The sequence below is a fragment of the Excalfactoria chinensis genome, chromosome 2 (assembly GCF_039878825.1).
Source record: "Excalfactoria chinensis isolate bCotChi1 chromosome 2, bCotChi1.hap2, whole genome shotgun sequence".
NCBI lineage: Eukaryota > Metazoa > Chordata > Aves > Galliformes > Phasianidae > Excalfactoria > Excalfactoria chinensis.
Window position 1 is genome coordinate 13692556 of NC_092826.1, and position 72089 is coordinate 13764644.

The 72089-nt window shown below is 41.6% G+C and overlaps 1 protein-coding gene and 1 long non-coding RNA gene across 2 annotated transcripts; both read right to left on the bottom strand.

The window, feature by feature from the left end:
* Positions 1-208: 208 nt before the first annotated feature.
* On the bottom strand, positions 209-21514 carry SLC30A8 (solute carrier family 30 member 8). The gene is made up of 9 exons (XM_072329318.1): positions 21435-21514; positions 12264-12472; positions 8312-8458; positions 5987-6140; positions 5305-5494; positions 4804-4909; positions 2092-2226; positions 928-1112; positions 209-484 (listed from the first exon to the last, which is right to left on the bottom strand). Exons 1-8 carry the CDS (start codon positions 21512-21514, stop codon positions 967-969), a joined length of 1167 nt encoding a protein of 388 aa, XP_072185419.1. The 3' UTR covers positions 209-484; positions 928-966.
* Positions 21515-25557: 4043 nt separating this feature from the next.
* LOC140248515 (uncharacterized) lies at positions 25558-53694 on the bottom strand. The gene is made up of 3 exons (XR_011902850.1): positions 53377-53694; positions 27320-27394; positions 25558-25682 (listed from the first exon to the last, which is right to left on the bottom strand). It is a non-coding gene; the product is annotated as an uncharacterized lncRNA (long non-coding RNA).
* Between the last annotated feature and the right edge of the window lie 18395 nt (positions 53695-72089).

Genomic DNA, 72089 nt, shown 5'->3' on the forward strand with positions numbered 1-72089 from the left:
TGCTGCCCAAAGGGTAGGTGTGTCCCTTCCCTGATCAGTGAATGACTGTGTGACATGCCAAAGGATTTTTAATTATCTGATATGCTTTCAGAGATGTAGCATTAGTGGGTTACAGTCCACAGACATTACTATGAAGGGTGTTAGACTTAATGTTCACAAAGTCCCCTAAGTCTTTTTTTGTCCTAATTACATTTTCATTTTCTAGGAGCACTTGGTCTTTTTTATTGCCACAACCCAGCAGCACTTTGTGACAAGGACTTCCAACAATCTGCTCCAAATGTTCCATCACAGCTTGTCATTGTGTTGGGCAATATGAGTTATGGGTTATCTCAATAGTGTAGAATATTGCCTGTGTCTGGTAGAAGAGTTTGGCTGAGGGCTAGCTGAAAAACTAAATAGAGGTAGCCATGCAATGAAGAACTATTTGCCAACTTTGAATGGAATTAATCCTCTTGTGATAAATGCTGCAGAATACGGTGCACATCTGAGGACGAAGGCAAAGAAAGCACATATCAGCATGCCTTTGTTTTCCAGATCTCTTCATCCCTCATGCAAGCTTAAATTTTCTCCTTCATCCTGAGTAACAGTGTTGAGCTTTGCTAATACCAAATTTACATTTCATTACCTTTTTTGATAATTAGTCTGTGGGTAATTTGAAGGTTGATTAGTTTTTCGTTACCTGTGATTACAAACAGGGACTCTTTAATGTTGCTTTAGTGCCAGTCTGTCATGCCAGTGAGGAATAATTTAGAATCTCTTGTAATTGAAGATAGCCACTGATGGACAGGTAATCTAGCTGATGGATGGACCTAATGCCAACAAATAATGGTCCATGCACTGCTCTCAGTGGCAGGGCATTTTAGTTCAGTTAATTACCATTTATTATTAATCAATTGCAAATAACCAGCACACATAGTCTCCACTGACCTGTAAGTGGTCATTATTTTGCATAACATAATGCTTCCTTTAATCCCTCGGCTCCTGACAGAAGACACAGTTTTGTTTCTGATCTTCTCCTGATTCAATCTGAATGGTGATAGAGTGGAAGCTGTAGCGCTCAAACAGGGCTTGGGTGATGTCTTTCAAAATCTTCTGACTGTCCATCGTGTCTGCTATAGATAGCAAGCAGAAAACAAACAAATTGAATACAGTGTAATAGTTTGGAGTGACAGAAACCATTCACAGACAGCCTAGTGTTTCTACGAAACAGCCAGTTTTGAGCAATGTCCCTTGCCCTTTTCATCCTTCTACATGGCAGCAAAGGTTTGTTCATTTGAATATGGCTAGAATATGCAACTTTGGCAAGACCCACCTTTAACCATCAAAGAAATTCAGTTTGGCAGAAGATAAGTTCTGGACAGAAGCAAGAATATGTAATAAAGATTTGTTCACCCGTTCAGAGAGCAGTAACAGTGCTAAGTGATTGCAAATAGACCTTCTCTTCCTGGGAAGGTGGGACTTCATGGGGACTTTGCCTGTGAAATGCTACATAAGTGAAATTTTCTCACACGAACTGTAGCATGTACAGGTTGCAAAAAGCGAACAGACAAGAAAATTGATGTGGATAATGAGCAATTTGTCAACAGGGATAAAGACATTATTAATAAGATATTTTTAAAGAAGAAATGTTTGCCCTGGAGTTACCCCTATGCTCCAAACTATTTTTTAGAGATTGTTTTACAGCTGGAGAGGCATCAGGAATGCAGATTTGCCCTGTATGTTTTTGTTATAGCAATCAACAGTTTTCACATTTGACAAAACAACTCCAAAATCAATTTGATATTCTGAGAATAGTCTGGTCTGGGTCTAATTCTTTTAATTTATTTAAAGAATGCTGTAGTTTACCTCCTTGTTCCACAGCCTCTGCAGTTCCAAGTTTTATGCTAACTACAAGTCCCTGCTGTTTTGGCAGGATTTCTGAGAGGAGGATTTGAAAGCTTTTCATTTTACTTTTCTTATTTTTCCACTAAAATGATGACATTTATTTTAACAAGCAACAGACATACAGCCAGTGGTATACCAATCAGAAGTACCTGACCTTTCCCAGGCAGCTGCTGAATACTTCCTCCCTGTTTACAGAAATTTACTGACCTGTGGCCACATGAGCAGATAGAATCGTTTGATTCATTGTCAGAGACCAAAGATGAAGGTTGTGAACAGACTCCACTTTCTCAACTGCTAAAATTCTTGCTTTCACTGCATCGTAAGAAAGTCCTTTCTCTGTTCCTTAGGAAGAGAAATTGTGGAGAAAGAAAAAGCAAACAAATTTTAAGAGGGAAGAAATATGATCATTAGAGGGAAACGCATCATGAACCTTTCTTCAGTTATAAGTACAATTTTTATTAAAACACTTTGCCTTTGGAAGCCTGTTTATCACAGAATCATAGAATCATAGAATTAACCAGGTTGGAAAAGACCTTGAAGATCATCAAGTCCAACCGCAGCCTAACCAGTACCCTAACTCTAAAAACCCTCTGCTAAATCATATCCCTGAGCACCACATCCAAACGGCTCTTAAACACATCCAGGGATGGTGATTCAACCACCTCCCTGGGGAGCCTATTCCAGTACCTACCCTTTCTGTAAAGAAGTTCTTCCTAATATCCAACCTGAACTTGCCCTGGCGCAACTTAAGGCCATTTCCCCTCGTCCTGTCACTTGTCACTAGTGAGAAGAGACCTGTCCCACTCTCACTGTAAGAACCTTTCAGGTACTTGAAGAGCGTGATGTCTCCCCTCAGCATCCTTTTCCCCAGACTAAACAGCCCCAGCTTCCTCAGCCTCTCCTCGTAGGGCTGATTCTCCAAGCCCTTCACGAGCCTCGTTGCCCTTCTCTGGACCTGCTCCAGTACAGAATCACAGAATCACAGAATGACCCGGGTTGGAAGGGACCTCAAGGATCATGTAGTTTATTTCGGAGTTCAAGTGTAAACTTCATTTCTATCCTTTATTTTATACTTCCCTATGGAATGAAACATGCACATGTTAGGAGGCATTCTATTGGTCCCATTTGCATAGGGAGGCAAACTGTTTAATCAGATCATGTCTTGATTCAGCACTGATGTCTTTTGTGAGTGCTGATTTTATGGCCTCACCTGAACATCTCTGAGGAATTCTGTCCTCCATACATGACTGAGAAGCATCAGGAAGCATCAGGTTAATTGAGAGGCAAAGACAAAGATTAAAATGATTTGCCCCAGGAATATTAAATTAGACAAAACAAGATTACAGGTCTAGTTAATTAGTAGATAAGTGATTGTCTTCTTAGATGGGCCTTTGTACAAAATATGATTATGACAATGACAACCCTTATTCAGAATGAGGATCCATATGACAGAGCTGCAATATGAAATTCAGAGTTCAGTCCAAATTTGCCCAAAGAATTGAATTATGGGTCTTCCCTGTCATGAGACATGGGAATTTAAAAGTGCACCTTTATGCCTACTTGAACAACCATGTTCATCATGCTTTGATTGGGTCAGTAAATTGACAAAGTATTTTCAATGACACCAATTATGAAGTATACAAATGATAAGTATAGTATTTATTAATTGGGTCTTTCATACTATAACTGATGCTAATAAGCCACTAACTCCAATATCCAATTTCTCTTCAGAAAATGCTTGGTAGAAATATGCTAGGCAGGAGACTGGCTTCACAGAATTCCCTGGAGTTCAAGCTTGAAGAGGCTTGTGGCACAGAGGAGCAAAGCATTTGCATGTGAGCGCTGCTTACAGCATCTGGCAATCACTGCTCTGAGAAAGAGATCCCTGTACCTCAGGGCTGCCAGGTCTCCTTGGTAGTCGGTTTTTCAGTAATCAAGAGATCTTCTGATTTGTCAGCAGCCAAGACACAGCCAGCTGCTGCCTTCTATACAGGTATACTTCTACACAAATGTAAACTATCATTGTCACTGAAAGAAGATCTATACTAGAATGAAGCTTTACTGTAAAACAATGTTGAAATTTTCCTTTCCTGAAACAGCAGTAGGGGAAAAATGAAAGAGAATTAAATAGCCATGCAGATTGTCATATTGAGTAACTTGTACACATTCAAAACCTGCGTTGTTACAGATACTTCTCCTTTTTAGCTTAAACCTTCATAGCTGAGAAAGAGGTTGCACTGCATTATTCAGTGTGTAAGGAAGGCAAAAACATGCATCTGTGACTTGCTCCAGACGTTTGGCCTTGCACATCAAATGTTCAGACCCATAGCTGGCAGGATTAAATATTACTGAGTATAGTTCTTGTTGCCTTCATGTTGATGTGCTGGGAATTGTCTATTTCCTTGCACACGAACGTGACTGGAAAGCTCCATCAGCTTGCTTTTCTGGATGGGCATAACTGAAAATCTTCAAAACTTCTGTCTCTTGCACCCTGTCTGTTTTACAGCCATGGTTCAAAGAACAGCCTTTCTCTTTTCTTTGGTCTTTTTGGCAGAGACTTGTATTTCACATGGGTAAAGGAATTACACAATGAACAAAGCAAGTTGACATCTTTGCTGAAGGGATGATATAAAGCAATGTTATGACAAACTAAAGCTTTAGGAATACACTGGGGATTTGTTAATAAAACACCAATAGACCAATTTTTACAAAAATTGGAGTGTGTATAATCTTTCCAGTGTAATGGTAGAAAAGAGTTTGGATTAAAATTTTAATTAGAATTATAGCATGATCACAGTTATGAGAGTTGGAAATTGATAGAGAGGCATTCTATTATGGTTTTGTGAGCAAGTGCAAGCAGTATGGAGTGACAGAGAGAAGGAACAAAATATAACCATTGACTCTGGAATCAGGTCCTACCTTCCATTAACACAATCAAAATATCCCTTAAAATGGTGATGGTGGTTGCCAAAACAAAGATGGAAAACACAAACGTGCAGATTGGATCGGCTATTTTGTATTCTGGCTAAAAAATATGAACACAACACTCTGTTAATTTCTTTTTTGTTGGTTATTGCCATTTTTAATTAGTTAATCTGGAAGAACAATACATTCCATTCTTCTAGTACAGAATCAGTGTCGACCTTCTTTGCCAGTTAGTGCAGGGGGTGAAGGTGCTATGAGTGAATAAAGGGAGAGACATGAAAATATCCTTCATTCAGTTTAAACACCAACAAGAAATTGTGACACTCCCAATAGCCTTTTCAATTCCCAAGAATGAGTATAATTGTCCTTAACGAAATTACAACGCATATCATTAAAACACAGAAAATATTTACACAGAACCCAGTTTTACAATGCTGTGAAAAAAAAATCGTTATCCTTAATTGCAAGGAGAGCAAGTGAACTAATGAAACTAACCTTAAAGAAGATGATAAGTGCACTAATTAGCACACTAATACTCTGGAATAAATCCCCAATGGCATGCACAAAGGCTGCCCGAAGGCTGGCATTGCTCAGAGCTGGCTTTTCCAGAGGGGCCAGAGTGGTTTCCCTGGCTTGTGCCCCATGGCAATGCCCGTGTCCAGTCTGGTGTAGAATCAGGCTTAGTCTGCAAAAGATATAAAATTCTGAGGTTACTGTGTCTTTGAAAGCAGTGACATCACACACGTCATTACCTCTCTCGTTCCTGAATGCTGAACAGTACAATCAGACACACTAGGTAATAACGCAGAGTGGCTAAGCAGATAATTGCTAAGTGTTTCAGTGTTTTACATACAAGGAAAGTCTGTGAGCAGGGGAATTAATGAGAACTGGTTTTCTACAGAGTTCTTGAATCTTCTGATGTCTAATAAAATATGAGATAGAAATATATATATTTTTTCATAGAGTTTCCATGTTTGTAGTTTCCCTCCTCCGTTTGGCAGCAAAGAGAAAGTAGGAGAGCAGTGGGATCTCTCTTCTCTACCCAGTTCATACTCTCATAAAACTCATTACAAACTTGATATTTTTGAGATCAGTATCTCTCCATCATCTTTTACTGAGATACACCAGCAGTTTCACTGTTCTAAAGTTATTTGGAATGGAAAACAAGGTAACTTACAGGATATTGGCGAACACAGCACAAGCAGAGGTGGTGAGCATCACTGCAGCGTCAATATCATAATCGGGGTGTAGCAGCCTCATGATAGCCAAATATGTCAGCACACCGGTCACCATCCAAATGATTAGCATTGCCATCAAAGCTCCCAGAATTTCTATGAATTTTAAAAATCTAATTTTAACAGGAATGGTAACAGAAGCACAAAAATTCTGAAGGGTCTGATGCTAGTTATTCCAAGTTTGTGGAGGGAGAGCTGAGAGAGTTACTTCTGTCTAAACAGATAGGTGCACAGAAAGAATGGGCCAAGGCATATTTTGGTCATAGGCAAATCCAGTGTCTGTCCTGGACAACCCTATGCACATATCATAGTATCATAGTATCATAGTATCGTGCGAGTTGGAAGGGACCTTAGAGATCATCGAGTCCAACTCCCGGGTTTCGAGCCCCCTGTGTAGCGAAGCGGCACTTCTACCCCTGCACCACAGGGGGGGGATTCGAACCCGGGCCCTCCAGTGCCGCAGGCAGCAGCTTAAACCACTGCGCCACTGGGGGCACACACATGGTGGCCTAACTGTCTTCTACCTTCTTCTTCTGTCTGCTTCCCAGTGTGGAGCTTATGGAGTACTTGGAGCAATTGAAAAGGACTGTTTCAGTAGCTCTGGGAGGAGTAAAAGGAACAGGAATGGGAAAAAGGAATAAAAGAGCAATTCTTTTACATCCTGCATACTTGCCTGGCCCAGCCAATGTGTTGTGAGGAACCAGGAACCAGCCCTCCTTCCACAGTGATATTATCTCAGTCAGAGGAATAGATGTGGGAGGGAAGGAGAGAGAGATGGCTCACTCAGACCTGCTGGAAGACATAACCCCCTCCAACAGCCTCCCTTATTTCTGCCCACTTCTCTTCATTTCACAATGCAGAAAACCAATGAGTGACCCCAACAAGGCCAGCAAATCCCCTCCTTCCTCTCTCCTGAGACTTGTTCCAACCAATGCCACCAGCGGTGATAAGGACAAAAGAAGTTTTTTTTTTGTCCCCAGGGCAGCAAAATTCAATTTTGTCTCTATTGGCTCTGAGTTGTGCTCAAGTAAATCCTTAGTCCCCAAGGCCAACTTTTATTAAACTGCCATAGGCAAGGTCTGGGGATGTTTATATGAACGTGCAGAATATTTTTAACAGGATGTGGAACTAGTCATTGCCGTGTGACTTGAATAGGTAAATGCAGCACGTTATGAGCACAACTGACACAATTTCAAGGGAAATGAAAATTCCAAGTAAAGAAGTAGAGAGCCATAAAGAACAAATCACTTGCACGGACCTCTGCTGATAATCTGTGAAAGAAGCTAAAACTCAATGTACAGTTTTGAATATATTTCCATGACAGATACAAATTCTGCATCAGTCTGGGCCTCAGATGTTTATCAAAATAACTATTTTGTCTAAAAGCAATGATTAATGAATGAAACTGCAACATCCAGGAAGTCTAGTTTTAATTGAAAGGACATCATAGAGAAAAGTAGTATTTAATATTTGTGGTGTTTATATTTTCCAAATTGCAAAATGAAACCTTGCAAACCTGGCCCAGAGGAAGGTGCTGATAGCTATTTAGGAGCCAACAGCCTTTGTGAATGTGCCTGTACCCGTGTATGTACTACACCACTGTAAGTGCTAGAGGTCATCTTTACATTATTTTTCAGTGTAGAAGCTTAGCAAAATCCCAGCAAATCTTCCATACCAGTTCAGTAGTACTAAATATTTTACTTTAAATATTCTCAGTTAAATTTCTTCAGGACTGCTAGCACCACTAGAGTACAGCATGTGATACCAAGGGATTGCTTGGGAAACTTTTGATTGTAAGGGAAAGAAATTGCAGCTGAAGAGAACTTTCCTATGTGGTGGTAAGTCTGACTCATACATCAGCCTCATTCAACACTGTGCTTCTAACCATGCTGTTTAAAGTGGCTGCATACCCAAAAGATTGTGTAGGACTGCTGTTCTGACTTGTTCTGCTGCCTGGCTTAGGACACCCGAGGCATTCAGGTGGCTCCTGCTAAATCTGAGCCCTGTCATACAGTTTTGTGTGACAAAGCCAATCTATCAGTCTGAGAAAAGAGGTAAAATGCTTCCAGTGCCACAGAAAGCTGCAAAACTAGCAGTCAGCACTCAGTGACTGCTACCCACCTGATTGCTCTCAGCTCCTCTGATAAGGCACCTACCTGCACATTAAGCTGGAAATACACTTGGGAAATCGAGCAAGAAACATGATAACTATCACAGAATGAAACTAAATGGGCAGTGATATTGAATGCAGTTCTCTCATTTGCTACCTGCTCGGTGCCACCCAAAAGTTAGCTGCTTGGTGGGAGGCTTGGAGGCCAGCCACAGCGAGAAGAGACTGATGAGGAAGCTTGTGAGGTCCACCAGGATGTGCGCTGCATCAGTGATCACCGCCAGGCTGCCAGCGATCTGCCCACCTGTGGGATGAACATGTCCCTGTCATGGCTCTGGTCAGATGCTGGAGCCAAATGGATCAAACACAGGATCTAGGGTATATTTTGTTTTCAGGGATTGTACCCATGACTCAAAACTCTTCATAGATCGCTTCATTTTGTACCTCATTCATACAGTGAAAGGTACAAATTAATAAAAAGATATTTGTCCCAGATACATAACTGAGCGACCTAAGTATAATAAGAGCTGTGGTTCACAACTGTTGTGTTTATATTACTATTGGACTATTTTATTATAACTACTTTAGTCTTTCTTGGTGAAAGCCAGGCTTAGGCATCACTTTTCCAGTATCCTTCCACTATGGTATTTCAGATTGCTGAAATTTCATGTATGCACAAAAAGTCAGGATTATGTTGTTTATGGAATTAATTCCCTATTTATTACAGGAAAAGATGCATGTTACTCCTAATGACTGGATGCCAGACCTTTTGTTTGTCACAGGCAAAATTAAAATAGGAATAAAGGGGAAGTTTCCAGCATAAGAGTTGTGATAAACAACCAGCCATCTTAGCAAGGGCATGGAGAAAAATGTCCTGTTTGCAGGACTAATCTACCATTTCGCAGCTGTAATGCATGATTTAATTTTGCTGTTGGAGCTGAAAAAATGTGGCTGAATGTCATTTTACTTTGGGAGTGAGGAGGGTGATTTTCATGTGAATTCTGAAATCGCATTTCTTTTACCCAGCAAGCCAAGTGCTATTTTGCCAAGTACTTGTAACCATGTCTCAGGGCTAAAGGCAAAGCCAAAGAAACTGAAGATTATTCTAAACGAATCCCAGCTGCCAGTGGCTTCAAGAAAAGACACGGACCACAGGCAGAAAGCTGTCCTGCCAACTCGGTGTAGCAGGGGAATGTTTTCATCACAAATGTAAAAAAATGGGAATTGTGAAATGATAGAGAAAAAACATCTAGTTTCTGCATCTGGCAATGCATTTCTGTCCTTCTTCAGTTTAATTAACTTCAACTCACTTACTTCCTTTGACCAGAGCCCACATGAAAATAAGTGAATCCTGAAAAAAACTGTAAAACCCCAAATGCTTCTTTCAAACCTTCAGCAAAATATCACTGTCCAGTGAACATGTAGACAAACCTCTTGTTTCCTTATAGATGTAAAGTCTTCATGCCAGCAAGATGCACTACCTGTTTGATTTCCTCATATTCAGATTTTACATTGGAATGCGTTATGCTGTGTGATATGCCACCCCAGCAAAATGCTTATCACATGTATAAGGAACGTATTTATTTTGTTTCTTCTGTTGCCTCCCTATACATCCCTCTTACAGCTGCTTGTGAGTCCCCCCCCCAAAAGGGAAAAGGAAGGACTGTAGAATTTTGCTGCATCCCTTTCCCAATAGTAAAATGTAAATTCAATGGCATGAGGATTTCCCAGAACATAAGCAGGTGTAAAGGAACATTAATTTTTTGGTCATTACATAGATTCCAGGCTTTCACTGTTTGCAGGACAGCTCTTTCACAGGTGGAAAACAGTTCTACTCAGCAGAAGGAAGCAGGCTTGTCTGACAGTGCACAGATGTTAACAGCCAGGGCTTTCAGCAAACAAACACATAGAGCACAAGCTGCCTGCAAAGCCCTATTGCATTTTAGATTATATATTTCCATGTTCTTGGGACAACCTTACAAAAGCTTTCTTCTAGCCTGCTGTCTCTGAAAAATGTTGGCAAATTATTATTTTATGTATTGCTGCCATAACTGATGCCTTTGGTGAGTTTCTGAGATCTCAGTCTATTTATCTTAGCAACTTGGTCAAACCTTTATGTTCCTTTTTGACATGATAACACACACTAGGTTTGTTTCTCTATCCAAGTGGAAAAAAAATACTTTGAAATTCATATTTTGTCCTTAGCCACTAAAAATCCTTAGACACTACTTTTGTATCAGGGCTGTACACACGGTGTCATTGGCTTGACTGATATCTCCAGATCTCTGGAGATCGCAGTGGTATTGAATTGGAAGAAGAGAAGGTAGCTGTCTTTCTGAGATAGTTTGTGCAGCAGGCTAGGCCAGCAGTGCCCCTTTTGGGAAAGCAATATGGGACAGCACAGATGGTTTCAGTGGAAAAAAAGCAACATGGCAGGAAATATCTAGGGGTTCACTGAAACACAATTTGTCAACAACTTTGAGAGTGATGTACCTTTGTTTATTGTTTAACATCATAACGCCTGAGAAGTTGTTTGTCCCTAAAACTAAAAGGAAGGGGAACATCTTGTTTGCTCTCAAGAGGAAAACCTGTGTGATGCTTACAGGCTTTTACTGCTCTGTATCAATACTCCCAACAAGTGGCCTTTATGAGTTACTATTACTCATCATGGCTGTTTATAGCTTTGCATACCACAAAGCAGTAGAAAATGCCAGTCATTCTCTGGTCAATCATCAGGCACATGCTGTCTAGCCCAATGATTAAAAAAATTAAATGTGTGGTTCATAATTACAAAAATCTCCATAGACTGCTGTCTGTAACTGCTGTTAATAACTGGTTTGTCAAAGTTTAATGGTCTGAAGCAAAATGGTCTTCAAGCCTGTTACTTAAGCTGTCACTACAGAAAAGCTGTATGATTCATTAAGCAAAATGAAACATTTAGTTAACGTATCATCTGTCCTTCCAATTATCCTCTAGCATTGCTGCATTCACCAAGCTTAGGCCTGCTGATTACATGGTTTTGCTAATAATGCATTTCTTCTGGCACTGGAAATCACTGCATGGAGATTAGTGGCGTGCACCAATTTCCATGGGCAAAATGCACATGACCTACAAATAAGAGGGCTTCATGCAGAAGAAACCTGTGGGAAGAAAGAGATGGAGAAATCTCTGCTAGGTATGGCAGCCAAGAGTGAAGACAGAAACGCAGTGACTCCATCAGTGCTTCCAGTTCTCACTTGTGAGGAAGGCAAAGACTTTCTGTTTTGTTTTCATGGGGCTCCACAGGCAGACTCTGGGAAAACATGGGTTTCAGAGACCTTTCTGGCTGATTTTTTCATACCTGCGGGATATATGTGGCAAATACCTGTGGGATTCCTCATGGGATTCCTTACCTCACCACAGAGAAGGGGAAAATAAAGAGCCAGCAACTATCAGGTGTGTGTCAGTATTATAGAAGCAATGCAGAGAGCAGATCAGGGGGACAAAATAAAAGCAAACTCTTCAGGAGAGAGCCAAAAATTTATATTGGATATTGTAGGATAGGTCAAGAAGTAAAAGCTAATTAGACAGGGGAATAATCTTCCATTGATCCAGAGGCACACCAGCAGGCTAGTTTAAGAAATAAACGTGCTCTGGTATAAATACATTGACTTAACTGAGGAAAAGCAGATGGTGAATCTGGCCACGGATTTCCCTGGATTTTTGCATTTAGTATCAGATCCTGCTGCAAGCGACCCTCACCAGTGCTGAAGGCACATTGGCCCGAATAAATATGCAAAATCCTTTTATCTTTTCCAAGAAAACTGCATTAAATTATTAAAAATCCTTTTGTGACATGATGCTGAGACATGGTAGCCACTTTTATCTGAACTGAAACACCTGAGAGAACAGTTGAGGCCATTAGCTGATCCTCCTAGACCTATCCAGATTCTAATTCTGTTAATCTAACTAGAGAAAAGAAAAATATTCTTTTAAAGAGTGGAGAGGAAGGGGTGTTACTTGATCCCAGGTGGGGTCACCTCTGTGCAGCGGGGGTCACTGCAGGCAGAGTGAGTGCAAAAGGGCAGGAGTACAGATGTACTGGGCACACAGCTGAGCTCCCTTTGAGCAAAGATACTCCCCTGTAATCTCAGCAACCATGAAGATGATGCAAATTACTGATGCTGTGTAGAGCTTCCTCTGTGCTTGGTGCTGCTCCCTTTTCCTGTTCTCATAGGCCTGTGAGTAGCCATGACAGTGATATGCTTGATTAGCTTCAGCATTTTCTTCTTCCCGCTGCTGCCTCTCTTCATTGAAATTCTTCTGATGCCAGCTCAACCTTTGGGATTGAAAGGAACAGAAGGTTAAAAAAGAAAAACCCCAGTTATTTTGGCATCTAACCCTGCAGCCCCAGAAAGTATGTAATTAATGCTTCTGTAGGATAAAAGCAGCACTGGGAACAGTGGTTCATCGAGGAGGCTTGCTCATGCAAGCAGGACTCTGTGGGAGGGAGCTGCACATGAAATGAAGCTCTGGCAGTGTTTCCAAGCTCTCCAGGCTCTCCTACATCATTTACCAGTTTATGAAGCAGAGGGTGACTTTCTCTGGCCTGTGTACATTGTGCACATAATGAAAAAGGTGACAGAAAAGAAAGGACTCCAACTGCTCAGCACAAGAAATTCAAAAAGTCATACCTGAGGCAGATACCAACCAAGTTCAACGTAGCATGGAGGTAATTCTGTGGGAATTTTTGGTTTTCTATTTCCAACAGCTTTATTACGAAGACAATGCAAAAATATATTTTTTTAAATCTTTTTTTTTTTTTTTTTTGTTAATATAATTGACTAAAGATATTTCTTCCCTCTCTCTGCATGCAGAACTGTTTTATCTCAAATTTCCACTCAAGCACAAAAACTCTCCCTCTTCCAGCAGGGCCTGAGCATGGAAGATATTAGTTCAAAGCTTTCAAAGGCATTTAAAAAATCAAAGAAATCAATTCTTCAAAGCACGCTGAACCCTCTGTGCCATGAAAAGGAGAAAAGTTCAGCAGAAGCGGCTCTCGTAGCATCATCTTATCCCGAGGTAAATTCCCATCCACATCTGATCTGTCACAAAACCTCAGTGCTGGCCTTCTCAGGGCTTTCCTGGGAAATAAGGGATGGGAGAAGTGACATGCAGATGTGTGATGCATTGTGGCTGCATGAACTCCTGAACAACCATCACATGTGCTGCTTGCTCTAGGGCATCCCAGAGTTTATTCTTGGTAGCCTCAAGGTGGTTTGCTAAGCAAGGATGGACTCACTTCTGTATCTCCCAACTGAGAAGAACCCAAATGGAAAATAAATAAATAAAGATATCATTATGTCACTCCAGCTACAGCATTTGTGGCTGCTGCTGCTCATGAGAGTGCACCGCGGTATCCAAAGGTGAATTCTGCCCAGATGGATATTTGTAATGTTTGTATAATCACATTACAGCTATTTGTTTCCCTGCCCCCTTTCCCCATCTAAAGGAGTAGAGACTTTTCTTCAAGACCTAGAAGAGCAGTTTCATCAGCTTCACAAAGGAGACACATGCTCTGGGGAATTACAAGCGTCTTTGTGACTTTCTACGGTGTCTCTGTACTGTTGATGGAAATGGAAAGTTGCCTGAAATCTCGCTGGAAAGAAATTGCAGCAATAGCTGCCAATCAGCAGTGATCAGTGTCAAGAAAAGAAAGGCACTGTAGTCAGAAACCTTTCCAGATGCCTTTTGGGCAGTTGGAACAGCCTGTAACTGCTCCGCTGGTCTCACCAGAGCACCATACAGCTTTCATCCACTGATGAATAAGAATCAGCCCATTGGGTTCCTCAGCTCCTCATATACTCTTGCTCTATCTGATCAATAGCACTTCGTCTGCTTTCATGGCAGTCGAGCCCTGCAACTGTACATAATCAGTGTGGATTTGGATTTGTAAATATTTTTGAGATGTTCCAAGGGTTCAGCATGTTCCCCTGAGTCAGCTTGTTTCCCAGCCAGGTTAGCATGTGGTCTCTGTTTGCTCACCACTGATTCCCTATGCTTGCCTCCAGGAGCCTGCATGAAAGAGCAATGCCCAATGCCTGGGAGACACTTAGTTTTCTCAGTCCTTTTTTTCCCCATGTTTTTCTTTATTTTCACCACAACAGCAAATAAATGGGAGCTGAGCCATGTAGGGAATTGGCTGCCCATATGGTAGCCAGGGTGCCTGCAGCCAGTCCTCTTCCAGTGCCTGAGCTCTGCATTCATCAGACTCCTCATGTGCACAGTGTCACTTCCACACAATGTTTTGCTGATGAATTAGACTCAGAAGGTACCACAAACTGATTCCTTCCAGATGGCTGACTAAAATACTGTAGTTTTCTCACTCTCCCCAGGAGATTGGGGCATGCAAGGTTTTCTTTCTCGTGATCCCTCTCTGGAGTTAACTTCCAATGCTCTTCTGCAGTTTGCATGTAAAATTAATTTCCCTTTAACTTGATTTTCATCAGCTGGCACTGAATGTTAAAATCATCTTAACGACATGAGTCATGATCCTCTCAACAGCCTGTCAGGTCAGGGATGCCAAAATTACCCCTGCCAACTTTGGAGCCACCAAATCCTCTCCTTGCTGCTAACAAAATGGGTCACTTTCTGACCTCCATCCTTTTTTAATCTTCAAGTCTCTCCATCAGCAAACAAAACCTCAGAGTTCTGCTGAGGGCTAGGAAAACACTGCCCACAGACCTGACTGAGCAGATGCAAAAGCAAATGGAGGCAGCATAAACCCACAAATGTGACACTTTTCTATCTAAATTGCCTAAGTAAAAGTGGCCTCATTGGCAGAGGTGGTGAGCATTGCTGCTCCCTTTGAACTCACAGAGCAGCTTCCGGCCCCACAAGTTAGGAAGGTTCCTGCCAGCTCCGGTGCATAACTGTTCATTTTATTTTATTTTTTGCTTCCGAGACCAGCCTGCCACTAATTAAAAGAATCTAAGAGACAGTTTTGTAAAAGTGTGAATCAAAAGCTTAAGGTGCGGAGATCAGCCGTGTCAAACTGTAAACCCCTCCTGAGTGCTTTAGAGCAAGATGTAGCCTTTGAGCATCAGATCTGCGCTTCAGCACACTGCAACAAGAGTTCCAGATTAAAAGATACTTTTTTTTTTCTCCATTTCAAATTCTCTTTCCTTTAAAAAAGGCAGCCGGGGAAAACATCAGAGAAAGGCGCCTACTGAGTCATGTGTATACGGAGGGAAGAAAATATTAATACATATTGTAAATTCCACACAAATCATTAGCAAGAGCTTTTGATTGCGACTTCCCTTTGTTTGTTTTCACTTGATCTGTTGGGTGCTTTGATCTGACAAGAATAATTGCCATCCTAGACTGCTATGAGAACCCCAGTGAAAAGAGCAAAATGTGGAATTATTGCACTTCCTGCAGGAGAGCACCTCTGTCACAAGGGACAAGAGTAATTTTTGGTGTCTGAAAGGGTATGAAAATGCCTTCAGAGATAAAAATTATCTAAGCCATAGTCACATCACTTATGCTGACACAACTCTGATTTCAACTGAATCTTTCATTCATCTTGAACATCTCTAAGTCACTTAATACCTTGTTTATAGCTTGTCCATCCAGATTCTTCTTTTCCTCCCACATTATTTTGGGCACAAAACAAAGGCAATATTTATGTATTTGCACACATTTAGATGCCTATTAGATTGCAATTGTACCTATGATGACTTTATTTAGTCTCATTTTGAGAGTCTGAGCATGTATGCATAAATTTATTGTGAGCAAATTTCCTTCTGTATAAAATTACAACAGCTGTACAGAGTTAGAGCAAAAGTGTTCAGAGCCACGTTTCCAAACTCTGTTGCGAGAACAAGGGGACACACACAGACAAAACAAGGAAGATGTCCAGACTGGTGCTTCCCCGATGCTTCTCCCAGGCTGCACAAACCTGGAGGCTGTGAGCTAGCTGAACCACAGTTTGCTCCTAACAGCCCTTCACAGACCTTTCCTCCAGGAACCACAACAACTGAAGGCACCAGTAAATGCTGGGGCTCACGCAGCTGGGAAGCAGCTCCGCAGAGAAGAACCTGGAAATCCTGGTGGACAATAAATTGAATGTGCCAGTAATGTGACCTCGCTGTTATGAAGGCTAATGATATTCTTTGCAAAATGTGACTAGCAGGTGAAAGGAGGTGACCTGTCCCCCTTACTTAGCATTGGTAAGGCTGTACCTGGAGCGTGTTCTGTTTTCTGGGGCCCCCAATAATCAAGAGAGACATGGATACACTGGAGAGAGTCCATCAGAGGGCCACTGAGATGATGAAGAGACTAGAGCACCTCTCCTGTAAGGAGAGGCTGAGAGACCTGTGAGTGTTCAGCCTGGAGAAGAGGAAGCTCAGGGGGATCTATCAGTGTCTATCAGTACCTGAAAGGAAGGTGCAGAGGATGGACCCAGGTTCTTTACAGTGGTGCCCAGTGCCAAGGCAAGAGACAGTGCACACCAAATGGAACACAGAAGGTTCCCCCGAACACCAGGAAGCACTTCTGTGCTGTGTAGGTGACAGAGTACTGGCACAGGTTGCCAAGAGGCTGTGGAGACCTTGGAGATCTTCAAATGTCACCTCAGCATGGCTCTGGATCCTCTGCTTTGTGTGTCCATGCTTGGGCACAGGTTGGCCAGATGGACCCAGAGGTCCCTGACAACCTCATCCATTCTTTAAATCTACAGTTCTGTCAATCTGGCTGATTTAAAAGCGGTTAGTTACACAGTTTAATTATGATTTATATAAAAATAGTGCAATCTTTGTTAGTCTTAAGCTGTCTGCCTGATGTTTTAATTAGTTCTACTGTTATAAATTTTGAATGATCATTCCCTGTTTACCTTTATCACATCAATCATGATTTTATGTATCATTGGTATCATATGTATCATATATCAGCCTCCAACATCAATTTCCTGAGAACGACTTATTCATTTTGTTTCATAGCACTTAACATCTTGGTGCTATTTTTTTTCTTTTTCTGAGATGAAACGGGAATAACTGTACTATGGTATATGGTGTATGGCAGACACAGCTCTTCCTGCAGTGTCTTCACACCAGCTTACATGAGGCCAAAAGCAATCACATGGATTTTGATGAGATTGCCATGACACTGCTTTGTCCAGATGGCAAGCAAGTATGAAGGAGAAAACCACAGGGCCTACAACCAACCTCTTTCTTAATCACTGACCTTCACAAGGCACTAAGAGTGGTGGAAAGCTTTTATTGGACCCAATAAGAGCTTTCATATCACTTGCAGGAAGGTAGAAAAAGAAAAAATATTCCCTACACAAACATAATAGAAAATCAGTCTTCACCCCATGACACTCCAAGCTCTCTTCAAACTTATCATCTAGTGGTATGAGCCTGGATGACAGGAATCAAGTGCAAGCCTAAGCCTTCACTGATAGATAAGAATAACTACTGGTCAAGTTTAAATCATGTTAAAAGCTTCTACATGAAGATTAGCTCTAAAGTTTCTACACATCTTTCCTGCTTCCAGCATCTCCCTTTTTGTGCCTCTTTTCTCAGAGCGCTACCATTATGCACCCTGGTTGAACATGGTAAGACTCAGATCTTCTGTACGTCACAGACCCTCAGCAGTAATGTAGCATAGATGTCAGGGTGATTTAGCAGAGAGCAATAAAACTGTATTTCCATCATGTGAGTTCAATGGCAGAAGTAAATGTAGGGGTTGGTTTGCCACTGTAAGTCTACATGTTTAGACCAAGGTCAATTAAAGCTTTGAGTCTTTCTAGCTCTGCATATGGCAGTCTTTGCATTTCAGTTATAGCAAAATAAAAACAAAAACCTTGAGACAAGAAGCTTTGAGTTTTACTTGTTTGATGCTATTCAAATCACACTGTAATGACATATAAAGAACATAATCAGAAATGCAAATCAAGCCAAAATCTAGTACACAGTGTAGTTGGTACAATCTGATATAAACCCATCGGTTTATGAAGTGTGATATTGAATATTTCTGGTCAACATTACACTGATCTGTTACCAGAAAGAAATAAAATAGTCTGACCTGTCTTCACTCATAGAAACTTAAAGAATTTAGTCAATACATTTCTTAGTCTTTTAAAAGTTATTGTCTAGGTCACTTGATAAGTAACAGACATATCAGATTAACTGTCTGAAGAATTTATCTTCCCACACCACTGTATCAACTGCTAAAATGAAGTAGAAAACTATCATAGGCCTAATCTAAAGATAAGTGAATCTCCTTTGATTTGACTTATAGACACCTTTTGAACAAGGCAGGAAGTTCTCAGTGCTCAGCTTCAGATTCTGTTGCAACTGTGGTTAATATTCTTCTTGGAGAATGGTGAGAAGTTGGATTCTGAGTTGGATATTAGGAAAAAAAAATTCTTCTCAGAAAGAGTGGTAAGGTATTGGAACAGGCTGCCCAAGGTGGAGGCTGAGTCACCAACCCTGGAGGTTTTTAAAAGAAGAACAGATATTGCACTGAGTGATGTGGTCTAGAATGATCACAGACAGGGACTGATGATTGGGCTAGATGAACTTACTGCTCTTTCCAACCTTTATGATTTTATGATTCCATGATTCTAAGTGGATTGTGTCATCTATCCTGGGACCAGATCTGTTTAATATCTTTATCCATAACCTGGAGGAGGACATAAAGTACACCTTGATCAAATTGACAGATAATCCCAACCCAGAGGTGCAACTGAGCTGATAGATGCAAGGATCAGTGCAAAAGCCTACATTTGGAACAGACATTTGAGACTACATATAGAATACTGTGTACAGTTTTAAAGCCACCTGTGCAGGAAAAAAAAAACAAAAACAGTAAACTGGTAAGGGATTAACTGATGGCCACCAAGATGGCTGGGGGCTGGAGCACTTGCCTTGAGGGAGCTGAAGTTCCAGCCTAGAGAAGAGATGGCTTCAAGGGGACCTAGTAGCAGCCTGCCAATGTTTATTAATAGGTTAGTGATAAGATAGTGCTTAGCTGATTTGTGTGAAGGAAGGATAAGGACAACAGCCATGAATTGAAACAAGAGGGATGGAGACAGAATATAAGAGGAAAAAATTATTGTGACAATAGTTCAGTATTGGAGCAGATTGTCCAGAGATGTTTTGCAGTCTACATCCTGAGAGATATCTTCAAGACTAGAGCGGATAAAGCCCTGAGCAACCCTGTTTGATATCTGAGCTGACCTTACTTCGAGCATGAGGTCAGACCAGAGAACTCCTGAGGTCTCTTTCAGCCTGAATTATCCTGTGAGCCTACAGCTGATCTGATTTTCAGAGAGCTCAGTTAAAGACAGGCTCCTTTTAAGCATTTAAAGTTTGGCAAGGGAAACCTCAACGCATCCAAACCCACTTGTGACTACTGACAGTCTTGGCATGTCTAAAACACTCTTCCTCACAGGCTGTGCACAGGGAGTGGGGCCTGTATTCAGATTTCCTACTCACATGATTGAGATAAAAACAGTTTTTTGTTCCCTGTGTATTGTAATAATGGCATTTATTAAAAAGAAAGAAACTGGGGGCTGGCAAAGAAAGAAGCAATCTGTGTGCAAAATAGATTCTGTTGAAAGCACTGGAGCTGTTCATTAAGCCTACACACAGGGAATGGAAAAATATGGTAATTTATACCAAAGGCTAAAATGAGCTTACTGCTACTGATCGGCTTAAGACACCTGAGGCTGTGCCCACTGCTGGTCTGTGCAAGCTTGATCCCAGCAGGCTGCATCTCCATTGATGGATGAGGAGGCAGCTGAGAGTTTATGAGTCAGGATTAAAAGGAAAATAGGGCTAGGTCACATAATAGTGACGATGTGCTATAGGCTACCTTACCAGGAAGATCAAGCAGATAGGGCCTCCATAGAAAGATAGGTACAGCCTTAGGTTCACAAGCCCTGGTTCTTATGGAGGACTTCAATCATCCTGCTATCTGTTGGAGGGACAACACAGCAGGACATAACAAATCCAAATGGTTCCTGAAATATATTGATGATAATCTATGTGGATGAGTAATCAGATCTTGCAGTTAATAAAACTTCACCTGGTAAAAAATGCCATAAGAGTTACAGGAAAAAATGTCACACCTTGGTGACCTCCCTTTCCTAACAATCATTTCTGCCTCAGGACACCTTTCCCTGTACATTGTAAGGGTTTTTGTCCAGAGATGTCCCCTGTGTCCAGAGGGACTAAAGGACTTCAGCCACTGAAGTTGTGCCCACACAACTGCAAGCTATTGAAAAGGCTCTGAGATACTTCATTAACAAAAAATGAACTGTAGAATCATGTGGGATTTTTTTAAAAACAGAAATATTACCATAAGAGTCATTTGGGGCAGTATAATAATATTTAAATAATAACCCAGACATTCAAATGACTAAAATATTATGGAAGTGACTCCAGTATAAGAACATGGAGAGATGGATTTCCATTGGAACTGACAGCATTTATGCCAAGTTTCCGTCCCAGGCATCTTAAGAGAGCCAAGCAACAAATAACCTGAAAACCAGTGAGATAATGGAAATGTCAAGAGGTGCTAAGCTGTAACTGAACAGATATTGAAAAAAAAAATAATGCTTGCTGCTCTGAGTCAAGAAGAATGAAAATAAGTTTAACTGTAAAGCTATTTTATGATTGACATTTATACTCATTTTGAACCCAAGTTATAACACATTTTATGTTTTCAGAGGGTCTTTCTTCACTTGGGCAGGCATTTACTCATAGGACCTCTGGCACATGAGAGGCACATCGGCTTCAAGCCTAATAGAGTATCCACATGAATAAGGTTTTGCAGGATCAAGTCCCCAGTAGCTTCACATTTTGTTCACAGCAAATAGCGTATTTAGACATTCAAGCATGAAGAAGCTTTGAATCAAACACGATGTCAATAGCACTATTATAATTCAGCCTAAAACCGTAACGTAATCCATGAGGTTTTGCATCTTTCAATAAATCTAGTCAGCTTATGAAATACATAGCAGGAGACACTTGCTTCAGCAGTAGATAAGTACAATCCATCACAGGTGCAGATACACCAGGCTGCTGTATGGTAAATACATCACACATTTACTAAGAAAGTTTGGAAATGAAAAAATATCGAACAAAGCATTTGGAAAGTAGTAAAAGCTGTTCCCTGAACATACAGTGAAATTCCCCATACTTCAGCTTTGGCAGCCCATCTGCACATGAGTGACCTCATGTTTCTGACAAAGACAAAGCAATGGCAGAGAAGGAAGCACAGAGCTGTGTTACCTGTCTAGGGCTAAGGAGTACCTCTTGGTGTCCCTCTCACTCACAAGGCACACTCGCTCAGGAACCTTTTTGGCAGCCATGAGGACTGTTGGTGGGGTTTTTCTTGCTTTTTTCTCCCCCAAAAGTACTGCTTGCTCCGTTGGAGGTGGATGCAGGCAAAAACGTCCTTGGAACTTATTCAGAAGTCTCTGCCAAGTGGTTTTCAATGAAAAAGTTTTAATAATCTTCTCAATAAACCCACAGCAAGAGAAAGCAGCTTTCCTATTGCTAGTGGCGTCACTAACATGCCAAACAGTAATTCACTGAGGATGAGAGATTGGAGGGCTTGAGCCTCTCTCCCTTCTTTCTTTTTTCTTTTTTTTTTTTTTTCCCCTTCATGCATGATGCTGTGACATGATTCCTGTCACGTGCTGAATAAGTGCTCTCGCACTGCTGACTCAGGGTCAGACCCTGCTCCATGCACACTGATTTACACGTGCTGAAAGGGAGAGAGAAGGGGAATAAAAACCTGATTTGCCTGGAAACAGTCAAAACACTATTTGTCCATCTGCTTCCTCAGACGGGAAGGAAAGCACATCTCCCTCACCCTGACTGGCACAGTCTTCCTTCTGCAGCTCCACATAAGTGTGGTCCCAAGAGGAGGAGAAGGCCTCACTGCAGCCTGGTCTTGGGCATGGGCTGTGGAGCTGATGGTGAACTTTGTACTGGTGCTGCCAGCATGTTGCTTTATAGAAAGTAATGGAACACAGGCTAGAAATGTGCAGTGAGCAAATTCCAGGTGCTGTATTTCAACAGCAGCTTTTTATTATTTTTTTTTCCATGAGTAGCCTAGTTGGTATGCAATAATCTGGGATCTCCCCTCCTTTTGTCCAGCTTGCAGGACATATGGACACATACCCTGCCTGAGGTTCATTTGTGGAGATGGCTCTGTACATCATATCCATGAAAACCTTATTTTTATGGTATCCACATATTGCCTTCCATGTGTCAGCTGTGCCAGCACTTTCCCAGAGCCTGTGAGCTCAAGTATCTTGAATGTATTTCTCAACAGCCACCAGAAAATGATAGAAATATGCAATTTTTTTCCCCACAGTTTCTATCATCACTGCCTCTCTACTGTCCTTTACTCAAGAGCATTTTCCCAGATTCTTATACACACCTACACACCTTTAAAGACAATCTGGTGGAATAGAATGATTTTCATGCTCATTTTTGGGACTTCATAGATTTTTCTTGATATTACAAATTTGTACTTAAATGTTGTTTTTTAAAGTTGCAACCACTTGCTGGGGCCTGACAAAGTAGATGAATGGCAAGACTAGCTTTGAGAATAGCCTCAGCTCACAGGATGAATGCTATCATAGAATCACTGAGTCATTAAAGTTGGAATGATCAATAAGACCATCTAGTTCGACCATCAACTCATGCCTGTGACCACTCTAGACCATGTCCCTCAGTGCCACATCCACCCTTTGCTTACAGAACCTCCAGAGATGGTGACTCGTTGGGCAGCTTGTTCCTATATATCTCATCACTCCTTCTGAGAAGAATTTTTTATCAATAACAAAGATATGGATGCAGGGCATCTACAAAAATATTTCAAAACAGAAGAACCAAACTACATTCCACCACAGAAATGCCATTAAATAGCAAATTTTGTTCTATAGCCAAGAGAGAAGGAAGGACAAAGAAAGCAGCTTTTCTAGCTGAGCAACCTGGAACATGAGACAGGCTCATAATTCATACCCAGTAAGGCCTTCTGCTGGCACCCCATCCCACAAATGCCACCATTACTGCACTTTCCCTCTATGCTTCCCAACTCACATTTCCTTTAGAAATTAGCAAACACCATCCTTCTGTCACTGATTAAGTGTGGACTGGAACCTTGTTTACAACAAATCTCAGTCTTTCTAATATGCCATGCCAAAGTACCAAACCTAAACAGCCTCAGTTTAAGGAAATCTTGTAATCTACCTCAGAAGACTGCAGATAAAGACTATTTCTGTTTCAAACACTGGAAGCACATAACTTTTATTAGTGAGAGAGGTGAAGTTCCATCAGTTTGAAGAGGGGTCCTGAGCCTTTGCAAAACAGTGAAACAAAGCCATAGATCACTCCCAAAACCTTTGTTTTGTGTTTATTGTTGTCAGCACTGAAGGCTGTACTTTCCAGCAGACAGGCTGTGAGGCAGGATAGAGAGAAATCTCTTCAGTTTTCCACAAAGCCTTGGTTTTCCTCCTTTTGCAAACAGTAAAACTCATTAAGAAAGAGACATCAGCTGTCTGTAGAGTTATTCAGGCCATCTCAATAAATTCATCTTCTGCTTCCAGTAATAATACAGTTTGTTTCTGAATCTACATTAAAATGTCACACATCCAATCATGCCAGTTCTAACAACAGCAGTCAAGGACATTTCTCCAAATTTGCATCCAATACAGACATGTGAGACATCACACTGGCTTTTGCAAATGAAAGTCTCTTACCATTATTATCCAAAATCTCCATCAGTAAAAAAAAAGAATATCCTTGCTCCCATTTCAACTCTAATCAGCCGCACTTTAAAAGTGAAAAAAATAAAAGCTCTAATCTTACCGTTATGACAGTAGATACTGAAAGCTTAAATGTACAGAGGGAAACTCTGAACCTCTATTAATTGAAAATGCCAGTGAAAGTAGTCAGTTTTACCAGGCACAAAATATCTTATATATCATCAGCAAAGTTATTCTCCTTTCTCTGGCATCAACTTAAGTAGCCTTGTACTTCATTCCCCATGACTTGGGACACCGGGTACATGTGATGTCCTGGCTTGATTATTAGAACTTTTGCATTTATATTAAGAATATGTTTGTTCACCCATGTGGAGCCCCAATGCCTTTGGCTGGAACCTTTCCAGGAATAAGACATCAACAGTGGGGTTGAGTGTACCCTCAGCAAGTCTGCTGATGGCACCAAGCTGTAGGGTGCAGTCAACACACCAGAGGGTCAGGATGCCATCTATAGAATCATAGAATCATGGAAGCATAGGGACCTAGATAGGCTTGAGCAGTGGGCCCAGGTGAACCTCATGAGGTTCAACAAATCTAAGTAAGTGCAAGGTTTTGCTCCTGAGTTGAGGCAACCTCCATTATCAATGCAATCTGGGGGATGAAAGGATTGAGGGCTGCTGAAAAAGATCTGGGGGTACTGGTGGCATTTTAGGATCCAAAGCTGAAGGCCTTCTCTAATGACAAACTGAGAAAAAGCACCTCTCTTCTTGTGAAATTAGGAATGCAGTAACCTTTTATAAGTGACAATGGAAAGTATCTGCCCTGATTTAGAGCCAATTTAAAAATCATTACAAGGATGTCAACATTCAGTATTTTAAAATACTGAATTTTTAAACATCAATGTTTTTATCTTGGGTTTGATTGCAATATTTCAAAAGAATGGAGAATGATAGGTTATGATAGGGACTGACTATGTCACTTCTGATGGGAGATGTCCTCTACAATGTCTTAGGTTATTTCCAATTAAACAGTTTTTGGAGAAAAAAAGAGACTTCTTACTTTTCAAGCCCTTGTTAAAGAGAGACATGCATTGGGAATGAAGCTTTAGAAGAGCAGAGCATGGAACCATTTTGTGGTGTACACCATTACCTCCAACAGTAAAAGTCTGTGCTGCTATCAAACCAAATATGAATGCTTCTACAGAAGAGTTTCAGAAACTCACATTCCATGCTGGGAAGTATCTAAGCTCAGATTCTCTTAGGCTCCTTGTGAAGCAAATGGTATGAGACATCCATTCCAGAGCTCAGGCAGGCATCTCTGAAGAAGCTCAAGACCTTTTATGGATAGTGAGAGACCAGGTGCGCCCAGGCTCAGCGCACATAATAAATGTGTGAGGAGATGTAGGATGAGTCTAGACATCAGTGTGTGTGTCTTGAAAGATACCACATACACAAACTTTGCAAATGTCCTATGGCCGGTGCCAGACCTCTTGACGGACATTTTTTCTCCAGGTATGATATGAACACGTCTTTAATCTGGACAGTCACAAAAATAAATAAATAAATAAATAAGCAAATAATCAGGTTTATCACTTTTTGTCTCTTTTTATTTTAATTACTGAAGCTACTTATTTTGTCGTATCTTCCTAGGGCCGGCATTTCAAAATTGCTCCGGATAAGCTTCCCAGTGTATCATCTGTCATGGTGGAATCCACATTGCCCAAATAACCCAGCTCTGAATAAGTTCCTCAGGCAGACCAGACCTTGAGAAAAAGGCAATGCCAAGAAATGTTATTTTGATACAACTGCTTTGCTTTCCTGAGACTCTGGCAAGCTACTTTGGTGCTGGAGTGTCCCAAAACTCCTGTTCTGTGGTAGCAAATAATCTGCCCTTAGAAATGGATTTTCATTCTAGGCTGTAGCTTAAAAGAAAAGGACAGTGTGGTGGAAAAACAAATGCTAATAACTCCTCAAATGTTATTGTCAAAGTGTGTGTCAGCTTTTGTTGTAAAAATATATTATTATCTTTCTCTGAACACTAAGTGTTTTTTCCTCTCTTTTCCAAAAGCAAAGGGCTTCTGCTTGTTTTTGTTTTTATGATGTCTGAAGTTGGTTGGGGAATTAAGCCTGTAATTGCATTGCTAACAAGTATTTCTTAGATACATTAATTTTTCCTTGGGGAAAGAAACTGTTAGGAAGAGAGTACACATATTCTGGCAGCAAAAGAGAGAGCTATGACATTTGGCTCCTAAGTTACTACCTGGATATCATTTTAATTGTTTTCTCCTGCTAATAAAATGCAGGAACTTTACTGTGCTAGTTCCCTTATTACACTTGCAAACATAGATTTTGTTGTCATGCTCTTCCAAGTATATTTGGGTCATGAGCGTACATTACAATATATACTGAAAAGCAGTTTGTTAAGGACACAGTGAGGTCTGCATTATTTCTCACCAGTGCAAAACTAATTGTTGCTTTTTTTCTCATCTACTGCCTGCCCATTTTTATTTTTCATTTTATCATCCCTATAATTGCAGTTTGAATTAGGGAAAGGACAGAGCAAGATGGTAAAAGCATTTGTAGGGATATCTTACATAAAGGCTTACCAAGCAGCCAGGAATTCTTGAGTGTGCCACTGTTCAAACAGTGCCCACATCCTGCCTTCCTGTGCCATGCAGGTCATCACTCCAGAACTTTTCTTTCCTGGAGAACTTCTGAACTTTTCTTTGCAAAAAATATGCAGCATGAGATCCAGAGGCTGCTCTTGTCCACACCCAGTGTGAACTGAAGGCTATTACCACTGCAACCAATGGGTTTTACAGGGATTTAGCTGCAGAGCTGGCATGCAGTCTGGCATAGAGTGACGGCCAGGCTGGCAGTACCGCAGGTCACAGAGAGGTTGCCACACTTGCCACAAGGAGCACCAGGCAGCTGTGTCCACAGACATAAAGACGATGTCCAAGGCAGTCACACAAGCTTTGAACTTGATTCTGACACTTTGGAGAGCAAATGGAAGATCTAAATGTGGTTCTCCATTTGTCTCTGGTGGACGATGAAAGGCCAAGAGCAGCAGGAGTCCAGCTGTGACACCAAAGACTGCCACTCTTGCTTCGTATTCTGGCATGAAGTGATGCATCCTTGCAGGGGCTCCCAGTGGGCCACATCAGCTGAGTTTCATGCCAGACAACACCACAGGGTCCTGGATTCAGCACCTCACATTGCAGCACATACATGATCCCCCAGGGCACTGTCCTCCTGGACTCCCAGCCAACTTGGCAGGATGCAGGGATGTCAGCCTGAAGCCCTCAACCCATGGAAATTGTCAATATATTCCTAGTTTAGGGAAGCAAAACACGCTAGATAAGCTATAATTTTAATGGCATTTTCCACACACACTTACCTCTGAGCTGCCTACCATAAGCCTGTTTCCTGCTTAGGTTCTCTGGATACCTTTTATATGGTGCATACACAGCATCTGGAAATTAAATGAAGAGTTAAATAATGGCTCTCCTGTGCATAGAGCACAGTAAAAATTACAAAGAGAGTTTTTATAACTTTTTTAGTATAATAAAGTTAAAGAGACTGAATGCCAATTTTATGACACAAGATTCCTAGATTGCTCCCAAGTCAGCAAGAAACTATTCATAATCTTTTATTATAGCATTGTCATGATGACTGTAATCAAGTCCCTGAGCCTCCTGATGTTACCAGGGATGGTAAATACTAATAAGTTTGCATTTAATATGACATGTAAATAGTCTGGTGCTTGCTTTTTCTAGTATTAAAATCTGTTGATAAATTTGAACCTACTTTTCCTCTTTTCAAAGGATCCGGGTTCTGCAGAAATCTTTGGGATAACTATGTATGATCTGTTCTGGTTAAAATATATATTGGTGTTCCTGCTATAAAAATATTCCTTCTTTAACTCCTTCCTCCCTTCTTCATTGCCCAGAGTGTTCAAATATGAATGAGAAATTTTGCCTAAGCAAAACCTGCCATGAAAGCACCTGAGTATGCTGGCTATTACAGAGTTTGGTTGCATTCACTCACTAGGTCAGAGCTTCCTCCTATGTGTGCAAACCAGCACACTGAGGCTTCAGATGAGCACAGAATCCTGCATTGCTTCTGGGCTAAACTCATACCAAGGGGAGAATCAGGTTTGTTGTAATGCCCCGTCCTCTGTGTTCCTGGCATTTTTGTGTGTTATCTGTCAAAACGGGACTTCTTACTGGGGCTAGCAAACATCAATAAATGGAGTGCTTGCTCCAGGCCATCCGTGTGCTAGTGCTCCACAGATCACAGTTTATCACAGCCATGGTGTTTATACATAGAAAAACCCAGTCCTCTCTGTTCACTAGCACTGAAACCAGAGCTGCTCAATCCTGTGGCTGGGTTGTCCATTCCTATACAGCTCACACATACTTTTCTAGCCTCTTCTTAAAAGCCACTAGTGCTGGATATTCCTCATGCAGTCTATTTTCATGCTTAATTACTCCTGCTATTAGAAAACTTTTCCTAGTGACTAACTTAAAGTTCACTGTAATTTAAGCCATGATTTCATAATGGAGAATTAATTCCTTCACCCTCTACAGCTATTTTCTATGTGCTGGAGACTGATTCTGTCTCCATGTTCTCCCCCTTTCAGCAGGCAGCTCAGGTTCCTCCAGGCTGTGGTTTTGGCCCATTGTGTCCCCTGGACACACACCAGTAGCTGCACTGTGCCAGGCTGGGTGCGTGTTCCAGCTGAGACCGTGCCAGCACTGCAAGGAGAAAGGCTCCCACCATGTGTCTCATAGACAAAATGCTGCTCATACAACTCATGGCAGTAGATACCTGTCTGGAAACAGTACAATCTTATTGACTTTGGTTCACCTTGTGATTTACTAAGTGTACCCTTTCCAAGTCAAATCTTCTCCTATTAGACTGGTGCTTACCTGATGTGTGTGGTCACATATTTGAGTAGATTATTATCTCTGCCTGTGTATAAAAACCTTGCAGTTGTCCTGATTGAATTGCATATTCTTTTTCTGTTTAAATATTTTATCCAATTTGTCAAAAGCATTCTGAATTCTAATCTCATTTTGCAGTCATCCAGGTAACATTTTCCAGATGGAGGTCATCTAAAAAGTTAATAAACATATTCTGTATGCCACTGTCTATAGTGATAATGCAAATACTGAATAATGCTGGTGCAGAATGGACCACAGTGGAGCACTGACCTAATGAATTAAAGTGAGTTAAAGTATACAAGTTGCAGTGGATATTAAACAATTAACACTGAACTCACAGAAGTGGTTACCCACCCACAGCTATGGCAATGCAGTGAGATGATGATAGGTAGCCTTGTAAGGCAGCATCTAAAACGCTGAGGTGCTGCAAGTCTGGCAGAAACAATGCTAACACAGTGAAAATCTTTGGAAGCTGTCATGACAAATTAGTCCTTATTTTCCGTTAGGTGTGTAACTGCTTTCTTGGACCACACTTTGACTAGGAATGATAGATAACATCCTGAAAATCGTGCTCAGTGTTTTCTTTAACTCCTGAGCCTAAAAAACATAGGGAAACTTCTAATCTGAATCTACTGGCTTTCTGAAAGCTTGCCCTTCGCATTCGCCACGTGAAGAAGACTTATGGACAGAGTTTACTGTCGGTTCCAGTGGCTACAGTTCCCCACCAGTACCCTACATGTGTTCCTGCTTGTGTGGCTCTGCCGATGCCCCACTACATCAGGTGTTCTGCACTGAAACATAGCATACTTCACCCCTTTTGCAGTAAGGCTTATTTTCTATAAAAGGATTATATCTTAAACAGACGTTAAAAATCCATTGATTATTTTTACTTATTGTGAATTAGACAAGATGAGGGGGGAAAATCTCCCCTAAGTGCTTAAGAACGTTCTGTGTTGAAAAAAGCATAAGAACAAAAAAACAAATGAAATATTGCTCAAAAAAAGAAAACGCGTTTTGTTGCAAGGTTATTTTTTGTAGGGGGAAAAAGAAAAAAGATGTTTCAGAAAAAAAAATAAAATAAAAGTTGAAGTGGTTTTATTCAATGTCATCTGCTTCTGAAATTCCTGTAATGACCTTAACTGTGGCAGTTCTTGATCAGCCGACAGCATATAATGGCTTAATACATGAACTAAAGCAGGATGAAAATCAAAGAGCAATCATCTTTGGAAGGCAAAATGTCACTGGAAAGGCATCTGTTATCTGGAGTGAGTTCAGCTGAGGGCCACAGAGATGCTCAGGCCAGCCTAGTGAGGAGGGGCTGGGGGAGCTGGGCTGGCTCAACTGGGGAGGGGACAGCACAGGGGGACCTGACAGCAGCCCCATAGCCAGGAGGAGATCCTCACACAGATGGAGCCAGGCTCTTCACAGCTGTACCTGGAGCATAACAATAAAAAAGAAAGAAACTGAGTCTATGTATAAGATTTTTCCCCCGTGAAGACAGTCAGACATCAGATCAGGTTGCCAGGGTTGTACAATCTCCATCCTGGAAGAGTTTAAAGCCCCATTTAGACACAAACCAGAGCAATTTGATCTGATCTCAGCGCAGATCCTGCTTTGAGAAGGGGGTGGAATACAGACCTCTGCAGATTCTGACCACCGTAAACTATCTAATGATCCTGGGATCATTCCAGATGTCTACTTCCATTTTGGAGGCACTCAATCATTTAGCTCTGGATCTCATGTGTTCTGGGAGAAGAACCTCTTGAAAGTAGCCCTGTGGAGAAGAACCTGTTTCATCCTGTTGGATGAAAAACTAAATGTGAGCCAGCAGTGTGCTCTTGCAGCTTGGAAGGCTAATAGTATAATGGACTCCATCAGAAGACGGGTGGCCAGAAGGGACAGAGAAGTCCGTCTCTACTCTGACTTTGTGAGGCCCCACCTGGAGTACTGAAACCAGGTCTGGGACCCCCAGTACAGGAAAAAGTGGAGCTGTTGGAGAGGGTCCAGAGGAGGGGCCACAAAGGTGATCAAAGAGCTGGAGCACTTGCCCTATGAAGACAGGCTGAGGGAGCTGGTCTTGTTCAGCCCGGAGGAGGGAAGGCTGTGAGGAGACCCCATTACAGCCTTCCTGTTTTTAAAAGGGGACTTTAAGAAGGAGGGGAATCAACTTTTTACAAGGGTAGACAGTGAGAGGACAAGGCAAGGTTTTCCCTTTTCCGAGGGAAGGTTTAGATTGGATGTGAGGGGGAAGTTCTTTACAGAAAGAGCAGCGAGGTGCTGCCCAGAGGGGCTGTGGATGCCCCATTCCTGGAGATGTTCAGGATCAGGTTGGTAGAGGCCCTGGGCAGCCTGGAGGTTGGTGGCTCTGGCTGTGGCAGATGGATTGGAACTTGATGATCCTTGGGGTTCCTTCCAGTCCAAGACATTCTATGATTCTATGTTTCACATACATTATTCACTGTTTCAAACAGTGTAAATAAGCTGAGCAGCACCTATGTTACCCAATGAGGAGATGTTGGTTGTATTGTATTAGTAAACAGTCTGCTTTAAGAGAGAAAAATGCATAATCCAGTATAAGAAAACATCTACAATTAAAATAATTGCTGCGCTTGAACCTGACATCAGAAATATCTGTAAGTAGATAGAAATAGTCATAACTTATCACTTTCCTAGCACCAAATCTACAATAGTTTTATATTGCAGATTTGCAGTTTTATAACTTTCTAGTGCAGTGAAAGATGATTTATCTGGTCTATATGATACAGTTCAAATACTCTGTGATAAAAATGAGCTATTGATCCCTGGAGATTCCAATTTAGATCAGTTCACTTAAAAAGAGTAATAAACTGAAACAGTCTGAGAAGCTTATGTTTCGAATGACTTATCAAGGAGTTAAAAAATTTAGTAACTTGAGCCAGCAGTAGCTTTAACAGCAGCCAGAGCCCCAGATTTCACTGAGCCCAACTTTCCCCAGGTATGTGCCTAGCATTCTATTCTATTACACTATGCCCAGAGAGATGCTCATTTGTAGTAGATCTCACGAAAATAGGGAAACAAAAAGACATTCTGAACAGCTCAAACTAAAACCTTAGCAATGATTCTGAGTAATGGAGGTTTGGGCACAAAGACCAGTATGTAAAAACCAAGGAGGTCAGTCCTATTTTGCCATAGGTTTTCCATCACTGCAATTTGAAGCTCTGCCAAAGATTTTAGGAGAGTTCTAGAAAAAGCTCGATTACTGTTTTATTGCTGAAAATCTGCCTAAATGGGTACTTTGGCAGCCCAGATTATCACAACCACATCTTGATTTTAACCGCCTGGCCACTGTGTTTTAATGATGTTTATGAAATAAACATTAAGTGAATGGACTAAAAGATAAATGTACAAATTGTTTTAAGATTGCACTCTGTTATCAATAACAGGCTGTGTCCTACAGAATTACATGTGCTGTTCAATATCCCCGCTAATGACCTGAATAATGGAACAGGATGAAGATCCTTGAACGTGAAAATAATGAGCAAAGGGGGAGTAAAAGCACTGTGGAGCATTAGAATTTCAAGCAATAAATTGGAGAAAATATTTGAAATCAAGAAGATGAAACACATCACAGGTGAGCAGAAAAGGTGTTACACTTGAAAAGAGAAATATATTTTAAAAATGAAAAAGAGCAGTACAGGAGAAGGGTGAGAGAATATTATAGGGAATCATAATCTAAATATGATGTAATTGATGTCGTACTGTTGGCAGAAAGGTGGCTGTTATTCTGGAAAATGCTCAGTAGTTCTCCTCTCATCAATACTTCTTAAGTTTGACAGGGAGTCCTCATTTAGATGTTTCATATTCATAGAGAGGAAGATGTTTTCCTTGGTATTAAGAAAAGTGACATTTTCTGTAGGGGATGACTAAATCAAGTGGGTTTGACTCAGCTAAGAGAACTGACAGGAAGGCAAAAGGAAGGTGGTATCACAGTGGTTCACAGAGGGGTAGAAGAAAGGACAAGAACTGAATAAGGGCAACGTGTGACAGAGGATAAAGCTGAGAAAGAAAACTGTCTTGTTTGAAGAACATTTAATCAATTTCTTAGAAACATATAACCTCAGTCACCAAAGGTCTTTCAAACTGTTTAAAATAGATATGTATTTGTGCTTCATAATGCTCTCTGAAGAGGGAGCCTTGAGTTACTGTCTCTTAGGTAGACCCTTAGAAGTAGGAGAGGAGAGTCTGAAGCAAGATGGCCGAGGAGGTCGTGGGAGGTCTTGCTCAAAATAGAGTACTTACAATAGACCCCTAGGATGTAAAGTATCCAAGTTTAACTATTCATAAAGAGAATTTATTCAATTCTTCCTGTCAGGACACTGTCAATCACCAGATTGTATCTAGAAGGTGGCAGAAGGTCTCTGTTAAAGACACTTAACTTTCAGTAATATAATAAAAAATGCATTAGCATAAGAGCTGAAGTCCATACTAGGAGTTTCAAAAGTGAGAGGATCTGTTTGCTCTCTACAATGAAAGAGGGCTGCTCAAGTGGAGGTGAAGTTGTTTCTTTGCTGGCTGCTGTGCACATGCTGTCAATGCCCCAGGAGCATTGCTTCAATAGCAGACACTCACAGACAGAGCACTTAATAAAAACGAAATGATTGAGGGTCTTTGCATAAGGTAATACTCAGATCCTTTAAACAACATGCTTGGTTACTGCCCACATGGTGGTGGGTGTCTCTGTTGAGAGGGCCCTTGCAGTAGCATCTTCATCTGGACCTGATGAGAATCTCCAGACCACTGCTCTGGCACCCTTGGGAATTGAGGGCTGTGTGGTGGGTGTGCACCCATTGCCAGCTACACCACAACTACAGCTTGAGAACTACTCGAGCTTCAACCACTGATCTCACAATTGAAAATACACAGCTTTTGCTAAGTTCCAGAGAGAAGACCCCGTTAGCTGAACAGTGTCTGCACTAGTTATTGACCTATTAGTTTCCATGGTAGTAATTTTACTCCTTCTCGAAAGATTCCATCCTCTAGACTTCACTGCTTTTCACTGTAGAACTGAAGCTCTCCTTTGACAGCTTCACTTGCTGGACTAATTTAGAAGCACATAAACCTGTTGAGATTGCAAATTAATTATGGCCTGACTGCATCAGGCACTAATAGAGATGCAGTTTAAATGACTGTTTCAGGGTTGGTATATAAGACTCTTCATCTCTGAAATGTAAACTAAACTTCCTGACCCATCAGTAATGGCTGTCACCACTACATACACAAATCTGAACATATTTAATCCTCACATGCATTTCCCAGAATGGGGAACTGTACATTTTTATGCATTACTGAAGGCTTTTTCCTCATGAATTTTCCTACATATTTAGTGTAGAGAACACAATATATTACAAAATTCTGTTCAAACATTGAAGATCCTGCTTTGCAATTTCAACAGCCCTAACAAGACTTTGATACTTCTCTCAGCATTAAGATAAACCCATTTATTCACATATTCATGAAATAGTTGCATATTTTGACTGGGAATTTTGAAACAAATGGTCCCAAGTTGTTTTGGAGGTTTTGATGAGGGAAAAAATAAGATGGCAGGTATTCCAGGTGGAGAAGAAATGTACCCACTGTATGAGCCAATATAAAAATGCCTATTCCAAGGACCCTCACACTGGAGGAACTGATAGATCTTTGGGTCTGTGATCACCTCCTCTTCCAGTTCTTGACACAGAGTGGAAGCTCTGAAGAGATGAAAGAGATTCGCATCGAGGAAAATTCACATTGAGGATACTCATCTTTGATCAAGTAAAGCTCTTTGGACATCAAATAACTAAATTTCTAACTAACTTGTGCAACATTTTCTCCTATTTAGGCAGTAAGCTGAATAGTAACTATGACTTTCCTGGAATTCATTTTTCACTTACCAATGAAGAAACTACTCCCTCTACTATGCAGCAAACAGATTAAGAGTTTGAGGTGGAATATCACATCACCTAAGACATCTGCTGTAGCTTGTCTGAAGAGATAAAGCACCTAAAGGAATTATTTAATATACATCCACTGGGAAGTGCTGTGAGACAAGGCTGTAAGCTAAGACCTATTCAAACTGAAATATAGACGAGCCAGGGATAGCCCATGGAGATGAAGTTCTGAGGATTTCAGGTTCTATAGCTGTTAAAGCAGAATAATGACACTGGCCTTCTCTGGAAAGCGTTTTGAAATAAAAGGAACTCGATATCATTGTAGGAGAAAAAACAATTGGGAATCATGAAGTTGCAATACTCAACAGATAATCTGTCAATATAAATACCCATTAACTGCTGAAAAACTGCTTTAAAACAAAGCATGTTTTGCAGTATTTCAGGAAGGAAAAAAACCACAAACCCTTTTTACAGAACAGCCTCACTCTTTATAGGAGCTGAGGGGATTTATACTGCTTTCAGCATCGCAGCATCTGAAAGAAGGATTATGTTTATAACCATAAATACAAAGAGCCCCGCAAGCACTACTTGCTGCCCACTCAGGGCTTCCCAGACACAGCCAGAAGAGAGCTCTGAGACCTCTGGAAATGACTGTACCCACTCCAGCTACTTCTGTGGCCTCTCAATCAGACTTGAGGGACAAAGACTGAACTGAAGCAGATCCCTCTTTTGCTATACTGCTATTTTGGCGAACAATGAATCTATGCTGCTTTACATAGCACTATGAACAAAAAAATCTGAGTACAGGACTTATTTGATGTTATAGCCATAGTGCACAACTGATACATGATTGATTCCAACATGGGCAGGCAGAATAACTTGCTAATGAGCTGCATGAAAGTGCTTGAAAGTAATAATGTTTCTCCAGCCATACAGGCATCTGCGTTTCAGCACAGGATGGGTGGTCTCAGCAGAGGGATAGAGTCTGCAGTGTCACACTTTTTGAATTACATTCATTAGCTGTCACTTTTGCTGACTTTCAGAGTATTGTGGACTCCATGTTTAGAAGTCCAGTTTTTCTGCACAGAGAAAACTGCTAGATTCTTGTAAGAAGATGTGCAAAATACCAGCGTTTATACTTTCATAGCTGAAAAGGTTGCTTTCCCCAGCGATCAGATTTTCTAAACCCCCCCAATGGACAGCAAGTGAATTTCCAAAAGAGGATTTTGGCCACTTCATGCATGAAAGTTGCATGCAAGGGGACCCATGTGCTTATGGCTGAGTGTCTAAATTAGCCTGAATCATTGCAAAATGATTCCAAGTAAGAAGGGACCTAAATTCACTATAGAGATGATGTGAATTATGATATGCTGAGGAAGAGCCTGTCCCACTCCCCTACAGTTCCCTCCTGCCTGAATTTGTGAGCTGTAGTAAAATCACTGTGTTATTTCTCTGCCATATTTTGTTAAATGTCATTTCCTCTGTGCCTCGCTTTCTTGTTATAGGCCACATTTTACTCTTCCTACTAAAATTCCACTCACTTGACATCAGGGTAGTAACGCAGGTGCTGTAGGAAACTGCTTTATTTACACTCACTGCTGCTGACAGTTTAGACCTAGTAAAGGAACTTGGAAAAGATTAGGCAGTATTTCAGCTATTAACTTATGGGCTATTTCACACTTCACACACATTTTTCTACTTTCAGAACTGTGTTGCTTCACAAAGCTTGTCAAAGTTTAGTGACTTTTAGAGCTTGTGCTCATACTGCTTGCATTAGTTCACTGAATATGGATTTCCAATACCTTCCACATTCCTCCAATTTTTACCCTTACATATTCTTGTCAGCTATCACAATGTGAAACAGCAAGATGTCCCTTTCTATTGTGTTCTAACTGCTGCTAAGGGGTTACTGATGGAAGCAGTGGCCCTCTGACACTTATTGTCTTGGAAGTTGTTTATCTATGAGTCTTTAATTCAGTATCAGGAGAAATATTTCTTGGTAAGAGAGCTAGACTGATTTTGTTTTCTCAGTTATTCTTTAGTACAGACTTAGGGAATACCTCACAGAATCACAGAATAACACAGTCATTAAGGTTGGAAAAGATCTCTAAGATCATCAGGTCCAACCTATCACTCATATTGCCCATTAGTACAACATCTCCATGTCCTTTGAACACCACCAGGGACAGCGACTGCAACACCTCCTTGGGCAGTCCATTCCAGTGCCTGTCCACCCTTTTGGAGAGGAATCTTTTCCTAATATAAAACCTGAGCTTTCCCTAGTGCAACTTGAAGCTGTTCCCTTTCATCCTGCTGGGATGGCAGAGGCCAGAATGCTTACAGTCACTAAAGGTAAGCTTGTAAAAGTACAGAAGAACCTGAAAATGTGTATAGCTTACCAATGACAGTAAAAAAATCACAGTCATCTAAGCTCAGCTGAAATCACTGAGAACGCCCTGTGAAATAAATAACAAATGAAAATAAAAAGTGGCAAACCACAGGCAAGTTCATGCTTAGCGTAGACTTTCAATTCTAGTGATTACATGTACAGATAACACACAGGAAAAAAATAGGTATTACTATCCCAGGAGCTAAAAATAAAAAAGGACAATCTTAAAACAGGAGTTTTTTAGTGATAGTAACTGGATTTGTGCAGGCAACATTTTCCCCATCCTGCAAAGCTGACTTCAGACATTTTTCACGTTCTGTGAAGCAACAATAGAAACTCTCTGAAGCGTTTTTCTTGAATGACTAGACAGGTCCATTCACTTGATGTGTTCACATTAATAACAGCTAAGCATGTCAATACTGAATGCGCTATAAGCTTATAATGTATGCTACATAAGCATATTATAAGTCTCTGCTTGCAATGTTCCCTGTTGGAATTCAATGTTATTAAAAGCATTATAAATGACACAAATGAATACTGGGACCCAGCTTCATGACCACACGTGGCTCCTGTCAGACTGCACAGCTCCACTGCCTTTTCTCCATCAGATCAGATAAGGCAAGAACTGGGTCTGTTATATATGAGGCCATTTCCATTCAGGTCACTGACCTGCTGATTTGTAGAAGGCTGTTATCTTTCTTAGCAGCAAGTTTCACAGCATCAGCTCCAAAAAAATATCAAAAACTTCTCTCTACTTGCTCACAATCTTGCTGCTGGTGCAATTAGCTGTGTGGGAGGTCTTGATTGCAGGCTGATGTCACAGAAAGCTATGATCAGTCTTCTGAAGGACCCAACACGCTGCTACAGAAATTCTCATTTAGGATGTCATGGGAGGAATTAATGCAGAAAGGAAAAATCTGAGGGGCAAAGAATAATGCTTGCATGGCCACATGTACCCATGAACATTTGGGATTCTTGTTCTACAGTGCAGAACAATTTGCGATAATTATCTTGATGAAGATAAAGATAACGGGTCAGAGAAGGCACCATTTTCTGCTCCTAGAAATGAGTCTCTTCAGTGTCAGGGACTACTGTTCTTAGGAAGGAGTTATTTAGTGACATTTCATGTTATCAGTATGGCGCTGCCTTGGAAAGCTGCTCCTAAACAGTTATCTGTTCTTCTAAACAGCAGTGTAAAAAGTAGTCATTAAACAAGTTAAATTCAATGAGGTGTTAGGAGAACAAGTAGGGTCTTGGCCCAAACGGTTGGAACATCCTTGGCTGATTTTGAAAACTATTCAGTTTTACACCCATTTGGATTACTCTCTGGAACTCACTACCCCACACTACACATCTGTAATGCAGAATTTGTTTTTTAGTCAATTCAGGATTCATTTTTAGTTTCTGGGTCTTCACTTTAGTATTTCATTAAATACAAAATGAGGTAACAGCTGCTTTTTCTCATGTTGTGTTTAAGGTCTTAATGCTGGTTTAAACAGGGGCAGTTGTGACATCTGTCAAAGAGATGCTGCCAATAAAATTCTGTGTATTTTGAGCAGTGGAGAATATAAAGAACATCTCTGAGTGAAATGTCATTCAGTAACATGGCTATAAGAGAGGCTTATATCCCTATTTGCTCTCATCTTGAGATATATCAGAATGGAAGTCAGTGTCACAAGACAATTCAAGGTTATTTTCTCCTAAGCACCTCATGCAAATTGTATTGAGCAGCAGGAGAGAGCTGTTTTTAATAGTGTAAGAAGTTCGAAGGTGAATTTTGGAAACATATCAAATATTCTGCCACTAAAGATTGTCCTTTTCTGTCAAGCATATGGAAAATATTCCTGATTGAAGCAGAAGGACACAATCAAGTTCATATTATTTTTAATACAGTGATAAGTGTTTAAGCCAATTGTGTTAATAGAAGAACAGGATGGCTCTGGTAAAAATGTGATCATCTCTGTTCTACAGCTGTTCACTGATAAAAGTGTGGGAATTTCCAAAGGAGAGGCACAAAGGTAAAAAAGAGAAAATTGCCCTTTCCTGATGACCTGCGCTGTAGACATGGTAACCATCTAAATATCTGAGGGAGGGTCAAGTATTTGCATCATTTGTTGAGTTCCTGACAAAGACTTAAACAAAGAGGATTCTTCCCATTTTTACATGTAATGCCTTCCATTTCTGAATTCATCTTTGTTACAGCAAAGACTCCACGGGTCAGTCTCATTTTAAGAAAGAGCTGCCTAAAATTAGGTATCTGCCAATAAACTTCCATTTCTGAAGTCGGTGCCTAGAGTGCTGTTACAGTATTCTCAGTGGAACTTACAGTGATCCAGCTAACAACATGGCGGGAGCTAAATCTCTCTGCTGACTGTAAGAACTAGATTTTCCTCTCCCTAATAACAATTCAGGTTTCATTCAATTCACAAACATAGGTGTCCAGTGCCATTTAAGGTGACCTATGATATCTGGCAAATACAGTACACTGGTGGAAGATACAGTACAGGACCTACAACAGAACCTTACTTTTTGGGATTTGCAGCTGAAGGCCAAATGAGCATTTCCAGAGGTTAACAAAGACATCTCAGAAAGTACTAAGCACCTATATTTAGGTAGTTGGATCAAGTTCTTACATGCCACCTTAATTTAGGCATCTCAATCTCGATCTGAATGGCTGTACTGAATACAAAGGATTTTTGATTCTCCGTTAACTTTAATCACTGATTATAGCCTGCAAGCATCATATGCTGCTCAGAGGGAGGCAGGAACTCCCTCTGCAGCACCAGATTCTGGGGATAATCTTCATGGATAGTTAATCTTTCCATACGGAAAACACTGCCGTTGAGCTTAAGTGCCTAAAGAAAACCAGTTACAGAACTAGGGAATGAGAATGACAATCTGCAGTGTCATCTGCTCAAGCAAAGAGAGCATGTTGACCATGTTGACCTTTTCTGTTAAACTTGAGATGAGACAAAATATCAGTGTCATAGCTATATCAAATAGTCTTTAAAAAGTGAGGAAAAAATGAAATGTGTGAGTCAGTAAGTAGGAATATGGCTTTCCAGACCACCCTTAGCAGACTAGCACTAGCAAAATAATTAACAGATAACAGCACAAGTATTCTTAATAAATAAAGGCTTACTGGAGCAAGACAAGTAAAATTGGAAAATTCTGTTCACGATCCAAACCACAGTCTTGCATTTCCCACAGGAACTGAGAGATTATTAGCGTGTCTGAAAATTAGATCATGATCTTGATGGGCTACATACGGATTTGGGTACTTCACTTCAGCATAGATCAAATATTTTGTTATCTTCAGTCTTTTGCATTAAATGTGCTACTATGGAAACAAGAAGCAGCCATGTCTGGGATTCCTGGAAGTGGCAAGATAGATAATTCCTCTGATTAACAAACATTCTGGCAGTACAACTCAGTACTTCATCTCTAATGGGTCTTGGCTCAGAGTGACAGAAATACAATGGATTTATTGAATTGTTATACCATTCTTAACACTCTCTGATTCTCATCTTAAGATCAATGTATATTTTTTAGCTCTATTGTAAACCTCGGTAAAACTCTGAAAACAGTGGAGCTCCCAATCTTAGCCTGGCTATGGTTGCAGAGGTCATGAAGGACACTCTTTTCTCTATTGGAGCTAAACATATGCAGTCAACCAGGCATTGGCATGGATAGCTGTACACTGTACACCTGCTTAGCTCCAATCCTATGAGAATTTGGAATTTCAGCCATTGTAATAGGCAGGCAGGACTGACAAAGTTTTGTGAAGAGACCTGAGGAGGAGCGTTGTTCCCAGTGTATAACAGAGTAGTAAGCCACTGTAGGCAAGCAGTCAGAAGTATTCCTGCACTCAAAGAAAGAGTGAAGTGTGCTTGACAGTGACAGTAAGTCTGAAAAAATCCTCACAGAAAATAGTCCATAAAGAAATAGTCCATAAAGAAATACAGAAGTTAAAAAGATTTCAGAAGGAAACTGTATGAGGGGTTTATGACCTAGAGAGAGGAAACCAAACAATATGATCCTATTTAATGTTTGAAAGCCAAAGAATATTGCAGAACAGTTAAAAACATCTATAAAATAAAGATACCAGATAATAAACCTTCTACAGAAATTGCAGGCAGCTCTGTAACAATAATATCAAATGGATGGAGACTGAAGTTTGAAAATAAATTTGAGAATTAATTAAACTGACAGTTAAAATAACTGAAAATAGATTGATTCCATTTGTTTTCTGAATAAATGAATTTAAGGGAAAAAGAGTTTTCTCTGTGAAAACTGTAAGGTTTTCTAACAGGAATCGTCTAATACTGGTAATCCAAAAGTTCCTCAGTTTTCAGCTGAAGACTAATAATTTTCAGCTCAAATATACTGTCCAATGCCTTTATGATTCTGCTTACCACTGTGTTGCCCTGTTACCCTGAAGATTACTTCTTTCATTATGCTTCTTTTTACAGAAGGTCTCATAATGCGTACAGATTTTCAATAAGGGAGAGAGTCATATAACAAGAGAGACTTAAATTAAGGAGATTTAATTACAGTGAATTCAAGCAAATCACAACTCCTGTGTTGGGAGTCGCTTTCAGAAGCATTCTGAAAAGAGATTACACTGATTTCAGAATTCAGAGTAATTAAAGGGGAGGGAAACATTTTTTAAACAGTTCTATTTGGTACTTACTGTGATTAAGTACTTGGTGCTCAGTCCTTTCTCAATCAAGACCAGTTATCTTTTTAAAATATGGATTTCAATTAAGAAACAGACTGGTATTTCTCTCATATATGTGAAATTCTTGTTGAAATATAATCATGCTCTTGAAAATGAGGTGAATGGTCCATCTGGCCTTCCTTTAATTAAACTGTAAAAAAGACTGGGAAGTTGTAGAGCCTAGGAAGTAGAAAATTATTGCAGAATTGACTGGGTTTAGTTTATGTGCTTATCCATGCTAACTCTTCTGTCAAGTATACTTCAGTGAATATAACTGAAGAAGGTTACATGTTTGATGACATTTCGCCAAGGCAGAAACACAAATCATAGGTCAGTTAACTGTTGAACTTCATGGAGTGTAGTGTAATTAAGAAAAAAATAACAGAGAGAAAGAGAAAGAAAGGAAAAGAATAAAGATAGGAGAAAGGAAAGTGGAAAAGAGAGCCTATACCAGTTACGTCAAATGCATGGAAAGCTGGCTAGATTTCATTTTGTAGTCTGCTGAAATTTCACCCCTTGTACTATTTAGGTGCCTTCTTTGACTAAGTTCCTAGTAATGCTCTAGGGAAAAGTTACACAGATGGCAGAAATTTGCTACAAGAAAAATTTACTGTCATTCCTCCCATTAATAGATGAGAATGTAATATTCATTAAAAAGATTCCAAACTTCAGTCATCCCCTAATGATCATGCAAATTCCCTCATCAATGCATAATAGAACAAAAGAGATCCATGCATTAAGAATTACTTCTACCACTTTCTATGGCATTTCATTAAAATATCTTATTTGAAACAACCTTTTGCAGAAGCTACTTAGCAGATTTTCTTACATGACACATCAGTATATGTAGAGCCAAAGAGGCAGGAGCTTCCCCACAGTTCTGCTTGGTTTGGTTCTACCAATGATAAAATCCAACATAAAGGCTTTGAGCTTGCTGTTGATTTAGATTTCTGTCATACAAAGGAAACACCAGGACCACAATTTCCTGCATGATGAGGATAGATTTTGTGAAATTGTTTGCAGAGCCAACAAGAAGTAAGCAGTGAGAAACTGCACTGCTCAATTCCACCCTCTGCCTTGAACAATGAGGAGAAAGCACAAATGACTGCGAGCTGGTTGGCAGAGACTTCTCAGGAAGAAAACGTTAATGGGGAGATTTTCAAGTTACAGCTAGGCTATCAATTTTAAGCCATTTCAACTCAGGAACTAGGCTGCCAGTGGGAGTGTAAGAGGAATGGATACCTTAAATTTGGTCCATTTTAGGTTCCTGCTCTGAATTGCTCTCGGGATGCTCTTTGTCTTGATCACCTGAGGAGAACACAGACCAACCTTGTAACTTAGGTAAGGTCTCTGAAAACTCCTCAAATTCACTGAGACCTTTCTAGCACACTTCAGCTATTACATGCTGGAATAGATGCTGGAAGATCACATATGATTGCTGTTTCCCTTTTGCTAGAAAAAGCTAAAACTTAATTCACCATGAAATAAGACCATGTGCTTAAATGATAGGTAAAATGACTGTGAAGCTGTTCAGGCTTTGTGACCTCTGAAAAAGCATGAAATGCCTGAGAAGATTAGCAGAACACCAGGCCGTCGATGGTGTATCCTTCTGGTCAGTGTACCATGCTCAGAGGTTAGGAAAGCATTGCTCGGGTCGCATCACATTGTGAATGACCCAGCACTTAGACAGGGTTGATATGGTCACTGTACAAAGGTGTCTACAGCAGTGCAGGGAACAGCAGTTATATTTCTCCAGATGAGAAATTCAAGTAAAACCCCTTGACCTTGGTGTGCTTATTCACCTTTGAGGATTCGAATTTCATTTTCCCTGTGTCTGTGACAGCATGTTGGAGAATAATAAAGCAAAGCTCTGCTCTTTTTTCAGGTGAGGTTTGTTTATCAGGTACCAAGTTGCTCTAAAAACAATTCAACTTCTTTGTAAGAGAAAGTCACCATGCATTAGATTTTCTGTTAGCTTTCTGTCGAAGTCTGTGAGTACAAGAACATTTCAAGATCAGGATTTTTCTTTTTGATGATAACATTATCCAAAGAGGTAGCAGGGTGGAAGGGAGGAATGCAAAGTCATGCCTGAGTAACTGTAATCGTTAATAACTTGCTTATTTATAATTAGATAAAAAGCCTCCCAGGTTTCAGTTGTTAGTTCAGTGGATTAACAGCACAAGGACATTGACCTGTCATGCCTTTGCAGGAGCAGCTTGCTGAGTGAAGATGCAGGAGCAATGAGTTCTTTATGCATTCTGGGCAGGAGAAGATCAGTCTTCCTTCAGAGAAGGAAGGCAAAGAGCACTGAGTGTGGTGGAATTCATGGTAAATTTGGGTGGGTCTTTTTTTGGGGGGTGAGGGAAAGGGGGCTGCTATGTTAGACTCTTATGTTAGGTTTGGAAATGGGTGTAGGTGTAAAAATGGCTTATACCCTTTTATGGGTAAAACATCATTCTCCAAAGATTTTCTTCCATCTGTCAAAAAATGTTAGGCAGAAAAGAAGGCAAAATCTAAACACACAATGGAGGTACATCGTATCAGGTTTGAGGAAAGCAAAAATCACTGCAGTGTCCTCCAAGAAAGAAGGTATGAGGACTGGTCCAGTATTCCTCATAACCTCATATTCAGTGCCCCCTATTTCAGTATGCTAGTTCAGTATTTCAGTATGCCCATGATGTCAGAGGCTGTTTGTGGTGGTGTGGCAGTAGAGGCTGAACCGTCTCAACAATATAGTATTACATTTTTGTTGCCATTTTGAGGCATTACTTTTGAAACAACCTGTTTTTTCCTCAGGAAAATAGAACATTTCAGATGTTGTTTTTATTTAATCTTCCTGATAGAAGGCAGCACTAATTGTTCATGTTTGGTAGACCCTTCGAGCCTGTTTGTCTCCAGTGACAATAACTAGGTTGGTCTTGGTTGTTTAACATTTGGATGCCAATGCCAGTGTTGAATAAAACCAAATCCTGATGGGCAGAGTACCAAATCTGAATTCCAGTACGGAATTCACCTTTAGGTTTGATTTCTGTAGTTATTGCTCAGATATGAGGATAAGTTCAGGCACGTAAATTTCTCTGAAATTTTATATAAACCTTAAAATAGAAAATGAGGATGAAAACATATGTATAATACTAGATAAACAAATTATTCACCACTACGTAGCAACATTCTGGTAAATTATCCACCTAACCTCTGACAGAGCAGGAAGAGCCTTCATAATAATAGAAATATGTCATAAATATTGTTCTTTAGAGAATATTATCTAGTTTTTCCAAATCTTTTCCATTTTCTCTCAGTTTCTGTCTTTAATCCTTGTCAGTAGTAGACGTAGATTAAAAAAAAGCCTGCATGTTGTTGTTCTCTAGGAAATAGTAACTTTCCAGGTACTATCCTCAATTTTAAACAAAATATTAGAGCAAACATGGTGAAACTTGCCAATCAGTGAAAGTTCAGATAGATAGACAGATTCAAAACAACAAAATCTTTTCACTATGATAATGTCACACATAAGGAAAAAATAAAATAAATAAATAAATAAATAAAAATGTTACCTACTGTGCACAGTCTTTCATTTATTGAATGAAAATGGAAAATAACAAGCATTCTGACACTGTCAAAACAGGCCAGCTGGACTTTTTCCCTTTCGAAAAAATGCAATCAAACTTTACTCCCCAAATTTAACACAACTGCATTTTCCAATTGAAGAAGTGATCCATCAGCTGGTTCTTACTTACAAAACCTGACCCTGCCAATTGGAACACTAACAATTGATAGCAACCTCACTGGGTTAGAGTTGCAGTTTTGGTCAAACTTCTTTTCTGGTCTAAGTTTTTGTAGAGTCGTTAATGGACGGGCCAGGGTCCAGACTGGTTGGGGTGAGTAACCTGCCTTGGAGCCCTGCAGTGGTAATGCCAGGACTAATGCAACCTGTTAGCTTAATTTCAGCTCCTCATCCTGACAATAAGAGTGCACTGGTGCCCTTTAGCCACAATCTGCTATGGATCAAAGCTGCAGCAAGAAGACGGTCAAAATCAATTTTATCCTATTTCTTGGTGAAACCAAGAATGTAAGTAAATAATTTACTAAGGAAATTACGTATTCAATTATGAATTCAGTGACACATTTTTGCTTCATCTGCACTTCCATGACTGTTCCCATACTGTCACACTGCCCCTTTGCTGCTATCTGTCACACAGCAACAAAATGTAGTGGAATATTGGCATCTACTTCTATATCACCAACATCCACCTCTGATGTCCTGGGCCAACAAAATAAAATAGGAGGCATTACTTTCAGAAAAGCTTTTCAGTTTTAAGGAAAGTCAAAACTCTGTTGAGGATGATGTTTTGCTGAAGGCAAACAGCATCACTACTTGTCACCCTGAAGACAGATTTTACCTAGGTACACAGCGAAGTTCCTGCTCTATGGAAGGAAGAAGTGTCATGCAATAGTTAATACGATGCCATTACCTCCAGGCTATTACCATAAAGACTGTGGATCTGCTATCTGATAAGAAAAATTTTTGTCTACTGCACTCAGCTTCCCTAAGTCTATAAACTAGATCTCCAGAGCATGAACCCCAGGCTCTAGGTTCAGCACTCATATCTTTTTCACTATCACAAAGCTCTTGCCTTCTACTGAGTTAGAGACTTTCCTGATGGAAGACAAGAGGACAGACTGCTTGCACACATCCACCACATAGAGTCTTCTTCCTGCTTTCTCTGTTGCTGTTACTCATAATGTACTTTGCCCAGACTGAAGGCTGTGAGGTTGCTGGTATGGGCAGGATTGCCAGTGCTTTTCTACAGGACAAGAGGGACCTCTACCAATTCTGTGGGACAACAGCTCAGAGAGGTTGAATGGCAGTCAGAAAACCTTCTTTCAAATGTACGTGCCACATTAACATGGCCTTCACTCTAGGGCATTTCTTGCAGCTGTATTTATAGCTGCAATTTGGAGCCACTTCATTTTATGTTGTATAGGATCAGCAGGATGATGAACATTTCCGAGTGTGTCACATCAAAAGAAACAAATGCTCAATCACATTTATCTTGGTTTGTATTTATGGATAAAAGCCCTAGAGACCATTCCTTGAGATGATCAGCTGCAACTAAGTACATGCAGGAAGCTGGTAGAGGAGATGATGCTTTCCTAAATCCGAAGGTGAGCTGGAGCAGCATCTGTTCCACAGAAGGGCAGGGCACTGAGCAATGTGTCCCACTAGTATGTACTAAAAGAGATGCTGCCCAGAGAAGCAGTGATGCCCCATCCATGGAGTCAGGTTGGATGGGGCCCTGGGCAGCCTGCTCTGGTGAGTGGCAACCTGCTCATGGCAACTTTATGGGCTTAAGGTCCCTTCCAAACCAAGCCATTCTGTTATTCAATGATTCTTACAGTGCCCAGGAAAAGGAGCAAAAGCAGCCAAACAGCAATAGGGACTTTCAAAAGTGTTTTCCTTGACACGATGCAGCTGACCAGGATATGCCCCGCAGGAGTACAGGAGTCTGTGACCACTGGTCATATTTCACATGGAAATGCCCTCCAGGTCACCAGAAGAGCTCAGCTGAAGTCTGCCCTCCTCCACTCCAATTATTTCCCTATGCTCTTTAATTGCAAGATCCTTCTTGCTTCTAGAGCACTCTTACATCAGAGCTTCATCATCCAAGCCCTCAATTTCTGCACATAGATTCTCTGCTCTGAGTGGTCCCATGCAAAATACACACTGAACATTCACAATTGCAGCAGAGCTGTCTTTCTACCTGAGCCAACACACATCCTATACAGCAGCAACACATAAATACTGCACACACACAAAGAGAAACTACGAGGGGAGAGTTGTGAAATAGATGAAGTATGAAGGGAAAGGAAAGGAGCTGATTTTATGGGTACATTAGCAGGGAGAAACACCAAAGGAAGAACCCTTCACAGCAGTGACATTTGGAGCCTAAATCAAGATGACATCCACAAAGAGACAGCAGAGAGATCTTGCTGTTCCTGTGATTGCTGCGGCTGCTATTAGGACTCCTGCCATTCAGTGAAGCAACTGCTGTTGTCTTTAGGGGCACCAATTTAGGATCCGCTCCAGTGGCTGTAATTTAATAGTAAAAGGCATCAGAGGCTGAAACTGGGAACTTGGCAAGCATGCCTGAGAGAAGAGCGCTTTTGTGTGCGGATCACTAAGCCTTCAAATCCCTGCTACAGTTCTTCTTTCCTCAGTCTTTTTCCTTTTTCTTTTTCTTTTTTTCTAGGAAACACACAGCCTCAGAGTGTCAAAGAAAGCAGCACAGCTCACCAGCCAGTGATGGCATAAGCTTATGCTGAGATGCAAAGCCAACCTGAGAAAACTGGGGAGCTGAGGGCAATAGATCTGTCTCCTCTGCAGTCACCCAGGAGGGCAGAGCCTGGGGGCTGTGGGTGCATCAGAAGGGGCTGGGTGCTTTGCAGGTCACTCCTGTCCTGCACACCCAGGCAGCATTCATCCCTCACCACCTTATTCACATCTGATCAGTACTGGGGATCTTTAAAGGCCATCTAGTCCTACTAGCCTGCAATGAACAGGGATTCCTACAGCTTGATCAGGATGCTCAGAACTCTGTCCAGCCTGGCCTTGAATGTCTACAGAGACAGAGCATCCGTACTACCTCACTGTTCCTGCGCCTCACTACTTTACTCTTCCTTATATCTAGCCTAGATCTCACCCTTTTAGCGTGAAACCATTTTCCCTTGTCCTGTCACAACAGACCCTGTTAAAGAGTCTGTCCCCTTCTTTCTTACAGCTCCTCTTTGGACACTGAAAGGAAACTAAAAGGTTGAATGCAGTCTGGGTCTATGAGTCACGGTGCTGAGTTTCACCTGGCAGCACAGAGCAAAGAATTCTCTGTCTCCCCATAAACAACCCATGGAGCCACTGGGCTGTGGCTGTCTCGTACATCCTCTTCATTGTCTTTATCACTCATTTTGAATGGTTCTGTTTAAAAGATCTTCTTGGAAAACTCACATTCACTGGGACAAAAAACACACCAAAAAACAGGAGACGAAACCCCACCCAACATTAGCTCTCCATACAAGCAACATGAATGCAGACTCCTTTCTCTCAGAGCATAGACAGCATGATGCAGATGGTTGCATTTGGTTTAACAGTCTTTAAAATAAAACCAAAGTAATCAAAGCACCTTCTGGAGAGGCTGTGTAATGTGACAGTGCATTCAGCTGACGCTGCACCACTCTGTGCTGGGCTTTAGGGAAGAAAAAAGAAAGGGAAACATGAGTGACTTTGAGCACCACTGCAAATGTAACTGATGTTCTACTTGGATTAAACATTTCATTTACCTGACACTGTGACTGTGACCTTTTCAGCTGCAGTTTGGCTCTAAATGACTGATGTTCTCCATGTCACACACATGAGGTGCAGCAGACTGGTTCTTTCGAAAAATGGAAATAGCTCTGCAGGCATTTTGTCTCCCTGTTTTGCAGAGATATAGCAGTGAATGCAATAAAAAGTAATGGTGTGGAAGAGATAGTGCTGCTGCTTTCCAAGGGTCATGTCTATATGGCTGGTGTGTGGCACTTCCACCATTCACCGAATTAAAAATACTGGTATGCAACCTGAAGGCACATTAGTATGACCTCTGCAGTGCCTCAGAAAATTCAGGTTGTACTCCCAGGGCTGAGCCCAGTACCAGAATAAAGGCATGAGCTGGGTGGCTGCAAGCTCTTCATTGCCTTCTTTTCCTCCGTCATCCAGGGAGTGTTACTTACAGATGCCATTTTCAGTCAAGTACTGCTGCAGTTTCTGCAAAATGAACCAGATGCAGAACAGTGGCTGAAGAACGTGTGTCGGGAAGCAGAAACTATCAGGGATGTTATATTTGATATAACATTCCCAGCCAGTTCAGTCAGAGCGCAGATGTTATCATTCCAGAGATGTCTACAGAACATTAACAGATTAGTCTGTTATAGTCTGGAGACTTGACATCTGCATGGATCAACTGGAGAGATGAGAAACTGAGGGGATGAGGGAATCTTCACTGAGACCCCACAGAGGGACGCGAACAGGAATTGACACAGACAAGGCTGATGGCAGCCTTTCCCTACAACACTGATGCTGAAAAACAGGTCTCTAAATGGAGGTCAAACTCCAGCCATAAAACAGCCACAGAAATAATGTGCAGAGAAAGCAATCAGACTGAATCATGATGTGGGCTATGTTATAAAGCTTCCGATTCTGGAAACTGGAGGAAAGAAAAACTGAGGAAACACAGGACCAGAGATCTCAGATGCTCACACAGCAGAATGGCAATACAGAACACAGATAGGATGCAGTCAGCCCGATGCGGGCCCCAACTTGTACTTTTAGAGGCAAGTTGTTCTTAATGCTTAATGGACCATTTGAGATAAGCACCCATCCTTATTTACATCCACACAGAACTGTGTTACTTTACAGGTGTTCAAAGAGAGATCCAATCTGCCCCACATGTGTCCCTCAACTCCTTACTGACTTGGCCCATTACCCAGAATGGAAACTAACTCACTGCTCCCACGGCCACTGGCTCCAGGAGGTCCACAAGGGCTTGTGCCAAAGCAACAGCAATGTGTGCTGGAGGGCAGTGCCCCTTGTCACAGGGGCTGTGGTGTTCACAAACCAAATCAGCGGAAGGTTTTCAGTGGTCAGCTCTCCTTTCTCACTTATATTTGTGTTAGTGCTGTGCACAGAGGGTGCCCACACTCAGTTAATTCACCTGTGCACTCTGACTGGGAAAGCTGTATCTGCTGCGGGTGAATAATATTTCTTGTTAAACAGAGAGTGTGAGGTGATAGCCAGCTTCCCTCCCACGTGCTTGTTGTCTGATATCAATATAAGTGACTCACCTTCATCTGCTCACAGAAAAAAAAAGAGATTTCACACAAAACCTACCCAGAGTCACATTTCTCTTCAGAAAACAAATGTTACCTCATTTCTCATTTTATTTCATTTTATTTTATTTTTAATCAGGCTTTACCTCAGAGCCCAAAACTTTTCACACGTTCCTGAATACCACACAGGCATGTGGGTTCAGTGTATATTTTGTCTCTGTGCTTTCCTGTCCATTTCCTTTCTATATTTGCAGAAGCAGTTTTCTGTGAGGAAATACAGGAATAACGAACAATATCCTCAGCTCTTCTTCTGTGCTTTGCAGTAGCTTCCATCCTTTGTGTTCCCTTACAGCTCATTCTCCTGCAACAAGAATCACAGGCAAGAACACTCTGTGCCCTGTTTGCAGCTCTCCAATTTCCCGCTGTTTTCCAATATTGTGGGTGTTGTTTTTCTCCCCAGGAAAGGAAAAAATTGTTTTTCTTCCTTTATCACCATTATCGTAAAAACTACCACAAACTCCTTTGCAGACTGCCAAATCTACAGCTTGTATAAGCTGACCCTGAACCTGCAAAGGACAGTTATGAAGTGGTTATCCATAGCAATAGTGAACTTGTTTCAGAGCCCAGTGATTAGGCAAGGAGACTTTATTTTGTGTGTATTTGCTAGGTTTTGCCCGTGGAAAACTGCTGCCGTATAGGACTTTGTTATCTTCTCTAAGGAGAGACTGTATGGGCCACTTGCCACAGAAACACTCACTGCCATTAAAAACTCAGCATGGGTTTCAGTTCTTGATCATTGTTTTCCCATACTTAAAGGAGATGAGATAGCTTTTGACAAATGAGAACTCTCTTACTGCTAAAAGATTATTCAGTATTTTGTCAGCTATATTTAAGCTGGTTAACCCTATTGCACACGTCAATTATCCTCTGTAATTTCAGACTTTGTCATCACAGTCAGCAGTCATGTGGCATTTTGCAGCCCTGCAGGAGACCAGGAGCCCTGCTCCAAAGAAAATTCCAGCCCACAAACTAAATGGCATCAACCAAGCAGCACACTGCTGGTGAATAGAGCAGAGATACCTGATCACCCTTCTGTTGCATGGTGAGACTGTGGGGTGAAGAGTCTTCAGGTACACAGAGATACATGTGTGGAAGGCTGACTGATGCCCCAAGCAGGGAATGCTCAGGATCTCTGCTTATTCTGAAGATGTCTTTGTGTTCATAAAATCATACAACCATTAAGGTTGGAAAAGAACTTGAAGATCATCCAGTCCAGCTACCCTTGCTCACCATGCCCACTAAACCACATCCTTCAGAGCCACATTACACATTTCTTGAATGCCCCCAGCAACAGTGACTCCACCACCTCCTTGGGCAGTCTGTCCTAACACCTCGCCACTCCTTCTGTGAAGAAATTTTTCCTTATATCCAGCCTGAACCTTTCCTCTCACAACTTAAGGCCATCTCCTCGAGGCCAATTGCTGTTACCTGGGAGAAAGGACCAACACAGCTCATTGCAGCCTTCCTTCCAGCAGCTGTAGGGAATGATAAGGTCTCACAGGAGCCTCCTCTCCTCCAGACTGAACAATCCTAATTCCATCAGCTTCTCCCTATAAAACTTGTGCTCCAGACCCTACACAGTTTCATTGCTCTTCTCTGGACATACTCCAGGGCTTCAAGTGTCTTTCTTGTACTGAGGGGCCTGGTGGAGGGAGGACACAGGATGGGGTGGCACCTGGAAACAACACAACCTCCAGGGAGAACAGCCAGAAGGTCTCCCTAGTCAAGCACAGCTTTGTAGTGTAAGCAAAGGGGCGCCCAATATCTGGCCAGCAGGGAGAGGGAGGTGATTGTTCCCCTCTGCCCTTTTAAGGCCCCATCTGTAGTCCAGGCCTGGGGCCCCCAGCACATGGAGGATGTAGAGCCATTGGACTGGATCCACAGGAGGGCCATGAAGTTGGGTGCAGGGCTGGAGCACCTCTGCTATGGAGAAAGGCTGAGGGAGCTGGGAGAAGAGAAGGCTCTGAGGAGATGTCATTACAGCCTTGCAGTATTTTAAGGGAGTTCACATGTAGGGGGGACTGACATACATAGTCTGATAGCGATAGGACAAGGGAGAATGGTTTTAAACTAAAAGAGGGGACATTTCTGTTAGATGTTAGGAAGGCATTCTTCACTCAAAGGGTGGTGAGGTAGTGGCACAGCTGCCCAGGGGAGCTGTGGGTGCCCCATCCCTGCAGGTGTTGGATAGGGACATGGGCATCCTGAGCTGGCGGGCACAGCCCTGCACATGGCAGGAGGTCGGAACATGATGATCTGCAAGCTCCCTTCCAACCCAAGCCATTCTATGATTCTATGATAAGATTCTTAGCTCGGTGAGGTTTGGCACCCGAGGCATAGCTCAGGTTTACAGAAACGCTCAGAGAAATAAAACAGCCCGCGCAGGGCTATGGGGGCAGCATGAGGCTGAGGAAAACCCCATTCCCTCCTGCCAGTCCTGAGTCACACACCCACACCCCCGCTGCTCAGCAGCCAACTCCTGCTCACAGAGCACAGACTGCCGCATGCACGCTCATTTCTGCAGCCAGCAGAGAACAAAGAGGGATTCGCAGAGGGGACACCCGCACAGAATATTACCTTATTTCCTTATCGGTTTGCCAGCAGCTCCCCGGGGCCGGGGCCGCCCCGTTGGAAGGTCCCTGCATCCCTCTGTCCCCGCGCAGTGCGACACGAGGTGGCAGCAGCGCCCCGCGGATGGCAGCAGCGGCTCAGAGGCGCTTTGCTCGAGAGGTGCTCACCGCTCATTTTCCGGCCATTTTGTAAAAATCAATGCTCGGATAAAGCAGCGGGGGGAGGGAAGTTCTTTTTTCTTTCTTTCTTTCTTTCTTTTCTTCTTTTTTTAATTTATTTTATTTATTTATTAATTTTCCTGGCTGTCTGTATTGAACTGTTGTGTTGGCTGGGGACAGAGGGGCCGTGCTGGAGCTCAGAGCTCTGCTCGAGTCAGAGATGCTGCTTAAGCGTGATGTTATTAAATATCAAATTAACATTCCATTCAGCCAAACTGCTCAGCTTCAAAACTCAGCTACTGCAGGGACTCCCATCTTGACAAGTGCCATAGGCAAGGGAAATGTGTCTGAAACCCAGGGGTGTGGTCCCACCGTGACACCCCCTGGTGTGCAGGGAGTGCCTCTGATTCCATCTTCCGATTTAAATTACCCTTTGCTAATAGTCCCAGCTTTATTGCTGTGTCCAAGCAGAGCCACATACAGAGCACGGTGGAATTCAGTCCGTGTTTTCACACCACTGTCCGACTGCAGTATCGCGTAACGGCAAAGAATTGGAAGGGCATGAGAAAATACGTTGTACTGTAGCGCAATTTCCAGCACAAACAGCCCGTCTGTCTTGTAAAGTTTGAATAAATCTTTAGATCAAGTTCACCTCCCGAATGACCCATAGATCAGCGCCGAGTGCTGCTGTGGGATTCGATTATTTATTCATGATGTTTTCCCCGCTCTCATGACAAAAGAAAGATTTAAAGAGCCATTACGGTGTTTATGGACGTGTTAACCAATTAAAAGCTCAAGGTTGCATGCTATTCCTTCTGAGCAACAAAATAAAATAGAAGAAAACTCAGGAGGATGATTGATACAGTTAATATATTTATTGGCATTAGTACATTCTCTTTTATTGCCGGGATCGGGGTGACATCATTCATCACGAAGACAGCATAATTGTCTTTGAATGTTATAAAAGGTGAAATTCATTCTCCTGGAAATTAAAGAGAACACTGAGAAGCTTCGGTTTAAAATAAATAAATAAATAAAAGACTGAAAGATACAGATGATAAAATGTACCGGCTTTAAATTTCTGTCCATAAACCTGGAATAAAGCTACTGAGAATTAGGCCGAGATGAAGATTGTAATGCAATAACCTGAAATTAGTTTAGGCGTTCCCCTAATCTCGTTTTTCATGGTGTAGGACTATTCATCATAAAATCCGTTTTCCTTCATTGGCAGTATTTCAGCTGTCTGCTCGCTGGATGAAAACAGTAAAGAAGGAGCGAAGACACCAAATGAAATACATGGTATTTGTTCTGGCAGGGCTGCCTCAGTGTCAGCAAAGCAGAGGGAGCAGCATCTTCCACCTGGTCTCTGCTCCTCGGAACCGCTCCATCCCTCTGTCCCCTCCCCATAAGCCAGCCTGGGCTTAGGAAAGGGCCTTGACTCCCCAGTGCAGTTACTTTTATGGGATTTTAACTTTGCTTAGATTTTGCTTTTTTTTCTCCCTGGGTAATTTCTTATCTACAAAAGGACTTTGAAGACCTTCATGCCACTCCTTTGAAGATCAACTCTGCCACTCTCACCTGCATCAAGCAAGCCTCACCCCGTGAGTCTGGATCGGGACCTCTGTCAGTCCGATGCTGCCTAAGAAATGAGATGCAGAAGGAGAGCTGACAGGTGGAAAAAAGGCTGAAGTTCCATCCTCAGGGCTCTGCAGGCTGCACGGCATTCCGCCTTCCCTGGCTCACCTTTCCAGCCCTGCCTGTCTTCCCTCACCCAAGTGGGAAAGGAGGTTCCCACCACAATGCAGCCAGCATCATTCCCCGTGTTATATAGTGGGGTGGACATTTCTAGTACTTAGAAGATCTGGCCCTTTTAATTATGCAATGGCTGTATATGCCTTAATCCAAATATGTCTAAAATTAGCCTTTAATCTTATGCAAGCCCCAGTGTCCCCCGAAATGAAATTGTCAGTGCAAACCAGACCTCTCTAAGCAGTGTTAATTAACACCAGTAGAGAAACACAAAAGATTCTCTTTGATCATCTCTTGAAGATATTTTGTGCTTACCTCTAATTTCCTTTTCTGATTTGAAATAGCAAGTCTAGGTGACAGGTCTTTGTTAGAATAATTAAAACAATCTAGTTTGTTCGTATACCTTGTTTAGCTAAAGAACAGTAATTATGTGCAAATGTTACAGGACTGACTGAGGTTAAACCTGCAAAGGGGCAGCCCTGAGATTCTTCAGGAGGCAAAAATTCCAATTAAACATGACAGCGTTAAGCCACGTCTACTTCTTGTTGCTACTCTCCTTTTTAAGGTTCCTAAGAGAATCCTTAAGTTTGCTTATGAGTTCTCCTGTCAGAGGTACAGTTTCTTAAGCACTCTGGGAAGGTTCATCTGCCCAGTGGGTGTTTAAGAGTCACAGGATGGGAAATTACCCACGCTCTGGGAACAAGTACAGGGAAAGCTTTCCATGCTCACTGAGAGTAACCTTTCCTGGAGCAAAGCTCAGGGAGGTGCAGCTGCCCCCTCCCTCCCACTGCAGTGTTAGAAGTACTTGTGATGGGGCAGGTCAGACTCAAGCCAAAGGATGCTCACTGTAAGGTGCCCTGATGAACAGGGGCAGAGTCCCCAGCGTGTGTCCAACCCTTCAGCTAGAAACTGCAAGGGATGCCGCTGGCTTTTCCCTTGGGAAATTCCCTTTGCAGACACTTAGGGCTTGAACCCAGGACAGGCAGGGCAGATGGGTGGCATAGCCCTGTGCAAGGTGGATAGGGTGTCACAGCCACACAAAGGCTGCTCCCAGCTTTGTCTTTACATGTAAGTGAGATATGTAAGAGGAGTATCACCGTGGGTGCACAGAAGAGAGCCACAGCATTTTACCCTCTGGTGCAAAAAACAAACAAGGGAAAGCATCTGTCCTCAAAGCAAGAAGCAGCCCATCCAGAGAGACCCAAAGGGAAATCACCCATGTCTATCCTATGTTAAACCCAAAATTTCAATATTTTGAGTAAATCTTGCTGTATTCTCAAAAAATGGGGTCCTTTTTCCCCCCATTTTAGGAAAATCCAGAGTCACTCCTGCTATTACCCAGTGCAGCTCTTTAGTCTCTGACTCAACAGGGACTCTGCAGCTCTCCTAGGCAGGATAATGATCACAGGAGATCATCTTCATGTCTCAGGAAGCGCTGCTGACAGAAGTCAGCAAGAAATGCCTTCCTCCTCTCTCCAAGTAGCTGGAGTATTTCATAACCATCCAGATGCATTATGAGAACTTTATGTCTTTCTCTAAAACAAATGGTGGAAAGCATTGTCAGAGAAAGCACAGATGGATTGTATTTCTCCCCATCATATATCACTATGGTTAGCTGGAGATTAAATTTCTCTTTTGTATTTAGGCAATCTTCCCTTTATTTTCTTGCTAATAGCAGCTGGAGGGAAAATGCTATAAATCCCTTTGTCACATACGCACCGCATGAGTACTGCGTACTTCTCATGAGCAGCACTAGCTCTGCCATCATTTAAATTAGAGATTGGCCTCAGTGTTAGTTAACGGAGCTGGGATGTGTGTGATGCCCTCCGCATATCAGTGATCACACAGCAGACGTGAGGGCAGGAGACAGGGCTGCAAATACCAGCACTGCTCCTATCGACTGTTCTACTGCTGCGGTGTTTGTGCTCTGTGCTTTGCGAACTCCTGAAGATTTACATCCCAATCCATCCAAATCACCGAGCAAGGCTAAGCTAACCTTGACAAAGCCATATCCGTCGGTGCTGAACTTACAGTTAGAAAAATGGAGCTTGCTCCAACACGGCTTAGAGATTTCTCTTCCGAATCTGCTGCACTTAATAGCCAACACGCAGCAATGTTCCTTCCTGTGGAGATTACCAGGAGGAAGATGGACAAAGCTAAGCCAAGCCCAGACAGTGCGAGTGCTTTGTTTTCACTCGGGAAAGAAGTGACCAGGATGTTTGAGCCACGACTGAATGGAGGTGCCTTGGGTAGGGAATTGATCGTGTTCTACCCCTTACAAGTCAGATCTAAAGCAGTCGGTAAGCTTTCTGTGCTTGCTGTCAGACAGAAAATATCTGTCCATGGTTGATTTTAGTATAAACTATTAATTATCCACCCGTCCAAGCAACACACTGACTGCTGTTTATTTGAATTCTGTAATTGTTTCAGCTCCTTATCACTTACCAGTCATTAATCTCAAATAACAATAACCATTTAATAACCATTTATTACCAACAAAACAGATTAATAATAGTTACAGAAAAATTTCTCTTCAGGGGAATCCTAAGAAAGACCAGCTCATGGCATACGTGTGTTTAAAAATTTAGTTTCTGGTGGCAATGGCCATTAAGTCATATTTATGTGCGTGTGTTGCAGACAATGCTCAGTGCTATAACACGGCGACATCTCTGCCAGGAGCCTCTAGGTGCTGCCATAGCACAAATAAACAAGAGCGAGTGGTGCTTTCATTTCATTGTTTGGGTGAGACAGCAATCGTTATTTTCAAGTAACCTGGTGTCCTAACAGGGCTTTAAACACGTACTCAGCAGCAGTATTTTTCCTCTGCACTTCTTTGGTCAGCAGTTTAATTGCAATTATCTGTCAATTAAAAATAATAATAATAAAAATAATCTCATCCATTGAATCATAGAATCATACAATGGCTTGTGTTGGAAGGGATCTGAAGGATCATCTACTTCCAACCCCTGCTATAGGCAAGGTCAACAGCTGCTAGATCAAACACTAGATCAGGCTGCACAGTGCCCCATCCAGCTTGGCCTTGAATATCTCCAGGGATGGGGCACCCACAATCTCTCTGGACAGCTGTGCCAGCACCTCACCACTCTCTCTGTGAAAAACTTCCCCCAAACCTCCCCTCCTTTTATTCCCCTTGTCCTATCACTATCTATCATGCTGATATCCATTCCAAAATGAGAAACTACTTAAATACATGCCCTGTTGAACTGTCAGTATATTTAGTAAGGATTGTATAAAAGCTAATAAAAAAGCTGAACATGCAGCCTAGATTTGAAGGTATTATGACTTATTTCCCCCCTCCCTAGCTCTGTATTTACACAGATCTGGTTCTCTCTAATTCTGACAGGGAGTCTCAAATGCTGATCAGCTATGGATAGGAAGTGTTAAGGCTGGGTGACTCACTGCACCAGATTTTCCAGCCTGACTCCTTGAGATTCATAGTGCCTTGCTCTGAGCCCAGCACGTTAACTTCCAGAAGGTGCTCCATCACGAGCTGGAAGATTCACGTGGGAAAAACCTGTTTCTTCCACCCGCCTAGCAGTGACAGCTGCTCCCCATCGCTGTTATTATTTATGTTTCAGGGGACGAGGGGTGCCTTGTTTCTAATTTGAATTAATCTGCCTCCTGGTTAAAGCCCCTCTCTGTGAGATTTAAGAGCCCTTTATTGCCTGCTGGGAAGATGAGTGTAAATTTGGCATTGAATAGAAATGAACTTCAGCAGTGACTGAAGTGCTGCCCCAGATGGGGGCTGAGATTCTTCCTTTCGTGTCACAGGTCTGTGTGTGAAGACACGAGGAGTTTGGTTGGCAGCTGAGGCCATGGGCTGACCCTGCAAAAGTTGGCAGGATAGAAATCTCATTTCATAACATTGACTTATGAGAAGGCTGCTTAGATCTCTTCTGTATAATAATACTAGATGACATTATTCTTGCAATTACATATATATAAATATATATATATATTTTCTCACCCTTCACTCCCAAAGTTAGAAAAACCTGCTGTAACTCCTCTCTTCATCAGCCCAACCACAGTGTCCAAGCAGAAAATAAATGCTGTCGTTATTTAAAATTCCTAGCACCAGCTTCCAAAATGCTGACAAGTCACTAATACCACGCAAATGTATGCTGGTTAATTAGAAGTGAAGGGTGCTAAAGCCATCCAGTAGAGTGCAATCAACAAGATTCACCGGATGAACACCTTGTTCCTCACTGCTAAGGAGACAGGTTGCTTTCCAACCCTTCCTCCTCTGCTTGGCAGCGATCAGCACAAAATAAAGCAAATGAACAAATGAGGCTTCAGCCCCAGAGATAAATACATCACCTTTCAGAGCTGTGAACTTGAAGACACATTTCTACTTTATTTCAGAGCTGTCTTGCTGACCAAGGAAGTTTTTTTTTGCTCAGTTTAACTAAACCTGACCTCCAGCATCTTCAGGAGGTTACTGGCATGTGAGTGTGGCTGGGCTGATAACTCACAGCTCCCAGAGTTCATGTGTGGTGGGAGGTAGAGGGAAAACAACCCTTCTCTTTGTTTAATGTCCCTCTCCTTATCACTATGAGATAGAAGGCATCACCAACACAATTTCAGAGTACTAGGACTGTGCAGATCCAACAGCTCCACATGGGGCCTTGGGGAGAACACAAATGGGGCAACAGGGCTCTTGTCATGCAAGTGAGCTATTTTGATACCTTGAAAGCAAAACTCAGTGGGATCACACACCCATGGTTAGGACACCTGCAGAAGTAACAAGGGATAAAAGGGCAGTGAATGGCCCAATAGTGCACCCATAAAGCCTTCATTCTTGAATTTCTCTTCCAGGTGTCTTTACAGCTCTGGTGGCCACACATAGACATGACGTTTGGGTGGGGGTTTTGGAGGGGAAGAGAGTTTTTAGCCAGGGCTACAAAGATGCATCTCATCAAAGCAGTAACTTTTATATCCTTCAGCCCCATGGAGACAAAAGCCCCGCTGCGCCGTTCTCCAAGCCTTGGCTGCCACCCACTGCTGAGGTCTTCTGTACATGGCAACAGGTCTAACATGGAAAACATCATTTTTCTCAGACTTGTTTTATTTGTTTAAACAAGGTCATTAGAAGCAGCAGATGGGTGTTGATCACACCTGATGTGTTTTGGGGAAGTAAATTTCACCGCGCTGTTTGCATGAAGTGAAGACAGCGTTTATTAACTCAGCTGAACCACTTAACCCAGCAGAGGTTGGATTGCCAAAGATGCCATAAATTGCAGGGAACAGGGAGCTAAAACACTGAACTTATTGTGTACCCATTGGATCCAGCAAATAAAACAGAGCTGTATAATCCTTCCAGCCGTAACCAGCAATTCCCCCAGCAAAGTGTGATCTTGTTAAGTTTCTAATTACAAAGGGAAGAAGGCAGGGTTTCAATCATATTTGTGTCTGGCACTCTTTCTTCTAGGAAAATTGATATGATTTCCAGGCACGTTTGCAATTTGGATTTAAATGATTTCCACTAGAATGTTTCACACGTATTGTTATAGAATGAGACATTTGAAAGGTATTTTATTCCAAGCTAGTTTATGGCTGCTCTGTGAGGAACAGTATTCTGATTTCACTATTCAGCTTCAAATAGGTTCTCTTGCTTACCCCAAAGCAACAGCCAGCTCATGTGGAATCAAGAGCTTTCTTTGGGTGGAACAAAGACTTTTTCAGGTATCATTTCTATATTACATTTTAATTCTCTCCCCCCTCAGTAGCACTTTCTGGTTGGTATCATATTAGTTATTTCTTCCTCATATGGCTTATGTCCACTGAAGAAAAAAATAATCAGATGCTTGTGAGGAGCTTTTGGGGTTGAAAAAGATTTGTTCTATTTTTTTCTGTTTAGATGCAGATGTATTTCTGAGCATAGACACAAAAATGTTTCCCCTGACATTTATAACATTTGTTGTTGTTGTTGGTTGTTTGGCATTATACAACACCAAGTAAGGCACAGACAGCAACTTTGTGACCTGGAGTTCTGAGGTTTTTTTCCATCAAAATGGACAAAAAGGAGTGTTGGCAGTTAGAGAATTGCAGAGCAAGAGCAGCATGTCATTACTGACAAAGAATATCTGCAGATATGGGGGCAGAGGACAGGGAAAAGTTGTGCTGCACTGGTGAAAGGAAGAAAGTGGAATACAGCAGAATGTGCAGAGGAAGTTAATATCCATGGAGATGAGTGATATGTTTAGACTGACAGCTGAGAAAGGCAGTTTTGACAGACATACATTAGATGAATTAGAGTAGGTAGATGCAAGTATAGATGAGATTATTTTAACCTTCTCTTTCCACTTCTACTGCTTTTCAGCTAAGCATAATTTTCCATTACACAGCATTTACAATCTTAACTTGGTAGAACGAGGCTTTCACCAGGCTCTGGAAGCTGGGGCAGTTGGGGAGTGAGAAGGCATTTTCTTAGCTGAGAGGTAAACAGATTTACGTCACTATTTCTAACGACAGGATGGATCTGTATTCAAACTCCTGAAACATGAGAGCTGTGGCAAACATCTCAGTATTTCTGGAAGATTTTTGTGTGAGCTTGATGACATGCAGAGTTTCTAATCTCTCCTGGGCTTAGCAAAGAGTTCTAAGCATGCTGTATGAATGATTCCTTTTGAAGTCCAAAAACTTTGGCAGTTCAGCTACAAATTTGCAAACAATTCAGGGAAGTTTTCCAGATGGAGGCTGCTGGCTGAGTCCTTAGAGACTCCATAATGACGGGACTAAGCAACTCAGTCACTAGAGAGTCATTAGACCAGGCATGAGACCATATGAACATCCCTGAGGTTGCCTTGAGGACTTCAGAAAACTGATGGATTTCTCAAAATTTCTTAAAACATGATTCTTCTTACGTAGCAGTCATTCATGCCAAGGAGTCACAGTAAGACCACAAGAAAAGCTTAGTAAAGCTCAGTGTAGTATGGAATGCTAATTGAGCTCTGTAATCTAGGAACATCTTCACAAGCATTTATTTGAAGACAGATCATAGAGCCATACAATGCACTGGGGTAGAAGAGACCTTACAGATTATTTTCTTCCAACCCCCTGCCCTGGGCAGGGCTGCCACCCATCAGCTCAGCTGCCCAGGGCCCCATCCAACCTGTCCTTGAGCACCTCCAGGGATGATGCACCACAGCTTCTCTGGGCAGCTGTGCCAGTGCTTCACCACCCTCTGAGTGAAGAATTTCCTCCTGACATCTAACTTGAATATCCCTATTTTCAGATTGAAGTTATTCCCTCTTGCCCTATCACTATTAAATAGTGCAAAAAGTCAGTTCCCCTTCTGTTTATAAGCTCCCTTAAAGTACTGGAAGGTCACAATGAGGTCTCCATGGAATCTTCTCCAAGCTAAGTAAGCATGCTTCCTTCAACCTTTCTTTGTGTGAGCAGTGCTCCAATAGTGTGAGGACAAAACTCATGTCATTCTGGATGGGTTGAGCTTTGTATATTTTTCTAATATGAGATCATGGAAATTTATGATGGAGATATTACAAAGTTTGCCTTGCCTTCCTGGGGAGGCAGATCTGAACTCTTGAAAATGTATCATTTTTTAAGTAGGCCCCTGAGTTTCAGGAGATTTCCCTGAGGAGACGTCTTCACCATAAGAGGTATTTGATGCAGTTGTCACACTCCTCATGTCCCCAAACATCACCGCTCTTCCATGGCAGTGCTGGTATTGGATTCCCACTTGTGCCTATGCATCAACCATTTCAAATATGCCTTCTAGAGGTACTTAAAGTCAAATCCTCTCCTGAAATGTAACAATATGTTTTGCTTGGACTGAGAACAGAAACAGAAATAGAGCCATACATCAATTTGTACAACATTATGCCCATTTAATTGAATTAACTTAGAGATAGAAATATGACAGGATGCTGCGCACCCAGCTATAGAGGACACAGCTGCTGTGCACTGAGCAGGTGGCAGCACGCTCTGACCCACTCAGGAGCTGGAACAGCCGCCTTGGCCCCTCCATCATTGCTCCTTGGCTTAGGCTGCACCGCCTTCCTCTGACGTTAGAGGTCATCGTCCACAGCAGTGCCGCCTTGACTGCAGCACCAAATCATGGAATCATAGAATTGTGGAACCATTTGATTTTGAGGGCATCCTTAAAGGCCATCTAGTCCAACTGTGCTGTAATGAACAGGGATGCCTACAGCTAGAGCAGGGTGCTCAGAGCCTGTCCAGCCTGACCCTGAATATCTCCAGGGATGGGGTATCCACCACCTCCCTAAGCAACCTGCTCCAGTGCTTCACTGCCTTTATTGTAGAAAACTTTTTCCTTGTATCCAGTCTACATCTCCCCTCTTTTGATTTGAAATTATTTCCCCTTGTCCTCGTACAACCCTGCACAATGCTCACAGTATCTTACCTGTCCCTGGGCACAGACAGCTCACAAATACACCATGCCATAAAAATTAAATTGAGCTTAATAGCTGACTAAGTATCACCATGGGCATTTTCTGATTGTATTGTACTGGGATGGGGACAGCTGCTGCCACGTGCCACATAATCTCCTGTGCTGAACACAGCAGCAGCCCCTTGAGCATACATCAGTGACAGATCTGAAGCTTGGCTTTCCAAATGTCACGTACTTTTTTTTCCACTGAGATTAATATAAGAGTGAATAGAGTCCTGAACCTTCGTCTTGCAGATCCTGAACACCTCTCCACATGCAGCAGCTGTTTTTGAGAAGAACTACAAGCTTTTAAAAATATTTGAGATCTGAAGTGATTTCTGCTTTTTACATGGTCATTTCAGTACAATGTATTATAGATCAGATTATCTAGAAAGCTCCTATTCTCATGTAATAAAGAAACTCATAAACCTAAAGAGCAACCAGCCTGTTTCAGATTGCTCTCAGGTCTGTAAAGTTTTGAAAGTTCGAAGTCAGACAGAGATCCCAGTCCTGTCCACGATGGGTTGATGACTGGACTGGATGATCTTAGTGGTCTTTTCCAAACTTCATGATTCTGTGATTTCCTTCTTCCCTCCAGTTACAAGATAAAGGACTGCAAAAGTTGAATGTTACAGTCTTGACTTATTTCTTTCTCATGGACACAGAGACAGGATGCAAGGTAATGGTTTTAAACTGGAAGAGAACAGATTTAGACTTGATATCAGGAAGAAAGACTTTACTGTGAGGGTGGTGAAATGCTGGAACAGGTTGCCCAGTGAGGTAGTGGATATCCCCTCCTTGGAGGCACTCAAGGCCAGGCTGGATGGCACTGTGAGCAACCTGGTCTAGAGGGAGGTGTCCCTGCCTACAGTAGGGGTGCTGTAACTAGATGATCTTAAAGGTCCCTTCCAACTCAAACTATTCCATGGTTCTATAATTCTCTGACACAGAAAACATGAGGATTTTGAGGTTCTCCTAAGATGGAGGAAGCACCAGAGGCAGGCTTGGACATTTCTCATGCGGAACTCATTGACCGCTACCTTCTGCAGGAGACTGGAGAGCTTGGAGCCTCTTGGTTTTATGATCACTGCCTCTAAATACCCTGCTACTTCAACTCCACCACCTAAAGCTTTCCTCCCTGCATCCTTCCATTTGTTATTTAACTTATTAGGAAAATTCATGAGGTGAAGACAGCAAGCTGCAAGGTTCAGAGTGCATCTGAGCAAGAAATGGGAGTGGGTAAGGTCAAGAAGAGAGCAGAGATAATGGCACTCCATTTTGTTAGGAGCTCCCACGATTCTGTTTGGCAAGGAGAGAATAAACAACTCCAAACTGCTTTCAACAGCAAAGGAGATACAGGACCTGCCCGAAGAGCCCTTGTGCATGACCCTTCCTCAGCATCTCCTCCTGTCTTGAGCATTTGTTAGAACCATTAGTTCCTGTTCCCATTTACTGCTAAGTTGGGATTTTCCTCTTTGTATCACCTCTTTTTAGAACTTTTACAAGTTCCCTTTACCTTCTTTAGATCAAATCACATCTGTGCTCTCATTCATCTGAATTCTGGGACAGTAAGAGAAAGTTTTTGAAACGTTTCTTCATCCCTTCTTTTCAGCTAGGATTTTTCCTTGGCTTTAATGTTCTCTCACACAAGCAAACTTTTGGGACCTGCTGTTTCTAGGTGCTGCATCTCCCTCACAGTTTTACACTGCTTTCACTTGGACTGCAGATTATCCAGGTTAAGAGTGTCTGGGTTTTGTGTCAGTCTTTCTGGCCTAAATATGGAGATAGAGACCTGGTTAGCAAAAGTGCTGATGCCATGTTTACTGAGTCCACACATCTCAGCTTGTAGTTTTTTTCAGTCAAGCACACTGAGAACCATGGTTCTCAGCTCACCCTGGTGTGCTAGCAAAAATATCTCTTCAAGATTAGATTTTACAGCAAAACACTGCTTCTAGTTTTCCTTCATTTTGGAGGGCAGTTTGCTGGTGGCCACACCATGAATGCTTTTGTATTTATATTAACAGTCTGATAGTGATATTGTGTTTCTAGTATAAAAGTGGCTTACTGTAATTTAAACCTTCATCAGCTCAGCAGATCTCATAAGTTTATCACACTCAGATTTTCTGAAGGGTCTCACTGTGCGTTAAGGGACGTCTATGATCCTGCGGTGCCTTTTTGCACAGCAAGCACAAATATTCTGCTTGCCAAATAGGACCCTAATGTACAAACCAAAGCTTAACACTGCAGTGGAACGGCACAAGTTGCTGCATTTTAATTGCCTGCTATTCATGAAATGGCACAAAGCAATGAAATCCTTGGATTCTGGCCATAGTTCCAGTCTTCTCTGTAGTTCTGTCCTTGAGACCAGATAACAGATCACAGAAACTGATTCTCGCTTTCCATCTTTTATGAAGACTGTAGTTACTGTTCTAGGGCAGCACTTCTTTCAGAGGCACATTTTCAGATGACTGTGGGTGCACAGGGCAACAGCAGATACAGATTCTGTGCACACATTTCATAAATCTGACGATAACCCGACTATATCTGAGAAAGACACCTTCAGCTTTCTCCCCTCTTTTCAATCCTTTACATCTCATTATTTCGCATATGAAGTATGCCTGTATAACTGTCAATTATATTTTGCAGTAATGAATATCAGGAAAGGTTCTTCACCAGTGGTTCTCAACCAGTGGCTGGGCATTGGAACAGCCTTCCCAGGGCAGTGGTGATGGCCACATGCTTCCAGAGTTCAAGAAGTGTAAGAACAGTGTTTAGTTATTTGATTTTGGGTGGTCCTGTGTGTAAGACAGGAGTGGGACTTGATAATCCTTATGGGACTCTTCCAATTCAGGATCTCTTCCTCTTGTCTTCTCTTGTCTTCTCTTGTCTTCTCTTGTCTTGTCTTGTCTTGTCTTGTCTTGTCTTGTCTTGTCTTCTCTTCTCTTCTCTTCTTTTCTCTTCTCTTCTCTTCTCTTCTCTTCTCTTCTCTTCTCTTCTCTTCTCTTCTCTTCTCTTCTCTTCTCTTCTCTTCTCTTCTCTTCTCTTTTCCTCTTCTCCTCTCCTCTCCCCTTCCCTTCCCTCCATTTGAAGTCTACAGCACAAGAAGAGGAACTGTAGATCTAAGATAAATCTGAGTTACTAATTAAATCTCACACTGGCCATGGGAAGTAAGTGGTTATTAACTTAGGGGAGAGAAAGGGAAATTGAGGGAGTCTCCTAAGGTCACACTGTGGAAGAGATTAAATAATAATCTAACAGCTCAGTCCTGAGTTCACATTTCCAGGCTGTTCTTGACTTTTAAGATATGTAATTGAGCAGCACCAGAATTATGGTGTAGAGTTCTATTAATAACCACTAGTCAAAAATGCGGTACATCTAGCAATAACAGCTGGGGGAAAAAGTAATATTTCCTTTTTAATGTATTTCTTTTGGTACAGCAGTGTTTGATATTAATTAAAAGAGAGACCCCTGGGCAGTGTGGAATAATAGAAACCTCAGTCAGTCATAGCTGAGCATATGCTAAAACCTTGTGTGTTCCACTTTCAAACACGGCTTTTGGTTTGGATTGAGGATATTCTCTGTATCTTGTTGGCCTGGTTTTAAAATTCACATTTCCTGGAAAGTCAACCAAGTCACCTGCAGGGTCTCAAGTCCAATCAAAGAGTGAATAATTTATCTAAACTTTGCTGTCTTGTTATTTTTGTATTCCCTATCAATAATTTATATGGAGCTTTACCTATATTATAGTTCACTGATGCAAGTAATTTCAGAGCTTTTTAGCAAAATAAATCTCTAGTGAAAAATATTCTTGGTTAATAACTAACATAAAAAAGACAGAAGTATTTTACCATCGCTATAAATTGTGAGTTAATTTCATAGCTCTAATGAAGTGAAAGTAATATTACAGCCCTGTGATCCAAGGTCTGTCAACAGCAATGGCTGTCAAGTGACAGGGTAGGCTGTCTGCCATGAGACTGTATGAGTCTTGATAAGAATGCTCAGTCAGAAGGATGCAGTGTCTTCTTTATTAGAGCCAACTTTGGATCAACGAAGTTGATCCATAGCCATGGTTTACCCTGGGGGCCTCTAGATGAGCAAACTTTCTGGTGAACTGTTGAGCTCAGAGCCACTTTGACCTCCCTCATTTGTGATCCAAGCTGAACCTAAATGTTCACTAACTCAAATAGACAAAATTTCCCTTCTGCCCTTCTCTCAGCCCCACTTCTGCCCAGCACAGCCCCATTTTGCAGATTCATTATGTCCAGACAAGCTCCTAAATGTGTGGTGCTCATTAAGGTGCAATTACTCTGGGAGATCTGAGAGTCAGATACCATCCATGCAGTAGAAGGGAGCACCAGTACAATCTCTTGTGATGCTCTTGGAGTTTGACTCTTGTTTCCTCTCGTATCTGCCTTCCAATAATCCTTAGCCTCAAGGCAAGAACACTCATGTAGTTATAACTGTACTGTCCACAGAGGTCTGTACAACATTGCCCAAACCTGTGAGGGTGCACAGCAGCTGAGCATTGCTGAGTGCATCAACAGCTTCTATCTGCTTCTTCATGTTGGTCCTTCACAATTGGGAAGACATTGTGCCTTTTAAAAAGTTGTACTTTCTAGAGGCAGAAATCTAAGAAAAGGGTTTAAAATCTGTACCACAATACCAGGCATACAGTGAAATATAGATAACAGCTAAAGTGATGACTGAATTCCAAACTCTTCCTGATTTCAAATGAGATTCAGGTACATTTTTCACATAAATGTACTCCTCTGACAGATTGAAGCAGAACTTCTAAAATTTGGGATGATTATTCATTCTAGATACTAAGTCTACACAAGGTAATTCTGCGCACTCAGTAAGTCACCTCCACGCATTACTGTCAAAGACTTTGAGACAGTGTCTGACACTCACCCAACCAATGAGTAATTTTGGCACCACTGCAGTGATCGTTCTTATCTCTACATCTGAAAATCTTTTTGAACTAAGTATGGGTGAAACAGCTTTATGCTGGCAGCCAAGACCCAAGGCAGGAGCCCAGTGACAGTTAGGGTAACAGGGCCAGCACTTCTCCAGGTCTGAGCAGACCTGTCCCAACCTTCTGTTTTCAGGAGCTCTCCTTCAGGAGCTGCATTCCTATAAGACTGTCTACAGAAGGAGTTCAGAGCCATGAGATATACAGTCATCCGAAGATGTACATACAATCGATAGCACATCAGTAATAATTCTGCATGTCTCAAGTCAGTAATCTCACTCTGTTCCATAATGTTCTCATTCCAAACCACAATGCTGTGGAAGCCTAAAAATTGTCATTTGTAACTTTATTTTATGTTTAGACATAATGACAGGCAGATACTTCACACAAGCGCAAGCTAAAAGCGGAAATACAAGACAGAACTTTCAATAGCCAAGCAATATATCAGAGTATTTACTCTTCATAGAGTCATAGAATATGAATAGATTCCTATAGGACACTGATGTGCATCACCAAATATACATAATGGAGTGGGGAAAAAAAGGAATTAATCCAATTTATACAAGAAGCAGGAATCAAGAATTAATGACATTTATATTTCTTACTAAGTTATACTTTTTTTAGCAAAAGGTGAGGGTTGAACCCACTGTGGTTTATATTTTCAGAACATTTTGAATACTTTAAATAATCCAAGTTAATTAAGGAAGGCTAGGACCTTACATAATCAAGTACAAATTACATTCCCATCGGCAGAAGTGAATGAACTTCGGTGTCAGAATGAGCAAGAAGATTATGACTTACATCTTTTGTTTTCTGACATGAGGAATTGCTAGAACTCCCAGTGGGACACACCCCATCAGGGTGAAGCAGTGCTCAGAGGATACTACAAACCAGCATGGAAAGCAGGTCTTCTGGGGGACTCCAGCCCTGCACCCAGGAAAGCAATAGGATGGCTGACAGCTGGGGTCAGGATGGTTCCTGTCATCCTTTTTGGACACCGTTCCCTTGCAGAGACATACTTTACTGCTCATGAGGTGCAGAAATTCATTTTTAAGAACATAATCCCAATATAATCTGTGGAAGATGCTGCTGAAGACAAAATCCCATTAGGTTCATTGTTTGGGTGTTTTGTTATTATTTTTTTTAATCTCTACATCACTTTTCACCCTCGTTCATTAACATAATTGAGAAAAGAAATGAGGGAAGAAGTAAGATGCGTTGCCAAAACATTTCTCATCTTTGAGGTCTGCTGTGAATTATTCATTCTTGTATCGTATTTGAGCCCAAGGACTCTGTCAGCAGTCAAATGTGCATGGCAGATAAAAATCAATAGACTCCCACTCAGGAGCAAGTGTCTTTCTGTCTCCCATTGCTGATGTGCTCTGTAACCTCTGGCAAGGCCACTTTTGTCTTTGGCTCCAACTCTATCTACCTGCAAAAGTGTACGCAATAGCAATTTTAAGAGTGCAGTTTCTCTTCCCAAAGGCTGGGAAGCAGACTCCTCTCCTCTGAGTAACTTTGTGTACTCGCTCCCTTGGCCTTAGATATGTAGTCACCCTATTGGCTATCCCACCCTTCTCCACCTTGGCCAAGGCTCTCTCTGGAGTGCCCCATGAGCTCCACAGGGTAGAATCATAGAATCATGGAATCCTTTGAGTTAGAAGAGAACATATAGGCCAGCTAGTCCAACTCCCCTGCAATGAACAGAGACACCTACAGTTAGAGTAGGTTCCTCAGAGCCCAGCCCAGCCTGAACTTGAATGTCTCCAGAGACAGAATTAAAGCACAGAGCATCAGGGGAGCAACCTCTGGCACCTGTCCTGTGGTGGATTCTATCCCCCTACAAACTCCATGAAATCTGTACAAGCTGAGCAGGCATCTGCCAGCACAAAACCTGCCGCAGAGCTAATCAGAGCCTTTGCTCATATTATCACTCTAATTTAGAGCCCTAAACTGTACATAAGATATGGGTAACTGCAAGCCTTAGTGGCTTCATAATCACTATATTTCCAAGGACTATGACAACTGTATTAAGAAATGGGATCATTTACATGGATCCTTATGTAAGATCATAAACCAGGTTTATACCAGACAGTTCTGCTTATCTCTAATATCCATACTGTTTGGGATGCAAGAGAGCTAAATTGTTATCCTTATAGCTTTGAGCAGCAGTAAGGTAAGAGCAGCAATTTTAATTAAAATTTTATAGGCAAACGTATTTCACAATTTCTACATGTCAAATGGTTCTCCTCACCCTGCGGGTTTCCCTGCTGCTGGCCCAAGCAAAATGCTTGCATCTGCAAAACTGCACATTTTGTCAAAACACACAACAAAACAATGGGAATTTTCACAGCTTTATCTTGGGCTTCTGTAGTAGCAAATTTCTTAATTCCACCTACGAGGTTAAGGAACCTATACCTTCACGTCATTAGTTTGCAATTGCTTTGGAACAGAGACTGTTTTCTTCTGCCTAGTACAATACATATCTCAACTCGAATACACTGAAAACATCATGAAAAGTTTTGGAAATGCTTTACTTTAAAATCATTTTACAGCATTATGACATATAGTGAAATAAAATATCCAAGTCATAATTGTACAAACCGTAGTAATGATCATATAATGTGAGAAATAATACAAATAAATGAATGCCTGATTTAAATGCTGTGGGTACGTCTGCTGAGTCTCTATTATATTTCTTCGTGGTTTGTTAGTTTTCTCATACTAATTTCCATTTCTGCCTTTTCCCTTTCCCATGCAGTTCTCTAAGATGTACTGCACTCTCTTCTTACTCTGTGGCTGCCTAAACCACATTCTCAGCAGGCAGCTGCTATAAATGTTGATGTAAATTCTTTCCATAAACTGAAAAAAAGTTTGGAGTTATTTTCTTCATATCAGCATATTGCAATAGATCTGTCCGATACCATCTATCCCTTATATCATTCTGTTCAATGCAAATTCATTACCGTGTCATCTTGGTTTAGCACAGACTAAGCCTATTTAGCACAGTTTTCTGCATGCATAAGTAGGAAAGCCTCAACATCTCCCTCAAGTCCTCTGATTTTGTGCTGACGTGAGATCTGGTGATACTGACTCAGTGTGAGCCTTTACTGTAGGGAGTATTTTGAGAAACCTTTTATCTGCAGAGCTAGATATTGTGCTTCACCGGGTTTCAAACATTAAATAATTATCTGCTAATGGCCAAAAGAAGAGGAAAGAAACCTGTTTACAAGGCTTGTACACATTCTGAAATTTGGAAGAGTGGCTTTGAAAAATCTGTATGGATAATTCTATACTCCGTAAGGTTGAAGAGGCAGACAGCAGGGAGAAGAAAAATTGGGGGACCCCAGCTTGAGAGAAGGTGACTGAGAAGGCAGAGCCAGGCTTTGCAGACAAACTTCACAGGAAA

Bases quoted from the DNA above. Each gene is read 5' to 3' on its own strand.
- SLC30A8 (XM_072329318.1), bottom strand. From the start codon at position 21,514: ATGGCTGCCAAAAAGGTTCCTGAGCGAGTGTGCCTTGTGAGTGAGAGG. The intron at 12,473-21,434 runs GTAACACAGCTC...TCAATCCCAAAG, and splicing joins TACTCCTTAGCCCTAGACAG to GTTGAGCTGGCATCAGAAGA. The intron at 8,459-12,263 runs GCTCAAAGGGAG...TTCATCCCACAG, and splicing joins GATTACAGGGGAGTATCTTT to GTGGGCAGATCGCTGGCAGC.